The sequence below is a fragment of the Rhinolophus hipposideros genome (genome assembly GCF_964194185.1).
Source record: "Rhinolophus hipposideros genome assembly, chromosome: X".
Classification (NCBI taxonomy): domain Eukaryota; kingdom Metazoa; phylum Chordata; class Mammalia; order Chiroptera; family Rhinolophidae; genus Rhinolophus; species Rhinolophus hipposideros.
In genome coordinates, this window is record NC_138046.1 from 107797143 (window position 1) to 107867468 (window position 70326).

The 70326-nt window shown below is 52.9% G+C and overlaps 3 protein-coding genes and 3 pseudogenes across 6 annotated transcripts in view; all 6 read right to left on the reverse strand.

Annotated features, from left to right (window-relative positions):
- The window catches only part of LOC308495145 (melanoma-associated antigen B5-like), a gene marked incomplete at both ends in the record, with an annotated part of 4984 nt that extends 4869 nt beyond the window's left edge, over positions 1 to 115 (reverse strand). The window contains one exon of the mRNA XM_081043070.1: positions 1 to 115. This exon is cut by the window's left edge and continues 27 nt beyond it. Coding sequence (XP_080899196.1) covers positions 1 to 115 — 115 coding nt within the window.
- Positions 116 to 5112: 4997 nt separating this feature from the next.
- LOC308495146 (melanoma-associated antigen B5-like) lies at positions 5113 to 36512 on the reverse strand (annotated as a pseudogene). The gene is made up of 4 exons: positions 36371 to 36512; positions 32421 to 32594; positions 31777 to 32333; positions 5113 to 5366 (listed from the first exon to the last, which is right to left on the reverse strand). The product of its transcript is annotated as a melanoma-associated antigen B5-like (transcript).
- Positions 13183 to 18169, reverse strand: LOC308494466 (melanoma-associated antigen B5-like; the record flags this gene model as incomplete). The annotated part of the gene is made up of 3 exons (XM_081042246.1): positions 13183 to 13994; positions 14082 to 14255; positions 18028 to 18169. 3 exons carry the CDS (start codon positions 18167 to 18169, stop codon positions 13183 to 13185), a joined length of 1128 nt encoding a protein of 375 aa, XP_080898372.1.
- Positions 23168 to 24178, reverse strand: LOC308494467 (melanoma-associated antigen B1-like; annotated as a pseudogene). Its single transcript has one exon. The product of its transcript is annotated as a melanoma-associated antigen B1-like (transcript).
- Positions 36513 to 41514: 5002 nt separating the features above from the next.
- LOC308495148 (melanoma-associated antigen B1-like) lies at positions 41515 to 42527 on the reverse strand (annotated as a pseudogene). Its single transcript has one exon. The product of its transcript is annotated as a melanoma-associated antigen B1-like (transcript).
- A 7056-nt stretch (positions 42528 to 49583) lies between these two features.
- On the reverse strand, positions 49584 to 51372 carry LOC308495149 (melanoma-associated antigen B5-like; the record flags this gene model as incomplete). The annotated part of the gene is made up of 3 exons (XM_081043072.1): positions 49584 to 50395; positions 50483 to 50656; positions 51327 to 51372. The coding sequence occupies 3 exons, from the start codon at positions 51370 to 51372 to the stop codon at positions 49584 to 49586; spliced, it is 1032 nt and encodes a 343-aa protein (XP_080899198.1).
- Between the last annotated feature and the right edge of the window lie 18954 nt (positions 51373 to 70326).

Genomic DNA, 70326 nt, shown 5'->3' on the forward strand with positions numbered 1-70326 from the left:
CTGCGGCTGTCACCTCTGCTCTCTCCGCCGTATCTCTGAAAGCCTCCTCATCCAGCTTTGGGAAGGCACTGGGCACGGTCTTGTTGATCTTGTCCCTAATCTCCAGAGCGCTCATCCTGGTGGTCTCAGCGAGGGCTCTTGGGCCCCGCGGGAACTCGTAGTGTGGGGCATCACTGCCGGGCACCTGGGGGACTCCAGGTACTTGGGCTGCAGCACATCTTCTGTAATGAGCTTCCAGGACTCCCCACACCTGAGGTGCTTCTTATCCGCATAGACGCCGATCGTATTCTACTCTGCCCAGATCTCCTATGGGTGGCAGGTTCCCTTCATGGAGATGAGGCCCTGCAGATTCATCATGAGATGGGTCATGGTTGAGTCTCTGTCACCACCGAGACTTTTCTCTTTGCTGATGTCCTAACTAGGTCTTCGAAGGGTTCAGTGAGGTAGACTTCCTGCATGTCAAGGCCGCGGACCTGTTCATTCTGTCAGCGGCTGTGGTGAGGATCTGAAGGAAGTGTGCCTTGTGCTTTCTCTTGACGATCGTCAGCAGTGCTGCCTTCACAGTACTCTCTTTCCCTTTATATGCTGGGGGTGCGCCGACAGTCCAGCGTTCCTGCTTCCAGGATCTTTGTAGGTGCTCTCAGGGGGGCCGGGACTTGGGAGGTGCTTCTACTTTCCTCGTCTTGATTCTTGGCTCCTTTATCCGAATTCGGGTATGAAACACCTGCAGCCGCCGTGGTGGTCAGTGGGGCTCCCTGTGCGTCCTGGAAAGTGCCAGAAGCTGGGAGCACCCCAAGAAATAGGAGACAAGGGCGAAGGGACTCTTCTCCTGCTGCTGAAGTGACCTGAACACCCCCAGGCCTGTGCGTCTCACTCTGGGCCTGACGGCCTTTATCGTGAGCGCGGAGCTTACTGTCCTGACCCCTAGACATGGTGGCACTGGGCAGGACAGCAGGCACCAGGGTGGGCAGGAGAGTAAGTGATGCCAGCACGTGGAGGAAGGAGACTGGTACGGCGCGTCCACCTCACTAGGGAGAAAGCAGCAGAAAGTGAGTGTTTCCTCACGTGGCCACGGCCCAAGACAGAAACCTTTGGGAAGCAGGTTCAGGCCTTCCGTGGGGTGTTTGCACTCAAGGTTATCACTCAGTGTCCGATGTTTGACTCCTAACTGTGGGCGTGAATGTTTCTCCCTCTGCTGAACTGGGACCACCCCACTCACACTGAGACCCTTACTCCTCAGTGGCCTCTCAGTGGGATCTGATGGCGTCTCTTCCCGATATCTCTTCCTGGGACCTCCCAGGGCTGACAGTCGGAGGATTCTGTGGGGCCCCCACTGGTATGAGGTGGTTGGTCCGTAGTCTGGAAGGTTCCACATCTGGCTATCAGTTCAGTGGCAATAGTGAGACTGCTCTATGGGACCTCACTGTTCTGAGGTTGGCGGCCCCCTTAGTTCTCACCGGGTCGGAACCTGAATTTCCCCCTCTGCCCACTAGAGAACCCCAGATTCAGGCCAATACCTTCACTTCATTGAGTGCCTGGGGCTGGAGGTGAGGTGGTGACATATCCGACTAGCCCTGCCCAGGGTTCGCAGGGCTGGAAGATGGTGAGACTTGGTGGCTCCCCCCTGCTCTGGGCCAGTGCCCTCCTGAGGCCTCCCTCAGTATGCTCCGTATCTTGACTTGTAGCTCTTCCCTCATACGAGGGCTGACAATAACCTGACCCCTGAGAAGAAGGGAAGTTTGCCTCATCTGGTCTCCCAAGGCTGACAGCAGTGGAAGGAATCTGTGCTGCCCCCAGTTAACAGGTATCTGGTCCCCTCAGTCTTCAAGGCTCTCACCTTGACTCCCGACCACCAGTAATTCCTCCCTCTGCTGCGTTGAGATACTCCTTGATGAGGTCCCTCCCCTCTAGGAGATGCCCTGGAGGGAGGTGTGACTGGTCACCTCACGGAGTCCAGGTCTCCAAGTCCAAAAATGGGACAGGGCTCTAGATTGCCCCCTCATTTCTGGGAAGGGTACGCTCTTTGTCACTTAGTGTCACTACCTTGACACGGTTAGCCCCTTGGCTGAATGGGGCTCCCCCATGGGTCCCAGAGTTGCAGTTTCCGCAGATCATCTCCTCCCTCAGAAACTGAGGGGTAACCTCAATCTGAAAGCTCTACCTGGACGTCCAGGGCCGACTGCGGAAGCAGAACTTTGTGCCTTCCCCTCTCTTCTGGGGTGGATTGCTGTCTCATCCCTAATGCAGGACTTTTACCTGGATGGCTGCCTTGCGCTGGGCTGCCCCTCTCTGCTGGACAGCCAAGCTGAAAAGCAAAGCCCCATCTCCTGGAATCCCTCCAAGGAGAAGTCAGGGTGTCCCCCATCATGCCAGGCCTTCCCTGGGCCTGCCAGGGCAAACCTCGAGGGAGGGGCTGTGTGCAGGCCCCTCTGCTGTGTTAATCAGGGTCTTCACCTTGAGTGTGAGCCAATCTGGGGACTGTATCCTCTGCTTACCTGAAGGGATAGCCCTCAGGCCTAGGGGATAGCCTTCCTGGGACTTCCAAGACAGAGGTCAGGAGGAGCCGCGAATAGCCACAACTGTTTTCCTCTTTCAAGGGCTGACAGCTGGGGTGGGGCTCTATGGACCCCACTGCTCTGGTTCCCTTCTTGGAAGTGTCACATCCCTACCACATTGAGAAGTTTCCTACTGCAAACCTGGCAGAGACTGGGTCCTCGTGCCAGGAGTGATGTGACAGGGGCAGGTTGTGGTAAAACGCAGGGACCCCAGACGAGGTGCTGGGTTGTCAGAGAAAAAACAGTCTGATGGATTCCTTCTTTCCACTTGGCCTGTCATGTGACTTCTGTAGTGCCAGACTGACTTTTACAAGGGGGGGCTGCCCACGTTGATTTTTGAGACCTCAGTGTTTTGAGATTAACTGGCTGTGCATATGTACGTAATCATACTGTCACTATTATTTCTTGTCTTCTTTATTCATCCTGCTCATTCTCATAGCGATACTTCTGTATCGCTATTCTTATTGCTGTGTGTATCCTATTCTAATCCCCTGCTCTCTGTACAGAGATCTTCCTTAGTCCCCCGAGATGCATTCCTGGAGCTCTGAGATGGAAATAGTGAATTAAAAGGCACGTAGTCAGACTCAGGCTGGTAGGATTGGTAAAATGTGAACTTCCCACAAATTCAAAACAGGGATCTAATCCGGGCTCGGTCACTTACCAGCTTTGTGAAGGTGAAAAATGTGCAAGCTTTTGATGTCTAAAGGCAGTCCGGTAAGCCTTATCGTGTAGGAATGTTAGAACATACATACTGTATTACAGACGACTTGGGATATGGATTGGGATGTAGTGGGTCTTTAATGATTAGCCGCTATTATGTGTTTATTTTGTATCCCCAAAACAGTAAGATCCCATCAGTTTTTTGTTTCTTAAATGCAGTACATTTCAAACAATATGCAATGATCCGCAACAAACTTTCTTTAATAAACTAAGCAAATCCAGGTAGTTTTAATGTTACAAAAATAAAGAGTGAAAGGAATAAGGCAAACCAATAATTGATCACAGTGAAATTTTTGTGTTTTAATTTCCTTCCTTCACTTTAGGATCCCAAGGGTTTTATCCTTGGATTCTTTCACGTCTCCATGAGAATCCTCTTTCACTGCCCCGTTATCTCCTCTAGATCAGGAACAAAATATTGAATATTTTCAAGTTGTTTTACAAATTTCAATACTGTAACATTCAAACCTTTTCACCAGCAAACACGTGAGAGCCATAGCATTCACATATTTATATTCTGAAAGTTCTACACCTTCTACTGAAAGAAACAACATTTGAAAACAATACTACATATCTATATCAGTCTATTCATCTGTCTGTCTGTTTTTACCTAGAGGTTACTCGTGAGGAAAATGGAAAAGCAGATTAATATTGTGTTACAATTATACTGACCTCGACCACAATTTGTCTTTGAAATTCCAAAACTGTAACTTTCAAACCCGTTAAATAGGAAAAATATGACAGGCACGTCATTCACATGTTTATAATTTGAAGGTGTAAAGCTTCATTAAAAGACATAACATTTGAAAAAAATACTACGTCTGTTAGTATATCTAATCTAATCTATTTTACCCAGAAGTTACTCATGAGGACAAAGGAAATGCAGATAAACACCGTTTTAAAAGTAAACTGGCCTCGATCACAACTTGTCTTATACATTCCAAAAGTCTAAAATTCAAGCCTTTAGATAGTAAAAAATGTGAGAGCATGTCATTCACATATTTATATTGTGAAGGTTGTAAACCTTCATTAAAAGATACATTTGACAAAAGGCTACATATCTCTATAACTATCTGTCATCTATCTATCTATATGTCCTATCTTTCCATCCATCCATTCATCCATCCATCCATCCATCCATCCGTCCGTCCGTCCGTCCGTCCGTCCGTCCGTCCGTCTCTCTACCATCATTCTGTCTTTACCTAGAAGTTACTCATAGAGTGAAAAAGGAAATGCACATAAAAATCTTGTTTACACCTAAACCGACGTGGCCACAATTTGTCTTACAAATTCCACCAGTGTAACTTTCAAACCGTTTACATAGAAAAAATATGACAGCCATGTCATTCACATATTCACATTTTGACCGTTCTAAACCTTCTGTAAAAGACATCACATGTGATAAAACATTACATGTCCGTCTATACCTACATCTAATCCATTTACCTAGAAGTTAGTCGTGAAGAAAGGGAAATGCAGATAACCACTTTGTTAAAAGTAAACCGTCCTTCACCACAATTTGTCTTACAACTTTCAAACGTTTTAGATAGCAACACATGTGACAGCCACGTCATTCTCATGTTTATATTTTGAATCTTCTAAACCTTTATTAAAACAAATAATCTGAAATTGGTCTCCGTTTCTATGTGTTTATCTATCTACGTATCGATCTAGTATCTGTCATCTATCTATTCTTCTATCTCTACCCAGAAGTCACTCATGAGAAAAAAGGAGAAGCAGATAAACATTTTGTTAAAACTAAAGTGACCTCAACCGCCCACTACTTGACAGGCAGGCTGGTCTCATCAACCCCGAGGTGAAAAGCCTGCCCCAGACCTCACTACATGTGGGAGGAGCCGTGCGCCGTGGCCCTGGAAGGCGCACGGGCCTTGGCAATACTGGCAGCCCTGGCTGCGGCTCTCACCTCTGCTCTCTCTTCCTCATCTCTCAAAGCCTCCTCGTACAGCTTGGGGAAGACACTGGGGACGGTCTCTTTGAGCCTGGCCATAATCTCCAGCACTTTCATCTTGGTGGTCTCAGCGTGGGCTTTTGGGCCCACAGGAACTCATAGCGTGGAGGATCACTGCCGGGCACCTGGCGATAGGTACTCCACGTACTTGGGCTGCACTAAATCTTTGATGATGAGCCTCTTGGGCTCCCCGAAGATGGCATGCCTCCTCCCATCGTAGACGCCACACGCTGAGTGATTCCCAGACCTCCTCCTCGGTGGCGCGGTTGCCTTTCAGGAAGATCACGGCCAGGAAGTTCATCAGGAGACCAGTCTTCAGGACACTCTTATCCCTGTTCAGACTTCCCTCACTGGGGAGATCCAGCATGGTGATGAGGGCATAGAAGTGATTGCCGGGGTCGACTGCCTTCACCTCTAGGCCAAAGACCAGCTCAATGAGTTGAGAGGCTCTCCTGAGGATCTCAGAGAACTGCTCCTTGCATTTCTTTTTGACCCATTTTGCATTACTGCCTGTCTAATGCACTCACCCATTTTATACTTCCCCAGCAGGAACTTCACCAGCCTGTGTGCCTTCCTGGTCAGAGGATCTGGGGGAGCCGACCGAGTGGACAATGCCACAAGGGAGGTGCTTGGGCCCCCCTCAGCTTAGCTCTGGGCCCCTCCATCAGAACTTGGGAATGACACACCTGCCTCAGGAGGCACAGCGGCTGAGGCTCCCAGAGGTTCCTGGAAAGGGCCAGGAGCAGGGCAGCTTGGGGGAGAACCTCCAGAAACAGGAGAAGTGGGGCACTCTTCTGCTGCTGCTGTAGCGGCCTGATCACCTCGGAGACTCTCAGTCTCAGCTGCACCCTGGAGACGTTTACTCTTCTGACCCCGAGGCATGATGACACAGGTCAGGCACAGCGGGCACCGGTGTGGGCAGAGCAGGTGAGGCCAGCACCTGGAGGAGGGAGAATGAGATGGTGTGTGCACCTCTGCAGGGAGATTCCACCTTGGCCTTAACCAAGGCCGCCTCTGCAGGTCTGAGCGCCGTCAGGGTTCTGTCTGGGGACCCAGGGGGCTCCTCTCTGATTGGCCTGGGTCCTCAGAACTCTGCAAAGCTGCATGGAGAGTACCTAGGACAGAGCCATACACCGTGCCTCGAGTTACTGGGGTGACGGCAGGGCCTGGCAAGGGGAAACCTTGTGTTCTAGGTTTGCGATGTGCTCTCAGTTCACATTCAGGATCATTCTGTGAATTTTGGCCAGGCACCCCAGCCCCCTACTCCGCTCTGCCTCTCTCCAGTAGACCCTTTCACACCCAGAATCGATATGTCCCTGGGGCCCTCTTTGATCACAGTACTTAGGGATTGTGAGGTGTCCTCTGTGTTTGGGGTGAGTGGGCCCCACAGTGATCATGCTCCGTAGCCTGACTCTCCACTGACCTGGAAATCCTCCCTCTGCTGACCGGCTGCCAGCCCCTTAGGCGCAGGCCGCCACCCCTAGGATCTCCCAAAGGAAAGTGAAAAAAGCACCACAGGCTTCACAGTGCCCAGACCCTGCTATGCAATGTCACCTCTGGTGACCCACTGCCAGCGCCTGTGGGGACAAGCCCCAAAAAACAGTTTCCAGGCTCTCGGCCTCACACAGAAAGGTGCTGGCTCGGGTAGTAAATGGCCATCAACTGTGATCAGATGACCAGCAGCTGTGGCTAGTTGGCCGTCAGCTGTAACCCGTAAGCCATTGGCCACTAATATAACGGCTGTGGCTACGCTAGCAGAAAGAAAATGGGGGCTAGCAAGAAGATGGTGGCTGGCAAACGTGGACCGCTGTTAGGCAGATTATGTAGATCCTGCTTCCAGTGTCTCCAGCGCAGCCGCCAGCGAGAATATATTGGTTTGATTCCCCTATCTACGGCTCCGTGGGTGTTCCTGTTTGGCCTCATGTGTCCTGCGTTCTTATGTGGGGAGCAGGAGCTGAGACCCTGCCTGACACGCTGCACGACAAATGGCTCAGCGAGCAGGGTCCCCTGGGTGACAGCGCCTTACCCCCCAGCCCCATGACTCTCCCCTAGGGAAGTGAGAAGGCAACTCGGGACACCCCGCCCAGACCTCCACGTCAATGACACCTCTGCTGACCTGCTGTCGGCCCCTGAGGCCCAGGACGCCACTCCCATGGTCTCCGCAAGCAAAGTGAGAAAGCACCTGGGGCTTTACACCCACCTCCACACTCCCATGCCAGGGTCTCTTCTGCTGACCTGGTGCCAGCAGCACCTTAGGCCTGATCCCCCACGCTCGTGATCTCCCTCCAGACACGAAGTGAGAAAGAACGTCTGGCTTTTTATCTGCCCGGACACTCCCGCGCCAGTGTCCCCTCTGCTGGCGTGCTGGCAGCCAATTCTGCCAAACCCCCAACGCGTGACTCCCCGCAATGCAAAGTGAGAAGGCACCTGGGGCTTTCAGTGTGCCGGGACCCTGCATCGGACCCTCCATCAGGTGTCCCCTAGCTGGCCTGCTGCCAGCCTGCCAGCCCCCCAGCCCCCCAGCCTCGGGCCCCCAGCCCCGTGACCTCCTGACCCTAAGTGAGAAAGCACCTCCTGGGGCTTCACACCCACGCGACCCGTGTGGGGCAGCGATCCGCAGGCCCCAGTTCTGGGGCCTGGGCTCCCCGCACTCCTCACTGGGGGCCTGACCTTCAGTGTCTGGGGCCCGCGATGTCCCCCTCAGCTGAGCCCAGTCACAGTCCACCCGGCCCGGCCCAGGCCTTCATTGCGGGACCCGCGCGGGGACGCGAAGGGCTGTGGGCCTAGCAGCCACTTTGAGGCCACCCGGGAGTAAGGGGGGGGCGTGGGGGGGCAGGACAATGCCTGGCTGCCTGTTTCCAGAGGGGAGGGGTCGGTGTGGTCGGGGCAGGGCCCCGCACTTGTACCTAAGGACACTGAGGACAGCTGGTGCCCTGACGCCCACAGGATGACGGGCGGACTCCTCCTTCTGCTCCCCGCACCCCACAGCGCAGCTCTGGCACAGGCCTCACAGGTTGGGCAGGGGGCAGCCTGGCTCCCTGGCAGTGGGCGGGGCCACTTCCCGTGCCTGGGGCTGGGCGGGGCTGCGGCAGGGGAGGGGGTGGGGGTCTGGGGGAGAGCCCCCCAGGACTGGCCCTCAGGATCCTGGTCTGCACTCTCAGCAGGTCCTGGGGCTCCTCCTTCTGCTCCCCCGAGTCAGCTGGCCTGGGACCCAGGCTCTCTTGTCCCTCAGAACCCCCAGGAGGAAATATTTAGGGACCCGAGCCAAGCTGCCATGCGTGGGGCCGCCCAACACTGACAGTAATGGGTGACCCCCCGCCGTCCTCTCTGTCTTCCCTTGATGCCTTGTAGCTGCTGGGCCACCTCCCCTGTGTCGCCCTGCGGCCAACCTCTCACATCAAAGACTGCAACTGCCTGAGACTCCTGCTGCTTGTGCTGGTGCACCCCTCCTGGCCCTCCCTGCGTGAGGGCTCCCAGAGGTGGCTGCAGGGTGTGAGAATCCTGGGGGCCCCCGTATTCTGAGGTAAGGAACTTGCACTGTACTGTATCATACATAGCAGGCCTGTAAGTCATCCCTTGTCTCACTTAAATCCTTCCTTTCCTAAGTTCCTTTAGAATCACGTGGAGAAAGTGGGGTGCCCATTAGCCTCACAGCTCTGCCGGGGGCCTCTGTTGGCTGACATCGGTGTTATTGCTGGAAGTTACTGGACCGAGTTTCTGTCCTCATGTGCAAATGCTATGATAGTTGCTATTCTTGTTTAATCCACGCCTGAGATTGTATTAAGGTGATGATTTGAAAAGCACAGTCCTCATCTACTAACAAAATTTCAGATGGTCATTGAACAACCTCTGAACTCACAGTGTCCCAAACAATTCAAACTTTCATCCTGATATTACCCCATGGCCCTGGCACCTGGCTATGAGGCAGTGCCTCGGGTTCTTTCAGGGAAACATGAGAAATTCATTGTCCCAGGGCACACTGGAAGAAACAAGGCCCAAACTTTACAAACTTTCCTCCAACCATCACTGTCTTCTACAGGCCTGTCTCTCCTTCATGGCACGCTGCCAGCTGCCCCCACACAATTACTACATGGTGAGGGAAGGAGGAGTGACTTTGGGTGGTGAACCCACAACACGATATAGAGACGCTGTATTACAGAAGTGTATACCTGAAACCTTTGCAACTTTACTAACAATTGTCACCCCGATAAACTTTGATAAAAAAGAAAAGGAAAAAAACTAAACAGAACCTGCAATTTCATGCCACATTGCCCTCTCCATAAGCTATTCAAAACATGGAAGATTTCTTCTTCAAGACAAGCAGGATAGTGATCGCACGCTTTTGAAACGCAATGTAATGCAATTGATGGACATCCCAGCACCTTTGTCACAATCTGTTCCTTAGAATCAAGCCACAGGCCCTACCTGCACATGAGGATAGGAATACACAAAGGTATAATCACCGGTAGGTAAGGATCCTGTGTGCCCAGTACAACTCTGTCTACCGCAGCCTGCCCTTTAGGCCCCGTTGTTTCATGTCCCTACCTTATGCAAAATATGTCCCCTCCCAAGATCCTTACATACCTGATTGAATTACAACATCCCCTCAAAATTTCAACCCCATGGTCCATATCAAGGTCAACCTGGAAATGATGCTGAGTCTCCAGGGGTGTAGTTGTGTGGGGACATAGCCCTGAGAACAGTTTCCAGGCCTCTCGGCCTCACACAGAAAGGTGCTGGCTCCGGTAGTAAATGGCCATCAACTGTGATCAGATGGCCATCAACTGTGGCTAGTTGGCCGTCAGCTGTAACCCGTAAGCCATTGGCCACTAATATAACTGCTGTGGCTACGCTAGCAGAAGGAATGGGGGCTAGCAAGAGCGGACTGCAGAGAGGCGGATGCCGCCAGCGAGAATATAGTGACATAAAACTGCCCTACTTATGGCTCCGTGGGTGTTCCTGCTTGGCCTCACCATATCCTGTGTTCTTATGTGGGGAGCGGGACCGTAGACCCCGCAGGCCGCCTCTCACGACACATGGCGTAGTCGGCAGGATATGGTGCCGGCCAAAGCTTTCCGAAGGGCAGTGGAGCAGTTTGTGTGTATGAGCACTCGGTGTCAGGAAGACCAGGAGGAGCAGTTGCCTGAGAGCTGGATCCCCGTGGATGGGTGGGAAGACGTGGCTGGTTTTCCAGCCAGCAGAGGCCGGAGAAAGCGAAGTTCCTTGCGGCCCTGTGGGCTGGGAAGTGCTTGCTGAGGCAGCCCAGATGCAGGACTTGTAGTCCCAGGAGGAAACGCTGCTGAGTCCTCCGTGGGAGATGAGGGTGAGGTCAAGGTCGTCCCTCACCACCAGGGCAGCCCTGGCGAATGACTATGGACTATGGGGAATTGCCTTCTATCCCTGATTTAATGGACAGCTTGACTGTTGCTTTGGGAACATACCACCATGTATTGGAACTGGTGGATGTTTGCTTTTGTGTCTTGACTGGCCAGCGTTGAGAATATGTAAGCACCTTGACTGTGAGCCGCTGTTGTTCCAGCACGGTACCCCGAGAGGCCCAGAGAGAGAGTGGCAGTGCCCTGAGAGCCCTGGCTGAGCCCAGAGAGTCTGGCTGTGCCCAGAAGTACTGGTGTTGCCCTGAGAAACCTTGTCTGTGCCCGGAGAGATTGGTGGTACCCTAAGAAGCCCAGGAAGTCTGGCTGTGCCCAGAAGTACTGGTGGTGCCCTGAGAAATCCTGGTTGTGCCCGGGGAGACTGGTGGTACCCTGAGAAGCCCAGGAAGTCTGGCTGTGCCCAGAAGTACTGGTGGTGCCCTGAGAAACGCTGGCTGTGCCCAGAGAGCCTGGCTGTGTCCAGGGTATTGCATTCACCTCCAGGCTCCTTGCACAGGGCCCCTTGCGGAAGACGCTTGTCGAGTAGATTGTGAGGTGAGACCCCGTAAGGGTGGAATGTGGGGACAGAGCCCCAGAGAACAGTTTCCAGGCCTCTCGGCCTCACATAGAAAGGTGCTGGCTCGGGTAGTAAATGGCCATCAACTGTGATCAGATGGCCATCAGCTGTGGCTAGTTGGCCGTCAGGTGTAACCCGTAAGCCATTGGCCACTAATATAACTGCTGTGGCTACGCTAGCAGAAAAATGGGGGCTAGCAAGAGCGGATTGCAGAGAGGCTGATGCCGCCGGCGAGAATACAGTGATATGTCTCCCTGCTTATGGCTCCGTGGGTGTTCCTGTTTGGCCTCACCATATCCCGTGTTCTTATGTGGGGAGCGGGACCGCAGACCCCGCAGGCCGCCCCGCAGGACAAGTTGTTAAGTGTTCCAGCTGGACACATTTCATCTTCATGTGTGGATCTATGAAACAAGAGAGACCATTGTGTCCCCCAAAATTCTTGTGGAAGTCATAACCCTCAGTATCTCAGAAAGGCACTGTAGTTGCAAATCTGGTCTTCAAAGTCTGGTTAAGTTAAAATGAGGCCATTAGGGTGGGCCATGATGCAGTCTGAGTGGTGTCCTTATAAGAAGAGATTACGACGCACGAGGAGACACCGGGGACACACTCACCCAATGAGACAGCCACGTGAAGAGGGGAGTTGTCTACAAGCCAAGGAGAGAGGCCTCAGAGGGAACCTACCCTGCCAGTTCTCGACCTTGGACTTCCAGCATCCAGAACAGTGAGAAAATGCATTTTGGTTGTTTAAACCACCCAGCCTGGGGTATTTTGTTAGGGCAGCCTGAGATAAGTACTACACTGCCCCAAGTGGGCATTTCTTTCTGGGTTATCTACCATCGCAATGTAATTCACAAGAGCATGTTTTATGGCCTTCTGTTTACCCCATGAGGTGAGGAAGGTGGTGATGGGGTGTCCACACACACAACACTGGACACTGCAGAGATGAGATAGACAGCCATTTATTAACCACGTGTACTCACATGACGGGGAGGACCCCACATGCCCCACTGTGCCACACGGGGTTTGCATTCGGGAACACAGTGAAGAGACAGTATCTTTGGGAGGGGGCGTTTTTGGTATCAAGAGTGTGAGCTAACCCCTCGTTCCCATGGCAGCGTGTAATCAGATTGTCTGCAAAGTTCTGCAGGCTGGTTGGGAACAGACGACTGCTGCTTAGGAATGAGCAAGATCTATGCTTTGTCCCCTTACAAAGCTGGTTGTTTGGTAGGGGACCTTATCTGCAAATGAAGACTATGGAGGGGAACTTGCCTTTAGGGGATGTGAGTCCCTGCTGGTTTCTCCAAATATCCAGGCAGCCCATATTATTGGACCTTAATTTTGGACCTTGCCCCACGGTGCAGTTTTCCAGTCATCTTCTCTGAATTCAGACACCTCATGTGAGGATCTGGCCTCTGCTCACCAGTCCCATAGCCTCATACAGTCCACCACCCTGTAGTTTAATGTAAAAGTGTATTGTGGGGACTGACTTGTAGCTTCCAAAACTTCAACTGCCTTGCCTCAGGGGTTATATGCTTGAGTGCTTTCACCTGGAAGCCCTCCCGTCTCACTCGTCCTTTTTACTCTCCTGTAAGTCATAGAGGGGATCTCAACATCTTCCTCACATGACTGAAGCTCCCAGCTTCCAAAGTTCTGTGGGCAGAGGCTGGGTCTTTATGTCTGCAAGCCTAGTACTAGCACAGAGGCTTCCAAAGCGCAGACGCTCAATTATGTTTTGGGAAGAGAAGAGAGAGTGAGTGAGAGGTCTGGTCTAACTTGTTAAGATCTACCATCTCCTACAGTCTTTAATACGCTAGGCATATCAAGATATAAATCAATTTTACGAAACAAAAGACTGAGTCAGCAAAATGAAAGTTTTATGACGTTTTATTATTTGTCCTAATCCATCTCTGAAAAATTTTACCGTGGGATTCTTTCACATTTCCACTGATGTCCCTCTTGTGATGTATTTTTATCTTCATGGTAAAGAAATCCTCAGACATCACTAGGGGCGAGAGCAGTCAGGGCCGTGATGTCATGTCCGGCTGTGGCACCAGTGGCAGCCCTGACTGACTCTATAGCGCTTGCTCTCTCTTCGTCTAACAGAGCCTCTTCATACCAGGGTGAGAGGGCACTAGGGCCTGTGTCACAACCCTTTGCCAAGAATTCCAGGACTTGCATCTTGCTTGTTTCAGCGCGAGCTCTGGGGCCCCACAGAAACTCGTACAGTGCAGGATCGCTGTCAGGTACCTGGCGGTACTCCAGATACTCTAGCTGCACCAGATCCGTGTAAATGAGCTTCCTGGGCTCCCCGTAGATGCGGTGCTCCCTCCCAGCGTATACTTCCATCATATTCAGGCATCTCCAGATGTCTTCCTCTGTGGCACAGTTCCCCTTCATGAAGATCACGCCCAGGATTCCCATGAGAAGACCGGTCTTTGGTAACCCGTTGCCAGCATACACCCTACCATTGTTGGGGAGGTTCAGTTTGCTGACCAGGTCATATGCGTGGTTGCTTGAGTCGACTTCCTTCAAGTCGACCGCAAAGACGGCCTCAATATGATCAGAGGCTGTTTTGATGATGTCAGCAAATTGGTCTTCGTTAATTTCACCCACAATCTTCAGCATGTCTTCCTTCAGAATAGGCTCTTGCATTTCATACTTGCACAGGAGAAATTGCTCCAGCAAATCCAACTTCGTGGTTAGAAGATCAGTGCACGAGGTCTCGGGACATGGGACCTCGGAAGAACACGAATGGTCCTTATCTTGACTTTCATCACCTTTGTCAGATGTTGTGTCAAAAGCACCTGAAGAGGTAAAGGTGGTAGACGAGGGTCTCCAAGACCCCTGGGAAGTGCTACTTGTCTCAGTAGCTGATGGCCTTTGAGGATCACCTTCCAAAACAGAAGAATCAGATGGGGACTCGTTTCCCACTACTGCAGCTTCCTGATCTTTCTTGTGACTCTTGGAGTCAGCACGGGTTCGGTTGTGTTTTTTACGGGCACGGCCCTTACGCTTCTGTCGCCGCCGAGGCATGATGACACAGCGGGCACCGGTGATGCCAGCACCTGGACGGGGGAGAACGAGATGGTGTGGCACCTTTGCGGGGAGATTCCACCTTGGCCTTAACCAAGGGCACCTCTTTAAGTGTCTGAGGGCCGTCAGCGCTCTGGGAACCCTCTTTAAGGATGTGAGGGCTCCTCTCTGATCAGCCTGTCTGCTGAAAACCCTGTAGAGAAGCTTAGAGCGTACCTGGGTCAGAGCCACACAGCCCTTTCTAGGTGTTACTGGGGCCACAGCAGGGCCTGTCAAGGGGATCCCCTTTGTCCTGGGTTTGGGAAGTGCTCTCAGTTCACATTCAGGATGATTATGTTAATGATTGGCAAGAAGCCCTCCCCCACTCCCCACTGTGGTTCTCAAGTTGCCACCTAAATCCTCCATGCGACAAGAATGAAGACATGGTGCTTCTGGTAGAGAGTGCACCCAAAGCTGACGTCTCTCTGGGGCCCTTGCTGTCCTACGCTTTTTGGAGTCGTCAGTTCTCGTGGGGAATGCTCACGTGGTTCCAGGTAGGGACAGAGAGACGTCCTTCCTGCTGACTCTTGGCTTTACTGTCACCACACCTTCAGGGTGATGGGTGGTCCCTCAGGCTTCACTCAGTTTCCTGCCTTGGCACAGCCAGAGCCAGGGTCTCCTCTCTCTGCTTCGAGCCTATGTCATACTAACATCAGCACCTACCCGAGGGCCGACAGGAAGAATAGAGTTTTGCCTCCTCTGGCTGCATTGGCCTGGCTTCTCTCAAATGAAAGATGCACGAACAAGTTGAGGTCCCCTCGTGAATGCTCCCACCGGGTCTCACGCAAATCCTGTTGGAACGCCTGGGTGTATCTAAGATTCTTCCCTCTGCTGAACTGTGACTGCACCACTCAGACAAAAGCCTTCACTCACTGTGATTCCCCGAGGAAGAATTAAGGGGCACTTCTCCCTGACAAAGGCCTGGGCCTCCTTGAGTGACAGTAGTCAGGCATACTGAGGTGTCCTTGCTCTGAGTTTGGGGTGAGTGGTCCGCGCAGTGATCATGCTCCGTACCCTGACTCTCCACTGACCAGGATATCCTCCCTGTGCTGACGTGCTGCCAGCACCTCAGCTCCCCGCCCCCACCCCGATGATGTAGTGACACAAAGTGAGAAAGCACCTGGGGCTTTGCACCTGCCGGGACCCTCCCATGCAAAGTCGGGTGGTGATCCGCACGCCCCAGTTCCTGGGTCTGGGGTCCCTTCACTCCTCACTTCGGGCCTGACCTTCAGTCTCTGGGGCCTGCGATTTCTCCCTCAGCTGAGCTGAGCCAGAGACCAGCAGTCCGGAAGGAGGTCTTTATTCCCTGAGACCACCCGGGGTACGCAAAGGACTTTGGGACTAACTGAGGACTTTGGGCCTAGCAGCCATTTCGAGGCCTCCCGGGAATGTGGGCGGGGGTGGGGGCAGGGCACTGTGTGGCTGCCTGTTTTCAGGGGGGAACGGGGTTGGAGATGTCGGGGCATGTCCCCGCACTATAACTTAGGACACTTAGCACCCTGACAGTAAGACAAGATGAGGGCCTCCTCCTGCTCACCCATTGCCCGCAGCTCTGGGAAAAGGCCTCACTCTTAGACAGGGCCTCTCTCTGGGCAGCCTGCCTCAGTGGCAGTGGGCAGGGTCCCTCATGTGCCTGGGTCTGGGAGGGTCGTGGGGCTGAGGAGTGGAAGGGGGAGGCCTGCAGGGTGCAGGAGAGGCTCCCAGGACTGGCTGTCAGGAGCCTTTTCTGGATTCTCAGCAGGTCCCGGGGCTACTCCTTCTGCTCACCCTAGTCAACTGCCCTCGGACCAAGGCTCTCACGTCCCTCAGAACCCCCAGGAGGAAATATTTAGGGACCTGAGCCAAGCAGCCATGCGTGGAGCTGCCCAAGACTGACAGTAAGGAGTGGCACCTCCAGCCCCCTTCACTCCGCCCCCCCCCCCCCGCCCGCAGTCCTCTGTCAGTGTCTTCCCTTGACTCCTTGTGGGGGTTGGTCCACCACTCATGTGCTGACCTGAGGTCAACCCCTCACATAAAAGGCCGCTTCTCCCTGAGACGCTGACTGGAGTCATTTTTGGCATGGAAATACCACCGTGGTTACAAGGAGGCTACAGTTGCAGTTTTCCCCAAGGGCACTGCTCAAAATTCCCACAGGGCTCCCGCTCTAATCGGCCTGTCCCCTTTAGGCTGCATCCTGTGTGCTCTGACTCTAGCATACTGACGGGACAGGGGCTGTCAGTCTTTTCGTATGAGAAGTCTCTGATTTCATGTTCAAGGGCATCATTCAATTGGTGCAGTTCATGGAACCCATGAGAAGAAAGTGAAGGGGATCCTCAGGGTGTCAGCCCTGTCCAGGTCTCCAGTGGGGAGTTTTCTGTCCCGGTCACTTTGGGTTCCTCAGTCCTCAATAAGGGCCCTTACTTTGGCTCCAGTAGGGCCTGGTACGCCCATCCCTTTAGTCGAATGGTGGCTCCACTTTCAAACTAAGGATTTCACCTGCCCTAGACCTGAGGTAAGTAAGTGTTGGGGGAGCTTCAGCGGGACAGCCCCGTCCTGGGTCTTCAAGGGCTGAAACCAAGAATGTGGCCTGCTTCTTTGTCATCCCTACGATTTAGTGGTGATGGTCCCTCAGTGGTTGCTTCCACCCCCATTCTGGCCTAGAATTCCTTTCCAGCCCTTAGGCCTACCCGTCCTGCTAAGGCCAGCACCACCCTGAGACCCCTAGGAGGAAGTGAGGACCTCCGCCTCTGACCATACCTGTCTCAGTCTCCTGCGGCCAGGTAAGGAAGAGAATTCTGTCGTGTTTCTACTGCTGTGAGGTGTGTGGTTCCCTTCGTCCTCACAGTATTCACATTGGCCTCTGGAAAGCCTAGAGATCCTCCCACTGTGGGCCTTTGGCCACACCCCTTAGAGTAAGTCACCCCTTTGTGACAGCACGGGAGGAAGTGAGTATGTCACTTCCTGTCAACAGTGCCCAGGTACCCAGGGCAGCCAGCAGGGGCAGGGTTCTCTGTGGTCCTCTCAGTTCTGAGCGTGCAGTGTTCCCTACATCCTGACTCAGGGTCCTTGCCTCGACTCCTGTCAGGGCCGGGGACATCTTCCTTGGCTTACCTGAGGACCCTCCCCTTGTGCACTGTGATCCTCTGCCCCAGGGCAAGCACACAGGGCCCTTTCTAGACTGGCCCTGTGTGGCGGGTCCTCTCTTGTTCTGCCACACTCCAAAGTAACCGTAAAGATGTCCTTTGCATTCCCGTCTTTGTCTCTCAACTCTGAGTCCCATTATCTGAGGGTCTGGCCCCTGCCCACCACTCCCACAGCTTCATCCAGCCCCCCATGCAGCCTGGCTTAAAATGACCTCTTAGCCACCACACCGTCGCCCCAGGACTGTCAGTTTCCCAAGGCCCAACCCCACCTTGGTCACGTGATGTACAGTAAATAGGTGTCAAGAAAATATGAAGGTTTTCAATTTGTTTAGAATAACCAAAGTGTTCATTTTAAACCTGAGGGATAATATATGTGACATCCCTGACAATAATAAACGTAGATTCCGAAGCAAAACAAGCCATCTGTTCAAAAGGGAAACATTAACAAAAAACTGTTGACCTAAAAACTGCTCATCTCCAAAAGGAGAAAAACCAAACAGGATACTTGTTTTAGTCCCGCTGGCGCCTACTTTGCTCTACTACTAAGAAGGCTGTCTGCTCTCTTCAACTCCGCGGTGAGAAGCCTGCCCGAGACCTCACTACACGTGGGGGGAGCTGTGCGAGGTGGCCTTGGAAGGCGCACTGGCCTTGGCAACATTGGCAGCCCTGGCTGCGGCTGTCACCTCTGCTCTCTCCGCCGTATCTCTGAAAGCCTCCTCATCCAGCTTTGGGAAGGCACTGGGCACGGTCTTGTTGATCTTGTCCCTAATCTCCAGCGCACTCATCCTGGTGGTCTCAGCGAGGGCTCTTGGGCCCCGCGGGAACTCGTAGTGTGGGGCATCACTGCCGGGTACCTGGGGGACTCCAGGTACTTGGGCTGCAGCACATCTTCTGTAATGAGCTTCCAGGACTCCCCACACCTGAGGTGCTTCTTATCCGCATAGACGCCGATCGTATTCTACTCTGCCCAGATCTCCTATGGGTGGCAGGTTCCCTTCATGGAGATGAGGCCCTGCAGATTCATCATGAGATGGGTCATGGTTGAGTCTCTGTCACCACCGAGACTTTTCTCTTTGCTGATGTCCTAACTAGGTCTTCGAAGGGTTCAGTGGGGTAGACTTCCTGCATGTCAAGGCCGCGGACCTGTTCATTCTGTCAGCGGCTGTGGTGAGGATCTGAAGGAAGTGTGCCTTGTGCTTTCTCTTGACGATCGTCAGCAGTGCTGCCTTCACAGTACTCTCTGTCACCTTATATGCTGGGGGTGCGCCGACAGTCCAGCGTTCCTGCTTCCAGGATCTTTGTAGGTGCTCTCAGGGGGGCCGGGACTTGGGAGGTGCTTCTACTTTCCTCGTCTTGATTCTTGGCTCCTTTATCCGAATTCGGGTATGAAACACCTGCAGCCGCCGTGGTGGTCAGTGGGGCTCCCTGAGCGTCCTGGAAAGTGCCAGAAGCTGGGAGCACCCCAAGAAATAGGAGACAAGGGCGAAGGGACTCTTCTCCTGCTGCTGAAGTGACCTGAACACCCCCAGGCCTGTGCGTCTCACTCTGGGCCTGACGGCCTTTATCGTGAGCGCGGAGCTTACTGTCCTGACCCCTAGACATGGTGGCACTGGGCAGGACAGCAGGCACCAGGGTGGGCAGGAGAGTAAGTGATGCCAGCACGTGGAGGAAGGAGACTGGTACGGCGCGTCCACCTCACTAGGGAGAAAGCAGCAGAAAGTCAGTGTCTCCTCACGTGGCCACGGCCCAAGACAGAAACCTTTGGGAAGCAGGTTCAGGCCTTCCGTGGGGTGTTTGCACTCAAGGTTATCACTCAGTGTCCGATGTTTGACTCCTAACTGTGGGCGTGAATGTTTCTCCCTCTGCTGAACTGGGACCACCCCACTCACACTGAGACCCTTACTCCTCAGTGGCCTCTCAGTGGGATCTGATGGCGTCTCTTCCCGATATCTCTTCCTGGGACCTCCCAGGGCTGACAGTCGGAGGATTCTGTGGGGCCCCCACTGGTATGAGGTGGTTGGTCCGTAGTCTGGAAGGTTCCACATCTGGCTATCAGTTCAGTGGCAATAGTGAGACTGCTCTATGGGACCTCACTGTTCTGAGGTTGGCGGCCCCCTTAGTTCTCACCGGGTCGGAACCTGAATTTCCCCCTCTGCCCACTAGAGAACCCCAGATTCAGGCCAATACCTTCACTTCATTGAGTGTCTGGGGCTGGAGGTGAGGTGGTGACATATCCGATTAGCCCTGCCCAGGGTTCGCAGGGCTGGAAGATGGTGAGACTTGGTGGCTCCCCCCTGCTCTGGGCCAGTGCCCTCCTGAGGCCTCCCTCAGTATGCTCCGTATCTTGACTTGTAGCTCTTCCCTCATACGAGGGCTGACAATAACCTGACCCCTGAGAAGAAGGGAAGTTTGCCTCATCTGGTCTCCCAAGGCTGACAGCAGTGGAAGGAATCTGTGCTGCCCCCAGTTAACAGGTATCTGGTCCCCTCAGTCTTCAAGGCTCTCACCTTGACTCCCGACCACCAGTAATTCCTCCCTCTGCTGCGTTGAGATACTCCTTGATGAGGTCCCTCCCCTCTAGGAGACGCCCTGGAGGGAGGTGTGACTGGTCACCTCACAGAGCCCAGGTCTCCAAGTCCAACAATGGGACAGGGCTCTAGATTGCCCCCTCATTTCTGGGAAGGGTACGCTCTTTGTCACTTAGTGTCACTACCTTGACACGGTTAGCCCCTTGGCTGAATGGGGCTCCCCCATGGGTCCCAGAGTTGCAGTTTCCGCAGATCATCTCCTCCCTCAGAAACTGAGGGGTAACCTCAGTGTGAAAGCTCTACCTGGACGTCCAGGGCCGACTGCGGAAGCAGAACTTTGTGCCTTCCCCTCTCTTCTGGGGTTGATTGCTGTCTCATCCCTAATGCAGGACTTTTACCTGGATGGCTGCCTTGCGCTGGGCTGCCCCTCTCTGCTGGACAGCCAAGCTGAAAAGCAAAGCCCCATCTCCTGGAATCCCTCCAAGGAGAAGTCAGGGTGTCCCCCATCATGCCAGGCCTTCCCTGGGCCTGCCAGGGCAAACCTCGAGGGAGGGGCTGTGTGCAGGCCCCTCTGCTGTGTTAATCAGTGTCTTCACCTTGAGTGTGAGCCAATCTGGGGACTGTATCCTCTGCTTACCTGAAGGGATAGCCCTCAGGCCTAGGGGATAGCCTTCCTGGGACTTCCAAGACAGAGGTCAGGAGGAGCCGCGAATAGCCACAACTGTTTTCCTCTTTCCAGGGCTGACAGCTGGGGTGGGGCTCTATGGACCCCACTGCTCTGGTTCCCTTCTTGGAAGTGTCACATCCCTACCACATTGAGAAGTTTCCTACTGCAAACCTGGCAGAGACTGGGTCCTCGTGCCAGGAGTGATGTGACAGGGGCAGGTTGTGGTAAAACGCAGGGACCCCAGACGAGGTGCTGGGTTGTCAGAGAAAAAACAGTCTGATGGATTCCTTCTTTCCACTTGGCCTGTCATGTGACTTCTGTAGTGCCAGACTGACTTTTACAAGGGGGGGCTGCCCACGTTGATTTTTGAGACCTCAATGTTTTGAGATTAACTGGCTGTGCATATGTACGTAATCATACTGTCACTATTATTTCTTGTCTTCTTTATTCATCCTGCTCATTCTCATAGCGATACTTCTGTATCGCTATTCTTATTGCTGTGTGTATCCTATTCTAATCCCCTGCTCTCTGTACAGAGATCTTCCTTAGTCCCCCGAGATGCATTCCTGGAGCTCTGAGATGGAAATAGTGAATTAAAAGGCACGTAGTCAGACTCAGGCTGGTAGGATTGGTAAAATGTGAACTTCCCACAAATTCAAAACAGGGATCTAATCCGGGCTCGGTCACTTACCAGCTTTGTGAAGGTGAAAAATGTGCAAGCTTTTGATGTCTAAAGGCAGTCCGGTAAGCCTAATCGTGTAGGAATGTTAGAACATACATACTGTATTATAGACGACTTGGGATATGGATTGGGATGTAGTGGGTCTTTAATGATTAGCCGCTATTATGTGTTTATTTTGAATCACCAAAACAGTAAGATCCCATCAGTTTTTTGTTTCTTAAATGCAGTACATATCAAACAATATGCAATGATCCGCAACAGACTTTCTTTAATAAGCTAAGCAAATCCAGGTAGTTTTAATGTTACAAAAATAAAGAGTGCAAGGAATAAGGCAAACCAATAATTGATCACAGTGAAATTTTTGTGTTTTTTATTTCCTTCCTTCACTTTAGGATCCCAAGGGTTTTATCCTTGGATTCTTTCAAGTCTCCATGAGAATCCTGTTTCACTGCCCCGTTATCTCCTCTAGATCAGGAGCAAAATATTGAATATTTTCAAGTTGTTTTACAAATTTCAAAACTGTAACATTCAAACCTTTTCACCAGCAAACGCGTGAGAGCCATAGCATTCACATATTTATATTCTGAAAGTTCTACACCTTCTACTGAAAGAAACAGCATTTGAAAACAACACTACATATCTATACCAGTCTATTTATCTGTCTTTCTGTTTTTACCTAGAGGTTACTCGTGAGGAAAATGGAAAAGCAGATTAACATTGTGTTACAATTATACTGACCTCGACCACAATTTGTCTTTGAAATTCCAAAACTGTAACTTTCAAACCCGTTAAATAGGAAAAATATGACAGGCACGTCATTCACATGTTTATAATTTGAAGGTGTAAAGCTTCATTAAAAGACATAACATTTGAAAAAAATACTACGTCTGTTAGTATATCTAATCTAATCTATTTTACCCAGAAGTTACTCATGAGGACAAAGGAAATGCAGATAAACACCGTTTTAAAAGTAAACTGGCCTCGATCACAACTTGTCTTATACATTCCAAAAGTCTAAAATTCAAGCCTTTAGATAGTAAAAAATGTGAGAGCATGTCATTCACATATTTATATTGTGAAGGTTGTAAACCTTCATTAAAAGATACATTTGACAAAAGGCTACATATCTCTATAACTATCTGTCATCTATCTATCTATATGTCCTATCTTTCCATCCATCCATTCATCCATCCATCCATCCATCCGTCCGTCCGTCCGTCCGTCCGTCCGTCCGTCCGTCCGTCTCTCTACCATCATTCTGTCTTTACCTAGAAGTTACTCATAGAGTGAAAAAGGAAGTGCACATAAAAATCTTGTTTACACCTAAACCGACGTGGCCACAATTTGTCTTACAAATTCCACCAGTGTAACTTTCAAACCGTTTACATAGAAAAAATATGACAGCCATGTCATTCACATATTCACATTTTGACCGTTCTAAACCTTCTGTAAAAGACATCACATGTGATAAAACATTACATGTCCGTCTATACCTACATCTAATCCATTTACCTAGAAGTTAGTCGTGAAGAAAGGGAAATGCAGATAACCACTTTGTTAAAAGTAAACCGTCCTTCACCACAATTTGTCTTACAACTTTCAAACGTTTTAGATAGCAACACATGTGACAGCCACGTCATTCTCATGTTTATATTTTGAATCTTCTAAACCTTTATTAAAACAAATAATCTGAAATTGGTCTCCGTTTCTATGTGTTTATCTATCTACGTATCGATCTAGTATCTGTCATCTATCTATTCTTCTATCTCTACCCAGAAGTCACTCATGAGAAAAAAGGAGAAGCAGATAAACATTTTGTTAAAACTAAAGTGACCTCAACCGCCCACTACTTGACAGGCAGGCTGGTCTCATCAACCCCGAGGTGAAAAGCCTGCCCCAGACCTCACTACATGTGGGAGGAGCCGTGCGCCGTGGCCCTGGAAGGCGCACGGGCCTTGGCAATACTGGCAGCCCTGGCTGCGGCTCTCACATCTGCTCTCTCTTCCTCATCTCTCAAAGTCTCCTCGTACAGCTTGGGGAAGACACTGGGGACGGTCTCTTTGAGCCTGGCCATAATCTCCAGCACTTTCATCTTGGTGGTCTCAGCGTGGGCTTTTGGGCCCACAGGAACTCATAGCGTGGAGGATCACTGCCGGGCACCTGGCGATAGGTACTCCACGTACTTGGGCTGCACTAAATCTTTGATGATGAGCCTCTTGGGCTCCCCGAAGATGGCATGCCTCCTCCCATCGTAGACGCCACACGCTGAGTGATTCCCAGACCTCCTCCTCGGTGGCGCGGTTGCCTTTCAGGAAGATCACGGCCAGGAAGTTCATCAGGAGACCAGTCTTCAGGACACTCTTATCCCTGTTCAGACTTCCCTCACTGGGGAGATCCAGCATGGTGATGAGGGCATAGAAGTGATTGCCGGGGTCGACTGCCTTCACCTCTAGGCCAAAGACCAGCTCAATGAGTTGAGAGGCTCTCCTGAGGATCTCAGAGAACTGCTCCTTGCATTTCTTTTTGACCCATTTTGCATTACTGCCTGTCTAATGCACTCACCCATTTTATACTTCCCCAGCAGGAACTTCACCAGCCTGTGTGCCTTCCTGGTCAGAGGATCTGGGGGAGCCGACCGAGTGGACAATGCCACAAGGGACGTGCTTGGGCCCCCCTCAGCTTAGCTCTGGGCCCCTCCATCAGAACTTGGGAATGACACACCTGCCTCAGGAGGCACAGCGGCTGAGGCTCCCAGAGGTTCCTGGAAAGGGCCAGGAGCAGGGCAGCTTGGGGGAGAACCTCCAGAAACAGGAGAAGTGGGGCACTCTTCTGCTGCTGCTGTAGCGGCCTGATCACCTCGGAGACTCTCAGTCTCAGCTGCACCCTGGAGACGTTTACTCTTCTGACCCCGAGGCATGATGACACAGGTCAGGCACAGCGGGCACCGGTGTGGGCAGAGCAGGTGAGGCCAGCACCTGGAGGAGGGAGAATGAGATGGTGTGTGCACCTCTGCAGGGAGATTCCACCTTGGCCTTAACCAAGGCCGCCTCTGCAGGTCTGAGCGCCGTCAGGGTTCTGTCTGGGGACCCAGGGGGCTCCTCTCTGATTGGCCTGGGTCCTCAGAACTCTGCAAAGCTGCATGGAGAGTACCTAGGACAGAGCCATACACCGTGCCTCGAGTTACTGGGGTGACGGCAGGGCCTGGCAAGGGGAAACCTTGTGTTCTAGGTTTGCGATGTGCTCTCAGTTCACATTCAGGATCATTCTGTGAATTTTGGCCAGGCACCCCAGCCCCCTACTCCGCTCTGCCTCTCTCCAGTAGACCCTTTCACACCCAGAATCGATATGTCCCTGGGGCCCTCTTTGATCACAGTACTTAGGGATTGTGAGGTGTCCTCTGTGTTTGGGGTGAGTGGGCCCCACAGTGATCATGCTCCGTAGCCTGACTCTCCACTGACCTGGAAATCCTCCCTCTGCTGACCGGCTGCCAGCCCCTTAGGCGCAGGCCGCCACCCCTAGGATCTCCCAAAGGAAAGTGAAAAAAGCACCACAGGCTTCACAGTGCCCAGACCCTGCTATGCAATGTCACCTCTGGTGACCCACTGCCAGCGCCTGTGGGGACAAGCCCCAAAAAACAGTTTCCAGGCTCTCGGCCTCACACAGAAAGGTGCTGGCTCGGGTAGTAAATGGCCATCAACTGTGATCAGATGACCAGCAGCTGTGGCTAGTTGGCCGTCAGCTGTAACCCGTAAGCCATTGGCCACTAATATAACGGCTGTGGCTACGCTAGCAGAAAGAAAATGGGGGCTAGCAAGAAGATGGTGGCTGGCAAACGTGGACCGCTGTTAGGCAGATTATGTAGATCCTGCTTCCAGTGTCTCCAGCGCAGCCGCCAGCGAGAATATATTGGTTTGATTCCCCTATCTACGGCTCCGTGGGTGTTCCTGTTTGGCCTCATGTGTCCTGCGTTCTTATGTGGGGAGCAGGAGCTGAGACCCTGCCTGACACGCTGCACGACAAATGGCTCAGCGAGCAGGGTCCCCTGGGTGACAGCGCCTTACCCCCCAGCCCCATGACTCTCCCCTAGGGAAGTGAGAAGGCAACTCGGGACACCCCGCCCAGACCTCCACGTCAATGACACCTCTGCTGACCTGCTGTCGGCCCCTGAGGCCCAGGACGCCACTCCCATGGTCTCCGCAAGCAAAGTGAGAAAGCACCTGGGGCTTTACACCCACCTCCACACTCACATGCCAGGGTCTCTTCTGCAGACCTGGTGCCAGCAGCACCTTAGGCCTGATCCCCCACGCTCGTGATCTCCCTCCAGACACGAAGTGAGAAAGAACGTCCGGCTTTTTATCTGCCCGGACACTCCCGCGCCAGTGTCCCCTCTGCTGGCGTGCTGGCAGCCAATTCTGCCAAACCCCCAACGCGTGACTCCCCGCAATGCAAAGTGAGAAGGCACCTGGGGCTTTCAGTGTGCCGGGACCCTCCATCGGACCCTCCATCAGGTGTCCCCTAGCTGGCCTGCTGCCAGCCTGCCAGCCCCCCAACCCCCCAGCCCCGGGCCCCCAGCCCCGTGACCTCCTGACCCTAAGTGAGAAAGCAGCTACTGGGGCTTCACACCCACGCGACCCATGTGGGGCAGCGATCCGCAGGCCCCAGTTCTGGGGCCTGGGCTCCCCGCACTCCTCACTGGGGGCCTGACCGTCAGTGTCTGGGGCCCGCGATGTCCCCATCAGCTGAGCCCAGTCACAGTCCACCCGGCCCGGCCCAGGCCTTCATTGCGGGACCTGCCCGGGGACGCGAAGGGCTGTGGGCCTAGCAGCCACTTTGAGGGCGCCCGGGAGTAAGGGGGGGGCGTGGGGGGGCAGGACAATGCCTGGCTTCCTGTTTCCAGAGGGGAGGGGTCGGAGTGGTCAGGGCAGGTCCCCGCACTTGTACCTAAGGACACTGAGGACAGCTGGCACCCTGACGCCCACAGGATGACGGGCGGACTCCTCCTTCTGCTCCCTGCACCCCGCAGCGCAGCTCTGGCACAGGCCTCACGGGTTGGGCAGGGGGCAGCCTGGCTCCCTGGCAGTGGGCGGGGCCACTTCCCGTGCCTGGGGCTGGGCGGGGCTGCGGCACGGGAGGGGGTGGGGGTCTGGGGGAGAGCCCCTCAGGACTGACCCTCAGGAGCCTGGTCTGCACTCTCAGCAGGTCCTGGGGCCCCTCCTTCTGCTCCCCTGAGTCAGCTGGCCTGGGACCCAGGCTCTCTTGTCCCTCAGAACCCCCAGAAGGAAATATTTAGGGACCCGAGCCAAGCTGCCATTCCTGGGGCTTCCCAACACTGACAGTAATGGGTGACCCCCCGCCGTCCTCTGTCTTCCCTTGAAGCCTTGTAGCTGCTGGGCCACCTCCCCTGTGTCTCCCTGTGGCCAACCTCTCACATCAAAGACTGCAACTGCCTGAGACTCCTGCTGCGTGTGCTGGTGCACCCCACCTGGCCCTCCCTGCGTGAGGGCTCCCAGAGATGGCTGCAGGGTGTGAGAATCCTGGGGGCCACCGTATTCTGAGGTAAGGGACTTGCAGTGTACTGTATCATACATAGCAGGCCTGTAAGTCATCCCTTGTCTCACTTAAATCCTTCCGTTCCTAAGTTCCTTTAGAATCACGTGGAGAAAGTGGGGTGCCCATTAGCCTCACAGCTCTGCCGGGGGCCTCTGTTGGCTGACATCGGTGTTATTGCTGAAAGTTACTGGACAGAGTTTCTGTCCTCATGTGCAAATGCTATGATAGTTGCTATTCTTGTTTAATCCACGCCTGAGATTGTATTAAGGTGATGATTTGAAAAGCACAGTCCTCATCTACTAACAAAATTTCAGATGGTCATTGAACAACCTCTGAACTCACAGTGTCCCAAACAATTCAAACTTTCATCCTGATATTACCCCATGGCCCTGGCACCTGGCTATGAGGCAGTGCCTCGGGTTCTTTCAGGGAAACATGAGATATTCATTGTCCTAGGGCACACTGGAAGAAACAAGGCCCAAACTTTACAAACTTTCCTCCAACCATCACTGTCTTCTACAGGCCTGTCTCTCCTTCATGGCACGCTGCCAGCTGCCCCCACACAATTACTACATGGTGAGGGAAGGAGGAGTGACTTTGGGTGGTGACCCCACAACACGATATAGAGACGCTGTATTACAGAAGTGTATACCTGAAACCTTTGCAACTTTACTAACAATTGTCACCCCGATAAAGTTTGATAAAAAAGAAAAGGAAAAAAACTAAACAGAACCTGCAATTTCATGCCACATTGCCCTCTCCATAAGCTATTCAAAACATGGAAGATTTCTTCTTCAAGACAAGCAGGATAGTGATCGCACGCTTTTGAAACGCAATGTAATGCAATTGATGGACATCCCAGCACCTTTGTCACAATCTGTTCCTTAGAATCAAGCCACAGGCCCTACCTGCACATGAGGATAGGAATACACAAAGGTATAATCACCGGTAGGTAAGGATCCTGTGTGCCCAGTACAACTCTGTCTACCGCAGCCTGCCCTTTAGGCCCCGTTGTTTCATGTCCCTACCTTATGCAAAATATGTCCCCTCCCAAGATCCTTACATACCTGATTGAATTACAACATCCCCTCAAAATTTCAACCCCATGGTCAATATCATGGTCAACCTGGAAATGATGCTGAGTCTCCAGGGGTGTAGTTGTGTGGGGACATAGCCCTGAGAACAGTTTCCAGGCCTCTCGGCCTCACACAGAAAGGTGCTGGCTCCGGTAGTAAATGGCCATCAACTGTGATCAGATGGCCATCAACTGTGGCTAGTTGGCCGTCAGCTGTAACCCGTAAGCCATTGGCCACTAATATAACTGCTGTGGCTACGCTAGCAGAAGGAATGGGGGCTAGCAAGAGCGGACTGCAGAGAGGCGGATGCCGCCAGCGAGAATATAGTGATATAAAACTGCCCTACTTTTGGCTCCGTGGGTGTTCCTGCTTGGCCTCACCATATCCTGTGTTCCTATGTGGGGAGCAGGACCGTAGACCCCGCAGGCCGCAGGCCGCCTCTCACTACACATGGCGTAGTCGGCAGGATATGGTGCCGGCCAAAGCTTTCCGAAGGGCAGTGGAGCAGTTTGTGTGTAGGAGCACTCGGTGTCAGGAAGACCAGGAGGAGCAGTTGCCTGAGAGCTGGATCCCCGTGGATGGGTGGGAAGACGTGGCTGGTTTTCCAGCCAGCAGAGGCCGGAGAAAGCGAAGTTCCTTGCGGCCCTGTGGGCTGGGAAGTGCTTGCTGAGGCAGCCCAGATGCAGGACTTGTAGTCCCAGGAGGAAACGCTGCTGAGTCCTCCGTGGGAGATGAGGGTGAGGTCAAGGTCGTCCCTCACCACCAGGGCAGCCCTGGCGAATGATTACAGACTATGGGGAATTGCCTTCTATCCCTGATTTAATGGACAGCTTGACTGTTGCTTTGGGAACATACCACCATGTATTGGAACTGGTGGATGTTTGCTTTTGTGTCTTGACTGGCCAACGTTGAGAATATGTAAGCACCTTGACTGTGAGCCACTGTTGTTCCAGCACGGTACCCCGAGAAGCCCAGAGAGAGAGTGGCAGTGCCTTGAGAGCCCTGGCTGAGCCCAGAGAGTCTGGCTTTGCCCAGAAGTACTGGTGTTGCCCTGAGAAACCTTGTCTGTGCCCGGAGAGATTGGTGTTACCCTAAGAAGCCCAGGAAGTCTGGCTGTGCCCAGAAGTACTGGTGGTGCCCTGAGAAATCCTGGTTGTGCCCGGGGAGACTGGTGGTACCCTGAGAAGCCCAGGAAGTCTGGCTATGCCCAGAAGTACTGGTGGTGCCCTGAGAAATCCTGGTTGTGCCCGGGGAGACCAGTGGTACCCTGTGAATCCCGGGAAGTCTGGCTGTGCCCAGAAGTACTGATCGTGCCCTAGAAGTCCTGTCTGTGCCCGGAGAGATTGTTGGTACCCTAAGAAGCCTAGGAAGTCTGGCTTTGTGCCCAGAAGTACTGGTGTTGCCCTGAGAAACCTTGTCTGTGCCCGGAGAGATTGGTGGTACCCTGAGAAGCCCGGGAAGTCTGGCTGTGCCCAGAAGTACTGGTGGTGCCCTGAGAAACGCTGGCTGTGCCCAGAGAGCCTGGCTGTGTCCAGGGTATTGCATTCACCTCCAGGCTCCTTGCACAGGGCATTTTGCGGAAGACGCTTGTCGAGTAGATTGTGAGGCGAGACCCCGTAGGGGTGGAATGTGGGGACAGAGCTCCAGAGAACAGTTTCCAGGCCTCAAGGCCTCACATAGAAAGGTGCTGGCTCGGGTAGTAAATGGCCATCAACTGTGATCAGATGGCCATCAGCTGTGGCTAGTTGGCTGTCAGCTGTAACCCGTAAGCCATTGGCCACTAATATAACTGCTGTGGCTACGCTAGCAGAAAAATGGGGGCTAGCAAGAGCGGACTGCAGAGAGGCGGATGCCGCAGGCGAGAATATAGTGATATGACTCCCTGCTTATGGCTCCGTGGGTGTTCCTGTTTGGCCTCACCATATCCCGTGTTCTTATGTGGGGAGCGGGACCGCAGACCCCGCAGGCCGCCCCGCAGGACAACTTGTTAAGTGTTCCAGCTGGACACATTCCATCTTTATGTGTGGATCTATGAAACAAGAGAGATCATTGTGTCCCCCAAAATTCTTGTGGAAGTCATAACCCTCAGGTTCTCTGAAAGGCACTGTAGTTGCAAATCAGGTCTTCAAAGTCTGGTTAAGTTAAATTGAGAACATTAGGGTGGGCCTTGATGCAGTCTGAGTGGTGTACTTATAAGAAGAGATTACGACGCACTAGGAGACACCGGGGACACACTCACCCAATGGGACAGCCACGTGAATAGGGGAGTTGTCTACAAGCCAAGGAGAGAGGCCTCAGAGGGAACTTACCCTGCCAGTTCTCGACCTTGGACTTCCAGCATCCAGAACAGTGAGAAAATGCATTTTGGTTGTTTAAACCACCCAGCCTGGGGTATTTTGTTACGGCAGCCTGAGACAACTGCTACACTGCCCGAAGTGGACATTTCTTTCTGGGTTATCTACCATCGCAATGTAATTCACAAGAGCATGTTTTATGGCCTTCTGTTTACCCCATGAGGTGAGGAAGGTGGTGATGGGGTGTCCACACACACAACACTGGACACTGCAGAGATGAGATAGACAGCCATTTATTAACCACGTGTACTCACATGACGGGGAGGACCCCACGTGCCCCACTGTGCCACACGGGGTTTGCACTCGGGTACTCAATGAAGAGACAGTATCTTTGGGAGGGGGCATTTTTGGTATCAAGAGTGTGAGCTAACCCCTCGTTCCCATGGCAGCGTGTAATCAGATTGTCTGCAAAGTTCTGCAAGCGGGTAGGGGATGGACGACTGCTGCTTAGGAATGAGCAAGATCTATGCTTTGTCCCCTTACAAAGCTGGTTGTTTGGTAGGGGACCTTATCTGCAAATGAAGACTATGGAGGGGAACTTGCCTTTAGGGGATGTGAGTCCCTGCTGGTTTCTCTAAATATCCAGGCAGCCCATATTATTGCACCTTAATTTTGGACCTTGCCCCAAGTGCAGTTTTCCAGTCATTTTCTCTGAATTCAGACACCTCATCTGAGGATCTGGCCTCTGCTCACCAGTCCCATAGCCTCACACAGTCCACCACCCTGTAGTTTAATGTAAAAGTGTATTGTGGGAACTGACTTGTAGCTTCCAAAACTTCAACTGCCTTGCCTCAGGGGATATATGCTTGAGTGCTTTCACCTGGAAGCCCTCCCGTCTCACTCGTCCTTTTTACTCTCCTGTAAGTCATAGAGGGGATCTCAACATCTTCCTCACATGACTGAAGCTCCCAGCTTCCAAAGTTCTGTGGGCAGAGGCTGGGTCTTTATGTCTGCAAGCCTAGTACTAGCACAGAGGCTTCCAAAGCGCAGACTCTCAATTATGTTTTGGGAAGAGAAGAGAGAGTGAGTGAGAGGTCTGGTCTAACTTGTTAAGATCTACCATCTCCTACAGTCTTTAATACGCTAGGCATATCAAGATATAAATCAATTTTACAAAACAAAGGACTGAGTCAGCAAAATGAAAGTTTTATGACGTTTTATTATTTTTTCTATTCCATACTCTGAAAAATTTTACCGTGGGATTCTTTCACATTTCCACTGATGTCCCTCTTGTGACGTAGTTTTTTATTTTCATTTTTATCTTCATGGTAACGAAATCCTCAGACATCACTAGGGCCGAGAGCACCCAGGGCATTGATGTCATGTCCGGCTGTGGCACCAGTGGCAGCCCTGACTGACTCTATTGCGCTTGCTCTGTCTTCGTCTAACAGAGCCTCTTCATACCAGGGTGAGAAGGCACTAGGGCCTGTGTCACAACCCTTTGCCAAGAATTCCAGGACTTGCATCTTGCTTGTTTCAGCGCGAGCTCTGGGGCCCCACAGAAACTCGTACAGTGCAGGATCGCTGTCAGGTACCTGGCGGTACTCCAGATACTCTAACTGCACCAGATCCGTGTAAATGAGCTTCCTGGGCTCCCCGTAGATGCGGTGCTCCTTCCCCGCGTATACTTCTAGCATATTCAGGCATCTCCAGATGTCTTCCTCTGTGGCACAGTTGCCCTTCATGAAGATCACTCCCAGGATTCCCATGAGTAGACCGGTCTTTGGTAACCCGTTGCCAGCATACACCCTCCCATTATTGGGGAGGTTCAGTTTGCTGACCAGGTCATATGCGTGGTTGCTTGAGTCGACTTCCTTCAAGTCGACTGCAAAGACGGCCTCAATACGATCGGAGGCTGTTTTGATGATGTCAGCAAATTGGTCTTCGTTAATTTCACCCACAATCTTCAGCATGTCTTCCTTCAGAATGGGCTCTTGCATTTCATACTTGCACAGGAGAAATTGCTCCAGCAAATACAACTTCGTGGTTAGAAGATCACTGCACGGGGTCTCGGGACATGGGACCTCGGAAGAACACGAATGGTCCTTATCTTGACTTTCATCACCTTTGTCAGATGTTGTGTCAAAAGCACCTGAAGAGGTAAAGGTGGTAGACGAGGGTCTCCAAGACCCCTGGGAAGTGCTACTTGTCTCAGTAGCTGATGGCCTTTGAGGATCACCTTCCAAAACAGAAGAATCAGATGGGGACTCGTTTCCCACTACTGCAGCTTCCTGATCTTTCTTGTGACTCTTGGAGTCAGCACGGGTTCGGTTGTGTTTTTTACGGGCACGGCCCTTACGCTTCTGTCGCCGCCGAGGCATGATGACACAGCGGGCACCGGTGATGCCAGCACCTGGACGGGGGAGAACGAGATGGTGTGGCACCTTTGCGGGGAGATTCCACCTTGGCCTTAACCAAGGGCACCTCTTTAAGTGTCTGAGGGCCGTCAGCGCTCTGGGAACCCTCTTTAAGGATGTGAGGGCTCCTCTCTGATCAGCCTGTCTGCTGAAAACCCTGTAGAGAAGCTTAGAGCGTACCTGGGTCAGAGCCACACAGCCCTTTCTAGGTGTTACTGGGGCCACAGCAGGGCCTGTCAAGGGGATCCCCTTTGTCCTGGGTTTGGGAAGTGCTCTCAGTTCACATTCAGGATGATTATGTTAATGATTGGCAAGAAGCCCTCCCCCACTCCCCACTGTGGTTCTCAAGTTGCCACCTAAATCCTCCATGCGACAAGAATGAAGACATGGTGCTTCTGGTAGAGAGTGCACCCAAAGCTGACGTCTCTCTGGGGCCCTTGCTGTCCTACGCTTTTTGGAGTCGTCAGTTCTCGTGGGGAATGCTCACGTGGTTCCAGGTAGGGACAGAGAGACGTCCTTCCTGCTGACTCTTGGCTTTACCGTCACCACACCTTCAGGGTGATGGGTGGTCCCTCAGGCTTCACTCAGTTTCCTGCCTTGGCACAGCCAGAGCCAGGGTCTCCTCTCTCTGCTTCGAGCCTATGTCATACTAACATCAGCACCTACCCGAGGGCCGACAGGAAGAATAGAGTTTTGCCTCCTCTGGCTGCATTGGCCTGGCTTCTCTCAAATGAAAGATGCACGAACAAGTTGAGGTCCCCTCGTGAATGCTCCCACCGGGTCTCACGCAAATCCTGTTGGAACGCCTGGGTGTATCTAAGATTCTTCCCTCTGCTGAACTGTGACTGCACCACTCAGACAAAAGCCTTCACTCACTGTGATTCCCCGAGGAAGAATTAAGGGGCACTTCTCCCTGACAAAGGCCTGGGCCTCCTTGAGTGACAGTAGTCAGACATACTGAGGTGTCCTCGCTCTGAGTTTGGGGTGAGTGGTCCGTGCAGTGATCATGCTCCGTACCCTGACTCTCCACTGACCAGGAAATCCTCCCTGTGCTGACGTGCTGCCAGCACCTCAGCTCCCCACTCCCACCCCGATGATGTAGTGACACAAAGTGAGAAAGCACATGGGGCTTTGCACCTGCCGGGACCCTCCCATGCAAAGTCGGGTGGTGATCCGCACGCCCCAGTTCCTGGGTCTGGGGTCCCTTCACTCCTCACTTCGGGCCTGACCTTCAGTCTCTGGGGCCTGCGATTTCTCCCTCAGCTGAGCTGAGCCAGAGACCAGCAGTCCGGAAGGAGGTCTTTATTCCCTGAGACCACCCGGGGTACGCAAAGGACTTTGGGACTAACTGAGGACTTTGGGCCTAGCAGCCATTTCGAGGCCTCCCGGGAATGTGGGCGGGGGTGGGGGCAGGGCACTGTGTGGCTGCCTGTTTTCAGGGGGGAACGGGGTTGGAGATGTCGGGGCATGTCCCCGCACTATAACTTAGGACACTTAGCACCCTGACAGTAAGACAAGATGAGGGCCTCCTCCTGCTCACCCTTTGCCCGCAGCTCTGGGAAAAGGCCTCACTCTTAGACAGGGCCTCTCTCTGGGCAGCCTGCCTCAGTGGCAGTGGGCAGGGTCCCTCATGTGCCTGGGTCTGGGAGGGTCGTGGGGCTGAGGAGTGGAAGGGGGAGGACTGCAGGGTGCAGGAGAGGCTCCCAGGACTGGCTGTCAGGAGCCTTTTCTGGATTCTCAGCAGGTCCCGGGGCTACTCCTTCTGCTCACCCTAGTCAGCTGCCCTCGGACCAAGGCTCTCACGTCCCTCAGAACCCCCAGGAGGAAATATTTAGGGACCTGAGCCAAGCAGCCATGCGTGGAGCTGCCCAAGACTGACAGTAAGGAGTGGCACCTCCAGCCCCCTTCACTCCGCCCCCCCCCACCCCCCCGCCCGCAGTCCTCTGTCAGTGTCTTCCCTTGACTCCTTGTGGGGGTTGGTCCACCACTCATGTGCTGACCTGAGGTCAACCCCTCACATAAAAGGCCGCTTCTCCCTGAGACGCTGACTGGAGTCATTTTTGGCATGGAAATACCACCGTGGTTACAAGGAGGCTACAGTTGCAGTTTTCCCCAAGGGCACTGCTCAAAATTCCCACAGGGCTCCCGCTCTAATCGGCCTGTCCCCTTTAGGCTGCATCCTGTGTGCTCTGACTCTAGCATACTGACGGGACAGGGGCTGTCAGTCTTTTCGTATGAGAAGTCTCTGATTTCATGTTCAAGGGCATCATTCAATTGGTGCAGTTCATGGAACCCATGAGAAGAAAGTGAAGGGGATCCTCAGGGTGTCAGCCCTGTCCAGGTCTCCAGTGGGGAGTTTTCTGTCCCGGTCACTTTGGGTTCCTCAGTCCTCAATAAGGGCCCTTACTTTGGCTCCAGTAGGGCCTGGTACGCCCATCCCTTTAGTCGAATGGTGGCTCCACTTTCAAACTAAGGATTTCACCTGCCCTAGACCTGAGGTAAGTAAGTGTTGGGGGAGCTTCAGCGGGACAGCCCCGTCCTGGGTCTTCAAGGGCTGAAACCAAGAATGTGGCCTGCTTCTTTGTCATCCCTACGATTTAGTGGTGATGGTCCCTCAGTGGTTGCTTCCACCCCCATTCTGGCCTAGAATTCCTTTCCAGCCCTTAGGCCTACCCGTCCTGCTAAGGCCAGCACCACACTGAGACCCCTAGGAAGAAGTGAGGACCTCCGCCTCTGACCATACCTGTCTCAGTCTCCTGCGGCCAGGTAAGGAAGAGAATTCTGTCGTGTTTCTACTGCTGTGAGGTGTGTGGTTCCCTTCGTCCTCACAGTATACACATTGGCCTCTGGAAAGCCTAGAGATCCTCCCACTGTGGGCCTTTGGCCACACCCCTTAGAGTAAGTCACCCCTTTGTGACAGCACGGGAGGAAGTGAGTATGTCACTTCCTGTCAACAGTGCCCAGGTACCCAGGGCAGCCAGCAGGGGCAGGGTTCTCTGTGGTCCTCTCAGTTCTGAGCGTGCAGTGTTCCCTACATCCTGACTCAGGGTCCTTGCCTCGACTCCTGTCAGGGCCGGGGACATCTTCCTTGGCTTACCTGAGGACCCTCCCCTTGTGCACTGTGATCCTCTGCCCCAGGGCAAGCACACAGGGCCCTTTCTAGACTGGCCCTGTGTGGCGGGTCCTCTCTTGTTCTGCCACACTCCAAAGTAACCGTAAAGATGTCCTTTGCATTCCCGTCTTTGTCTCTCAACTCTGAGTCCCATTATCTGAGGGTCTGGCCCCTGCCCACCACTCCCACAGCTTCATCCAGCCCCCCATGCAGCCTGGCTTAAAATGACCTCTTAGCCACCACACCGTCGCCCCAGGACTGTCAGTTTCCCAAGGCCCAACCCCACCTTGGTCACGTGATGTACAGTAAATAGGTGTCAAGAAAATATGAAGGTTTTCAATTTGTTTAGAATAACCAAAGTGTTCATTTTAAACCTGAGGGATAATATATGTGACATCCCTGACAATAATAAACGTAGATTCCGAAGCAAAACAAGCCATCTGTTCAAAAGGGAAACATTAACAAAAAACTGTTGACCTAAAAACTGCTCATCTCCAAAAGGAGAAAAACCAAACAGGATACTTGTTTTAGTCCCGCTGGCGCCTACTTTGCTCTACTACTAAGAAGGCTGTCTGCTCTCTTCAACTCCGCGGTGAGAAGCCTGCCCGAGACCTCACTACACGTGGGGGGAGCTGTGCGAGGTGGCCTTGGAAGGCGCACTGGCCTTGGCAACATTGGCAGCCCTGGCTGCGGCTGTCACCTCTGCTCTCTCCGCCGTATCTCTGAAAGCCTCCTCATCCAGCTTTGGGAAGGCACTGGGCACGGTCTTGTTGATCTTGTCCCTAATCTCCAGCGCACTCATCCTGGTGGTCTCAGCGAGGGCTCTTGGGCCCCGCGGGAACTCGTAGTGTGGGGCATCACTGCCGGGCACCTGGGGGACTCCAGGTACTTGGGCTGCAGCACATCTTCTGTAATGAGCTTCCAGGACTCCCCACACCTGAGGTGCTTCTTATCCGCATAGACGCCGATCGTATTCTACTCTGCCCAGATCTCCTATGGGTGGCAGGTTCCCTTCATGGAGATGAGGCCCTGCAGATTCATCATGAGATGGGTCATGGTTGAGTCTCTGTCACCACCGAGACTTTTCTCTTTGCTGATGTCCTAACTAGGTCTTCGAAGGGTTCAGTGGGGTAGACTTCCTGCATGTCAAGGCCGCGGACCTGTTCATTCTGTCAGCGGCTGTGGTGAGGATCTGAAGGAAGTGTGCCTTGTGCTTTCTCTTGACGATCGTCAGCAGTGCTGCCTTCACAGTACTCTCTGTCACCTTATATGCTGGGGGTGCGCCGACAGTCCAGCGTTCCTGCTTCCAGGATCTTTGTAGGTGCTCTCAGGGGGGCCGGGACTTGGGAGGTGCTTCTACTTTCCTCGTCTTGATTCTTGGCTCCTTTATCCGAATTCGGGTATGAAACACCTGCAGCCGCCGTGGTGGTCAGTGGGGCTCCCTGAGCGTCCTGGAAAGTGCCAGAAGCTGGGAGCACCCCAAGAAATAGGAGACAAGGGCGAAGGGACTCTTCTCCTGCTGCTGAAGTGACCTGAACACCCCCAGGCCTGTGCGTCTCACTCTGGGCCTGACGGCCTTTATCGTGAGCGCGGAGCTTACTGTCCTGACCCCTAGACATGGTGGCACTGGGCAGGACAGCAGGCACCAGGGTGGGCAGGAGAGTAAGTGATGCCAGCACGTGGAGGAAGGAGACTGGTACGGCGCGTCCACCTCACTAGGGAGAAAGCAGCAGAAAGTGAGTGTCTCCTCACGTGGCCACGGCCCAAGACAGAAACCTTTGGGAAGCAGGTTCAGGCCTTCCGTGGGGTGTTTGCACTCAAGGTTATCACTCAGTGTCCGATGTTTGACTCCTAACTGTGGGCGTGAATGTTTCTCCCTCTGCTGAACTGGGACCACCCCACTCACACTGAGACCCTTACTCCTCAGTGGCCTCTCAGTGGGATCTGATGGCGTCTCTTCCCGATATCTCTTCCTGGGACCTCCCAGGGCTGATAGTCGGAGGATTCTGTGGGGCCCCCACTGCTATGAGGTGGTTGGTCCGTAGTCTGGAAGGTTCCACATCTGGCTATCAGTTCAGTGGCAATAGTGAGACTGCTCTATGGGACCTCACTGTTCTGAGGTTGGCGGCCCCCTTAGTTCTCACCGGGTCGGAACCTGAATTTCCCCCTCTGCCCACTAGAGAACCCCAGATTCAGGCCAATACCTTCACTTCATTGAGTGTCTGGGGCTGGAGGTGAGGTGGTGACATATCCGACTAGCCCTGCCCAGGGTTCGCAGGGCTGGAAGATGGTGAGACTTGGTGGCTCCCCTCTGCTCTGGGCCAGTGCCCTCCTGAGGCCTCCCTCAGTATGCTCCGTATCTTGACTTGTAGCTCTTCCCTCATACGAGGGCTGACAATAACCTGACCCCTGAGAAGAAGGGAAGTTTGCCTCATCTGGTCTCCCAAGGCTGACAGCAGTGGAAGGAATCTGTGCTGCCCCCAGTTAACAGGTATCTGGTCCCCTCAGTCTTCAAGGCTCTCACCTTGACTCCCGACCACCAGTAATTCCTCCCTCTGCTGCGTTGAGATACTCCTTGATGAGGTCCCTCCCCTCTAGGAGACGCCCTGGAGGGAGGTGTGACTGGTCACCTCACAGAGCCCAGGTCTCCAAGTCCAACAATGGGACAGGGCTCTAGATTGCCCCCTCATTTCTGGGAAGGGTACGCTCTTTGTCACTTAGTGTCACTACCTTGACACGGTTAGCCCCTTGGCTGAATGGGGCTCCCCCATGGGTCCCAGAGTTGCAGTTCCCGCAGATCATCTCCTCCCTCAGAAACTGAGGGGTAACCTCAATCTGAAAGCTCTACCTGGACGTCCAGGGCCGACTGCGGAAGCAGAACTTTGTGCCTTCCCCTCTCTTCTGGGGTTGATTGCTGTCTCATCCCTAATGCAGGACTTTTACCTGGATGGCTGCCTTGCGCTGGGCTGCCCCTCTCTGCTGGACAGCCAAGCTGAAAAGCAAAGCCCCATCTCCTGGAATCCCTCCAAGGAGAAGTCAGGGTGTCCCCCATCATGCCAGGCCTTCCCTGGGCCTGCCAGGGCAAACCTCGAGGGAGGGGCTGTGTGCAGGCCCCTCTGCTGTGTTAATCAGGGTCTTCACCTTGAGTGTGAGCCAATCTGGGGACTGTATCCTCTGCTTACCTGAAGGGATAGCCCTCAGGCCTAGGGGATAGCCTTCCTGGGACTTCCAAGACAGAGGTCAGGAGGAGCCGCGAATAGCCACAACTGTTTTCCTCTTTCAAGGGCTGACAGCTGGGGTGGGGCTCTATGGACCCCACTGCTCTGGTTCCCTTCTTGGAAGTGTCACATCCCTACCACATTGAGAAGTTTCCTACTGCAAACCTGGCAGAGACTGGGTCCTTGTGCCAGGAGTGATGTGACAGGGGCAGGTTGTGGTAAAACGCAGGGACCCCAGACGAGGTGCTGGGTTGTCAGAGAAAAAACAGTCTGATGGATTCCTTCTTTCCACTTGGCCTGTCATGTGACTTCTGTAGTGCCAGACTGACTTTTACAAGGGGGGGCTGCCCACGTTGATTTTTGAGACCTCAATGTTTTGAGATTAACTGGCTGTGCATATGTACGTAATCATACTGTCACTATTATTTCTTGTCTTCTTTATTCATCCTGCTCATTCTCATAGCGATACTTCTGTATCGCTATTCTTATTGCTGTGTGTATCCTATTCTAATCCCCTGCTCTCTGTACAGAGATCTTCCTTAGTCCCCCGAGATGCATTCCTGGAGCTCTGAGATGGAAATAGTGAATCAAAAGGCACGTAGTCAGACTCAGGCTGGTAGGATTGGTAAAATGTGAACTTCCCACAAATTCAAAACAGGGATCTAATCCGGGCTCGGTCACTTACCAGCTTTGTGAAGGTGAAAAATGTGCAAGCTTTTGATGTCTAAAGGCAGTCCGGTAAGCCTAATCGTGTAGGAATGTTAGAACATACATACTGTATTATAGACGACTTGGGATATGGATTGGGATGTAGTGGGTCTTTAATGATTAGCCGCTATTATGTGTTTATTTTGAATCACCAAAACAGTAAGATCCCATCAGTTTTTTGTTTCTTAAATGCAGTACATATCAAACAATATGCAATGATCCGCAACAGACTTTCTTTAATAAGCTAAGCAAATCCAGGTAGTTTTAATGTTACAAAAATAAAGAGTGCAAGGAATAAGGCAAACCAATAATTGATCACAGTGAAATTTTTGTGTTTTTTATTTCCTTCCTTCACTTTAGGATCCCAAGGGTTTTATCCTTGGATTCTTTCAAGTCTCCATGAGAATCCTGTTTCACTGCCCCGTTATCTCCTCTAGATCAGGAGCAAAATATTGAATATTTTCAAGTTGTTTTACAAATTTCAAAACTGTAACATTCAAACCTTTTCACCAGCAAACGCGTGAGAGCCATAGCATTCACATATTTATATTCTGAAAGTTCTACACCTTCTACTGAAAGAAACAGCATTTGAAAACAACACTACATATCTATACCAGTCTATTTATCTGTCTTTCTGTTTTTACCTAGAGGTTACTCGTGAGGAAAATGGAAAAGCAGATTAACATTGTGTTACAATTATACTGACCTCGACCACAATTTGTCTTTGAAATTCCAAAACTGTAACTTTCAAACCCGTTAAATAGGAAAAATATGACAGGCACGTCATTCACATGTTTATAATTTGAAGGTGTAAAGCTTCATTAAAAGACATAACATTTGAAAAAAATACTACGTCTGTTAGTATATCTAATCTAATCTATTTTACCCAGAAGTTACTATTGAGGACAAAGGAAATGCAGATAAACACCGTTTTAAAAGTAAACTGGCCTCGATCACAACTTGTCTTATACATTCCAAAAGTCTAAAATTCAAGCCTTTAGATAGTAAAAAATGTGAGAGCATGTCATTCACATATTTATATTGTGAAGGTTGTAAACCTTCATTAAAAGATACATTTGACAAAAGGCTACATATCTCTATAACTATCTGTCATCTATCTATCTATATGTCCTATCTTTCCATCCATCCATTCATCCATCCATCCATCCATCCATCCATCCATCCGTCCGTCCGTCCGTCCGTCCGTCCGTCCGTCTCTCTACCATCATTCTGTCTTTACCTAGAAGTTACTCATAGAGTGAAAAAGGAAATGCACATAAAAATCCTGTTTACACCTAAACCGACGTGGCCACAATTTGTCTTACAAATTCCACCAGTGTAACTTTCAAACCGTTTACATAGAAAAAATATGACAGCCATGTCATTCACATATTCACATTTTGACCGTTCTAAACCTTCTGTAAAAGACATCACATGTGATAAAACATTACATGTCCGTCTATACCTACATCTAATCCATTTACGTAGAAGTTAGTCGTGAAGAAAGGGAAATGCAGATAACCACTTTGTTAAAAGTAAACCGTCCTTCACCACAATTTGTCTTACAACTTTCAAACGTTTTAGATAGCAACACATGTGACAGCCACGTCATTCTCATGTTTATATTTTGACTCTTCTAAACCTTTATTAAAACAAATAATCTGAAATTGGTCTCCGTTTCTATGTGTTTATCTATCTACGTATCGATCTAGTATCTGTCATCTATCTATTCTTCTATCTCTACCCAGAAGTCACTCATGAGAAAAAAGGAGAAGCAGATAAACATTTTGTTAAAACTAAAGTGACCTCAACCGCCCACTACTTGACAGGCAGGCTGGTCTCGTCAACCCCGAGGTGAAAAGCCTGCCCCAGACCTCACTACATGTGGGAGGAGCCGTGCGCCGTGGCCCTGGAAGGCGCACGGGCCTTGGCAATACTGGCAGCCCTGGCTGCGGCTCTCACCTCTGCTCTCTCTTCCTCATCTCTCAAAGTCTCCTCGTACAGCTTGGGGAAGACACTGGGGACGGTCTCTTTGAGCCTGGCCATAATCTCCAGCACTTTCATCTTGGTGGTCTCAGCGTGTGCTCTTGGGCCCACAGGAACTCATAGCGTGGAGGATCACTGCCGGGCACCTGGCGATAGGTACTCCACGTACTTGGGCTGCACTAAATCTTTGATGATGAGCCTCTTGGGCTCCCCGAAGATGGCATGCCTCCTCCCATCGTAGACGCCCACACGCTGAGTGATTCCCAGACCTCCTCCTCGGTGGCGCGGTTGCCCTTCAGGAAGATCACGGCCAGGAAGTTCATCAGGACACCAGTCTTCAGGACACTCTAATCCCTGTTCAGACTTCCCTCACTGGGGAGATCCAGCATGGTGATGAGGGCATAGAAGTGATTGCCGGGGTCGACTGCCTTCACCTCTAGGCCAAAGACCAGCTCAATGAGTTGAGAGGCTCTCCTGAGGATCTCAGAGAACTGCTCCTTGTACTTCTTTTTGACCGACTTCAGCATTACTGCCTGTCTAATGCACTCACCCATTTTATACTTCCCCAGCAGGAACTTCACCAGCCTGTGTGCCTTCCTGGTCAGAGGATCTGGGGGAGCCGACCGAGTGGACAATGCCACAAGGGAGGTGCTTGGGCCCCCCTCAGCTTAGCTCTGGGCCCCTCCATCAGAACTTGGGAATGACACACCTGCCTCAGGAGGCCCAGTGGCTGAGGCTCCCTGAGGTTCCTGGAAAGGGCCAGGAACAGGGCAGCTTGGGGGAGAACCTCCAGAAACAGGAGAAGTGGGGCACTCTTCTGCTGCTGCTGCAGCGGCCTGATCACCTCGGAGACTCTCAGTCTCAGCTGCACCCTGGAGACGTTTACTCTTCTGACCCCGAGGCATGATGACACAGGTCAGGCACAGCGGGCACCGGTGTGGGCAGAGCAGGTGAGGCCAGCACCTGGAGGAGGGAGAATGAGATGGTGTGTGCACCTCTGCAGGGAGATTCCACCTTGACCTTAACCAAGGCCGCCTCTGCAGGTCTGAGCGCCGTCAGGGTTCTGTCTGGGGACCCAGGGGGCTCCTCTCTGATTGGCCTGGGTCCTCAGAACCCTGCAAAGCTGCATGGAGAGTACCTAGGACAGAGCCATACACCGTGCCTCGAGTTACTGGGGTGACGGCAGGGCCTGGCAAGGGGAAACCTTGTGTTCTAGGTTTGTGATGTGCTCTCAGTTCACATTCAGGATCATTCTGTGAATTTTGGCCAGGCACCCCAGCCCCCTACTCCGCTCTGCCTCTCTCCAGTAGACCCTTTCACACCCAGAATCGATATGTCCCTGGGGCCCTCTTTGATCACAGTACTTAGGGATTGTGAGGTGTCCTCTGTGTTTGGGGTGAGTGGGCCCCACAGTGATCATGCTCCGTAGCCTGACTCTCCACTGACCTGGAAATCCTCCCTCTGCTGACCGGCTGCCAGCCCCTTAGGCGCAGGCCGCCACCCCTAGGATCTCCCAAAGGAAAGTGAAAACAGCACCACAGGCTTCACAGTGCCCAGACCCTGCTATGCAATGTCACCTCTGGTGACCCACTGCCAGCGCCTGTGGGGACAAAGCCCCAAAAAACAGTTTCCAGGCTCTCGGCCTCACACAGAAAGGTGCTGGCTCGGGTAGTAAATGGCCATCAACTGTGATCAGATGGCCAGCAGCTGTGGCTAGTTGGCCGTCAGCTGTAACCCGTAAGCCATTGGCCACTAATATAACGGCTGTGGCTACGCTAGCAGAAAGAAAATGGGGGCTAGCAAGAAGATGGTGGCTGGCAAACGTGGACCGCTGTTAGGCAGATTATGTAGATCCTGCTTCCAGTGTCTGCAGCGCAGCCGCCAGCGAGAATATATTGGTTTGATTCCCCTATCTACGGCTCCGTGGGTGTTCCTGTTTGGCCTCATGTGTCCTGCGTTCTTATGTGGGGAGCAGGAGCTGAGACCCTGCCTGACACGCTGCACGACAAATGGCTCAGCGAGCAGGGTCCCCTGGGTGACAGCGCCTTACCCCCCAGCCCCATGACTCTCCCCTAGGGAAGTGAGAAGGCAACTCGGGACACCCCGCCCAGACCTCCACGTCAATGACACCTCTGCTGACCTGCTGTCGGCCCCTGAGGCCCAGGACGCCACTCCCATGGTCTCCGCAAGCAAAGTGAGAAAGCACCTGGGACTTTACACCCACCTCCACACTCCCATGCCAGGGTCTCTTCTGCTGACCTGGTGCCAGCAGCACCTTAGGCCTGATCCCCCACGCTCGTGATCTCCCTCCAGACACGAAGTGAGAAAGAACGTCCGGCTTTTTATCTGCCCGGACACTCCCGCGCCAGTGTCCCCTCTGCTGGCGTGCTGGCAGCCAATTCTGCCAAACCCCCAACGCGTGACTCCCCGCAATGCAAAGTGAGAAGGCACCTGGGGCTTTCAGTGTGCCGGGACCCTCCATCGGACCCTCCATCAGGTGTCCCCTAGCTGGCCTGCTGCCAGCCTGCCAGCTCCTCAGCCCCCCAGCCTCGGGCCCCCAGCCCCGTGACCCCTGACCCTAAGTGAGAAAGCAGCTCCTGGGGCTTCAAACCCACGCGACCCAGGTGGGGCAGCGATCCGCAGGCCCCAGTTCTGGGGCCTGGGCTCTCCGCACTCCTCACTGGGGGCCTGACCGTCAGTGTCTGGGGCCCGCGATGTCCCCCTTAGCTGAGCCCAGCCACAGTCTACCCGGCCTGGCCGTGGCCTTCATTGCGGGACCCGCGCGGGGACGGGACGAGCTGTGGGCCTAGCAGCCACTTTGAGGCCTCCCGGGAGTAGGGAGTGGGGTGGGGGTGGGGCAGGACACTGCCTGGCTGCCTGTTTCCAGAGGGGAGGGGTCGGTGTGGTCGGGGCAGGGCCCCGCACTTGTACCTAAGGACACTGAGGACAGCTGGCACCCTGATGCCCAAAGGATGACGGGCGGACTCCTCTCCTTCTGCTCCCCGCACCCCGCAGCGCTGGCACAGGCCTCACCGGGTGGGCGGGGCCGCCTGGCTCCCTGGCAGTGGGCGGGACCACTTCCGGTGCCTGGGGCTGGGCGGGGCTGCGGCAGGGGAGGGGGTGGGGGTCTGGGGGAGAGCCCCCCAGGACTGGCCCTCAGGATCCTGGTCTGCACTCTCAGCAGGTCCTGGGGCTCCTCCTTCTGCTCCCCCGAGTCAGCTGGCCTGGGACCCAGGCTCTCTTGTCCCTCAGAACCCCCAGGAGGAAATATTTAGGGACCCGAGCCAAGCTGCCATGCGTGGGGCCGCCCAACACTGACAGTAATGGGTGACCCCCCGCCGTCCTCTCTGTCTTCCCTTGATGCCTTGTAGCTGCTGGGCCACCTCCCCTGTGTCGCCCTGCGGCCAACCTCTCACATCAAAGACTGCAACTGCCTGAGACTCCTGCTGCTTGTGCTGGTGCACCCCTCCTGGCCCTCCCTGCGTGAGGGCTCCCAGAGGTGGCTGCAGGGTGTGAGAATCCTGGGGGCCCCCGTATTCTGAGGTAAGGAACTTGCACTGTACTGTATCATACATAGCAGGCCTGTAAGTCATCCCTTGTCTCACTTAAATCCTTCCTTTCCTAAGTTCCTTTAGAATCACGTGGAGAAAGTGGGGTGCCCATTAGCCTCACAGCTCTGCCGGGGGCCTCTGTTGGCTGACATCGGTGTTATTGCTGGAAGTTACTGGACCGAGTTTCTGTCCTCATGTGCAAATGCTATGATAGTTGCTATTCTTGTTTAATCCACGCCTGAGATTGTATTAAGGTGATGATTTGAAAAGCACAGTCCTCATCTACTAACAAAATTTCAGATGGTCATTGAACAACCTCTGAACTCACAGTGTCCCAAACAATTCAAACTTTCATCCTGATATTACCCCATGGCCCTGGCACCTGGCTATGAGGCAGTGCCTCGGGTTCTTTCAGGGAAACATGAGAAATTCATTGTCCCAGGGCACACTGGAAGAAACAAGGCCCAAACTTTACAAACTTTCCTCCAACCATCACTGTCTTCTACAGGCCTGTGTCTCCTTCCTGGCATGCTGCCAGCTGCCCCCACACAATTACTACATGGTGAGGGAAGGAGGAGTGACTTTGGGTGGTGACCCCACAACACGATATAGAGACGCTGTATTACAGAACTGTATACCTGAAACCTTTGCAACTTTACTAACAATTGTCACCCCGATAAACTTTGATAAAAAAGAAAAGGAAAAAAACTAAACAGAACCTGCAATTTCATGCCACATTGCCCTCTCCATAAGCTATTCAAAACATGGAAGATTTCTTCTTCAAGACAAGCAGGATAGTGATCGCACGCTTTTGAAACGCAATGTAATGCAATTGATGGACATCCCAGCACCTTTGTCACAATCTGTTCCTTAGAATCAAGCCACAGGCCCTACCTGCACATGAGGATAGGAATACACAAAGGTATAATCACCGGTAGGTAAGGATCCTGTGTGCCCAGTACAACTCTGTCTACCGCAGCCTGCCCTTTAGGCCCCGTTGTTTCATGTCCCTACCTTATGCAAAATATGTCCCCTCCCAAGATCCTTACATACCTGATTGAATTACAACATCCCCTCAAAATTTCAACCCCATGGTCCATATCAAGGTCAACCTGGAAATGATGCTGAGTCTCCAGGGGTGTAGTTGTGTGGGGACATAGCCCTGAGAACAGTTTCCAGGCCTCTCGGCCTCACACAGAAAGGTGCTGGCTCCGGTAGTAAATGGCCATCAACTGTGATCAGATGGCCATCAACTGTGGCTAGTTGGCCGTCAGCTGTAACCCGTAAGCCATTGGCCACTAATATAACTGCTGTGGCTACGCTAGCAGAAGGAATGGGGGCTAGCAAGAGCGGACTGCAGAGAGGCGGATGCCGCCAGCGAGAATATAGTGACATAAAACTGCCCTACTTATGGCTCCGTGGGTGTTCCTGCTTGGCCTCACCATATCCTGTGTTCTTATGTGGGGAGCGGGACCGTAGACCCCGCAGGCCGCCTCTCACGACACATGGCGTAGTCGGCAGGATATGGTGCCGGCCAAAGCTTTCCGAAGGGCAGTGGAGCAGTTTGTGTGTAGGAGCACTCGGTGTCAGGAAGACCAGGAGGAGCAGTTGCCTGAGAGCTGGATCCCCGTGGATGGGTGGGAAGACGTGGCTGGTTTTCCAGCCAGCAGAGGCCGGAGAAAGCGAAGTTCCTTGCGGCCCTGTGGGCTGGGAAGTGCTTGCTGAGGCAGCCCAGATGCAGGACTTGTAGTCCCAGGAGGAAACGCTGCTGAGTCCTCCGTGGGAGATGAGGGTGAGGTCAAGGTCGTCCCTCACCACCAGGGCAGCCCTGGCGAATGACTATGGACTATGGGGAATTGCCTTCTATCCCTGATTTAATGGACAGCTTGACTGTTGCTTTGGGAACATACCACCATGTATTGGAACTGGTGGATGTTTGCTTTTGTGTCTTGACTGGCCAGCGTTGAGAATATGTAAGCACCTTGACTGTGAGCCGCTGTTGTTCCAGCACGGTACCCCGAGAGGCCCAGAGAGAGAGTGGCAGTGCCCTGAGAGCCCTGGCTGAGCCCAGAGAGTCTGGCTGTGCCCAGAAGTACTGGTGTTGCCCTGAGAAACCTTGTCTGTGCCCGGAGAGATTGGTGGTACCCTAAGAAGCCCAGGAAGTCTGGCTGTGCCCAGAAGTACTGGTGGTGCCCTGAGAAATCCTGGTTGTGCCCGGGGAGACTGGTGGTACCCTGAGAAGCCCAGGAAGTCTGGCTGTGCCCAGAAGTACTGGTGGTGCCCTGAGAAACACTGGCTGTGCCCAGAGAGCCTGGCTGTGTCCAGGGTATTGCATTCACCTCCAGGCTCCTTGCACAGGGCCCCTTGCGGAAGACGCTTGTCGAGTAGATTGTGAGGTGAGACCCCGTAGGGGTGGAATGTGGGGACAGAGCCCCAGAGAACAGTTTCCAGGCCTCTCGGCCTCACATAGAAAGGTGCTGGCTCGGGTAGTAAATGGCCATCAACTGTGATCAGATGGCCATCAGCTGTGGCTAGTTGGCCGTCAGGTGTAACCCGTAAGCCATTGGCCACTAATATAACTGCTGTGGCTACGCTAGCAGAAAAATGGGGGCTAGCAAGAGCGGATTGCAGAGAGGCTGATGCCGCCGGCGAGAATATACTGATATGACTCCCTGCTTATGGCTCCGTGGGTGTTCCTGTTTGGCCTCACCATATCCCGTGTTCTTATGTGGGGAGCGGGACCGCAGACCCCGCAGGCCGCCCCGCAGGACAAGTTGTTAAGTGTTCCAGCTGGACACATTTCATCTTCATGTGTGGATCTATGAAACAAGAGAGACCATTGTGTCCCCCAAAATTCTTGTGGAAGTCATAACCCTCAGTATCTCAGAAAGGCACTGTAGTTGCAAATCTGGTCTTCAAAGTCTGGTTAAGTTAAAATGAGGCCATTAGGGTGGGCCATGATGCAGTCTGAGTGGTGTCCTTATAAGAAGAGATTACGACGCACGAGGAGACACCGGGGACACACTCACCCAATGAGACAGCCACGTGAAGAGGGGAGTTGTCTACAAGCCAAGGAGAGAGGCCTCAGAGGGAACCTACCCTGCCAGTTCTCAACCTTGGACTTCCAGCATCCAGAACAGTGAGAAAATGCATTTTGGTTGTTTAAACCACCCAGCCTGGGGTATTTTGTTAGGGCAGCCTGAGATAAGTACTACACTGCCCGAAGTGGGCATTTCTTTCTGGGTTATCTACCATCGCAATGTAATTCACAAGAGCATGTTTTATGGCCTTCTGTTTACCCCATGAGGTGAGGAAGGTGGTGATGGGGTGTCCACACACACAACACTGGACACTGCAGAGATGAGATAGACAGCCATTTATTAACCACGTGTACTCACATGACGGGGAGGACCCCACGTGCCCCACTGTGCCACACGGGGTTTGCACTCGGGAACACAGTGAAGAGACAGTATCTTTGGGAGGGGGCGTTTTTGGTATCAAGAGTGTGAGCTAACCCCTCGTTCCCATGGCAGCGTGTAATCAGATTGTCTGCAAAGTTCTGCAGGCTGGTTGGGAACAGACGACTGCTGCTTAGGAATGAGCAAGATCTATGCTTTGTCCCCTTACAAAGCTGGTTGTTTGGTAGGGGACCTTATCTGCAAATGAAGACTATGGAGGGGAACTTGCCTTTAGGGGATGTGAGTCCCTGCTGGTTTCTCCAAATATCCAGGCAGCCCATATTATTGGACCTTAATTTTGGACCTTGCCCCACGGTGCAGTTTTCCAGTCATCTTCTCTGAATTCAGACACCTCATGTGAGGATCTGGCCTCTGCTCACCAGTCCCATAGCCTCATACAGTCCACCACCCTGTAGTTTAATGTAAAAGTGTATTGTGGGGACTGACTTGTAGCTTCCAAAACTTCAACTGCCTTGCCTCAGGGGTTATATGCTTGAGTGCTTTCACCTGGAAGCCCTCCCGTCTCACTCGTCCTTTTTACTCTCCTGTAAGTCATAGAGGGGATCTCAACATCTTCCTCACATGACTGAAGCTCCCAGCTTCCAAAGTTCTGTGGGCAGAGGCTGGGTCTTTATGTCTGCAAGCCTAGTACTAGCACAGAGGCTTCCAAAGCGCAGACGCTCAATTATGTTTTGGGAAGAGAAGAGAGAGTGAGTGAGAGGTCTGGGCTAACTTGTTAAGATCTACCATCTCCTACAGTCTTTAATACGCTAGGCATATCAAGATATAAATCAATTTTACAAAACAAAAGACTGAGTCAGCAAAATGAAAGTTTTATGACGTTTTATTATTTGTCCTAATCCATCTCTGAAAAATTTTACCGTGGGATTCTTTCACATTTCCACTGATGTCCCTCTTGTGATGTATTTTTATCTTCATGGTAAAGAAATCCTCAGACATCACTAGGGGCGAGAGCAGTCAGGGCCGTGATGTCATGTCCGGCTGTGGCACCAGTGGCAGCCCTGACTGACTCTATAGCGCTTGCTCTCTCTTCGTCTAACAGAGCCTCTTCATACCAGGGAGAGAGGGCACTAGGGCCTGTGTCACAACCCTTTGCCAAGAATTCCAGGACTTGCATCTTGCTTGTTTCAGCGCGAGCTCTGGGGCCCCACAGAAACTCGTACAGTGCAGGATCGCTGTCAGGTACCTGGCGGTACTCCAGATACTCTAGCTGCACCAGATCCGTGTAAATGAGCTTCCTGGGCTCCCCGTAGATGCGGTGCTCCCTCCCAGCGTATACTTCCATCATATTCAGGCATCTCCAGATGTCTTCCTCTGTGGCACAGTTCCCCTTCATGAAGATCACGCCCAGGATTCCCATGAGAAGACCGGTCTTTGGTAACCCGTTGCCAGCATACACCCTACCATTGTTGGGGAGGTTCAGTTTGCTGACCAGGTCATATGCGTGGTTGCTTGAGTCGACTTCCTTCAAGTCGACCGCAAAGACGGCCTCAATATGATCAGAGGCTGTTTTGATGATGTCAGCAAATTGGTCTTCGTTAATTTCACCCACAATCTTCAGCATGTCTTCCTTCAGAATAGGCTCTTGCATTTCATACTTGCACAGGAGAAATTGCTCCAGCAAATCCAACTTCGTGGTTAGAAGATCAGTGCACGAGGTCTCGGGACATGGGACCTCGGAAGAACACGAATGGTCCTTATCTTGACTTTCATCACCTTTGTCAGATGTTGTGTCAAAAGCACCTGAAGAGGTAAAGGTGGTAGACGAGGGTCTCCAAGACCCCTGGGAAGTGCTACTTGTCTCAGTAGCTGATGGCCTTTGAGGATCACCTTCCAAAACAGAAGAATCAGATGGGGACTCGTTTCCCACTACTGCAGCTTCCTGATCTTTCTTGTGACTCTTGGAGTCAGCACGGGTTCGGTTGTGTTTTTTACGGGCACGGCCCTTACGCTTCTGTCGCCGCCGAGGCATGATGACACAGCGGGCACCGGTGATGCCAGCACCTGGACGGGGGAGAACGAGATGGTGTGGCACCTTTGCGGGGAGATTCCACCTTGGCCTTAACCAAGGGCACCTCTTTAAGTGCCTGAGGGCCGTCAGCGCTCTGGGAACCCTCTTTAAGGATGTGAGGGCTCCTCTCTGATCAGCCTGTCTGCTGAAAACCCTGTAGAGAAGCTTAGAGCGTACCTGGGTCAGAGCCACACAGCCCTTTCTAGGTGTTACTGGGGCCACAGCAGGGCCTGTCAAGGGGATCCCCTTTGTCCTGGGTTTGGGAAGTGCTCTCAGTTCACATTCAGGATGATTATGTTAATGATTGGCAAGAAGCCCTCCCCCACTCCCCACTGTGGTTCTCAAGTTGCCACCTAAATCCTCCATGCGACAAGAATGAAGACATGGTGCTTCTGGTAGAGAGTGCACCCAAAGCTGACGTCTCTCTGGGGCCCTTGCTGTCCTACGCTTTTTGGAGTCGTCAGTTCTCGTGGGGAATGCTCACGTGGTTCCAGGTAGGGACAGAGAGACGTCCTTCCTGCTGACTCTTGGCTTTACCGTCACCACACCTTCAGGGTGATGGGTGGTCCCTCAGGCTTCACTCAGTTTCCTGCCTTGGCACAGCCAGAGCCAGGGTCTCCTCTCTCTGCTTCGAGCCTATGTCATACTAACATCAGCACCTACCCGAGGGCCGACAGGAAGAATAGAGTTTTGCCTCCTCTGGCTGCATTGGCCTGGCTTCTCTCAAATGAAAGATGCACGAACAAGTTGAGGTCCCCTCGTGAATGCTCCCACCGGGTCTCACGCAAATCCTGTTGGAACGCCTGGGTGTATCTAAGATTCTTCCCTCTGCTGAACTGTGACTGCACCACTCAGACAAAAGCCTTCACTCACTGTGATTCCCCGAGGAAGAATTAAGGGGCACTTCTCCCTGACAAAGGCCTGGGCCTCCTTGAGTGACAGTAGTCAGGCATACTGAGGTGTCCTCGCTCTGAGTTTGGGGTGAGTGGTCCGCGCAGTGATCATGCTCCGTACCCTGACTCTCCACTGACCAGGAAATCCTCCCTGTTCTGACGTGCTGCCAGCACCTCAGCTCCCCGCTCCCACCCCGATGATGTAGTGACACAAAGTGAGAAAGCACATGGGGCTTTGCACCTGCCGGGACCCTCCCATGCAAAGTCGGGTGGTGATCTGCACGCCCCAGTTCCTGGGTCTGGGGTCCCTTCACTCCTCACTTCGGGCCTGACCTTCAGTCTCTGGGGCCTGCGATTTCTCCCTCAGCTGAGCTGAGCCAGAGACCAGCAGTCCGGAAGGAGGTCTTTATTCCCTGAGACCACCCGGGGTACGCAAAGGACTTTGGGACTAACTGAGGACTTTGGGCCTAGCAGCCATTTCGAGGCCTCCCGGGAATGTGGGCTGGGGTGGGGGCAGGGCACTGTGTGGCTGCCTGTTTTCAGGGGGGAACGGGGTTGGAGATGTCGGGGCATGTCCCCGCACTATAACTTAGGACACTTAGCACCCTGACAGTAAGACAAGATGAGGGCCTCCTCCTGCTCACCCTTTGCCCGCAGCTCTGGGAAAAGGCCTCACTCTTAGACAGGGCCTCTCTCTGGGCAGCCTGCCTCAGTGGCAGTGGGCAGGGTCCCTCATGTGCCTGGGTCTGGGAGGGTCGTGGGGCTGAGGAGTGGAAGGGGGAGGACTGCAGGGTGCAGGAGAGGCTCCCAGGACTGGCTGTCAGGAGCCTTTTCTGGATTCTCAGCAGGTCCCGGGGCTACTCCTTCTGCTCACCCTAGTCAGCTGCCCTCGGACCAAGGCTCTCACGTCCCTCAGAACCCCCAGGAGGAAATATTTAGGGACCTGAGCCAAGCAGCCATGCGTGGAGCTGCCCAAGACTGACAGTAAGGAGTGGCACCTCCAGCCCCCTTCACTCCGCCCCCCCCCCCCCCCCGCCCGCAGTCCTCTGTCAGTGTCTTCCCTTGACTCCTTGTGGGGGTTGGTCCACCACTCATGTGCTGACCTGAGGTCAACCCCTCACATAAAAGGCCGCTTCTCCCTGAGACGCTGACTGGAGTCATTTTTGGCATGGAAATACCACCGTGGTTACAAGGAGGCTACAGTTGCAGTTTTCCCCAAGGGCACTGCTCAAAATTCCCACAGGGCTCCCGCTCTAATCGGCCTGTCCCCTTTAGGCTGCATCCTGTGTGCTCTGACTCTAGCATACTGACGGGACAGGGGCTGTCAGTCTTTTCGTATGAGAAGTCTCTGATTTCATGTTCAAGGGCATCATTCAATTGGTGCAGTTCATGGAACCCATGAGAAGAAAGTGAAGGGGATCCTCAGGGTGTCAGCCCTGTCCAGGTCTCCAGTGGGGAGTTTTCTGTCCCGGTCACTTTGGGTTCCTCAGTCCTCAATAAGGGCCCTTACTTTGGCTCCAGTAGGGCCTGGTACGCCCATCCCTTTAGTCGAATGGTGGCTCCACTTTCAAACTAAGGATTTCACCTGCCCTAGACCTGAGGTAAGTAAGTGTTGGGGGAGCTTCAGCGGGACAGCCCCGTCCTGGGTCTTCAAGGGCTGAAACCAAGAATGTGGCCTGCTTCTTTGTCATCCCTACGATTTAGTGGTGATGGTCCCTCAGTGGTTGCTTCCACCCCCATTCTGGCCTAGAATTCCTTTCCAGCCCTTAGGCCTACCCGTCCTGCTAAGGCCATCACCACCCTGAGACCCCTAGGAGGAAGTGAGGACCTCCGCCTCTGACCATACCTGTCTCAGTCTCCTGCGGCCAGGTAAGGAAGAGAATTCTGTCGTGTTTCTACTGCTGTGAGGTGTGTGGTTCCCTTCGTCCTCACAGTATTCACATTGGCCTCTGGAAAGCCTAGAGATCCTCCCACTGTGGGCCTTTGGCCACACCCCTTAGAGTAAGTCACCCCTTTGTGACAGCACGGGAGGAAGTGAGTATGTCACTTCCTGTCAACAGTGCCCAGGTACCCAGGGCAGCCAGCAGGGGCAGGGTTCTCTGTGGTCCTCTCAGTTCTGAGCGTGCAGTGTTCCCTACATCCTGACTCAGGGTCCTTGCCTCGACTCCTGTCAGGGCCGGGGACATCTTCCTTGGCTTACCTGAGGACCCTCCCCTTGTGCACTGTGATCCTCTGCCCCAGGGCAAGCACACAGGGCCCTTTCTAGACTGGCCCTGTGTGGCGGGTCCTCTCTTGTTCTGCCACACTCCAAAGTAACCGTAAAGATGTCCTTTGCATTCCCGTCTTTGTCTCTCAACTCTGAGTCCCATTATCTGAGGGTCTGGCCCCTGCCCACCACTCCCACAGCTTCATCCAGCCCCCCATGCAGCCTGGCTTAAAATGACCTCTTAGCCACCACACCGTCGCCCCAGGACTGTCAGTTTCCCAAGGCCCAACCCCACCTTGGTCACGTGATGTACAGTAAATAGGTGTCAAGAAAATATGAAGGTTTTCAATTTGTTTAGAATAACCAAAGTGTTCATTTTAAACCTGAGGGATAATATATGTGACATCCCTGACAATAATAAACGTAGATTCCGAAGCAAAACAAGCCATCTGTTCAAAAGGGAAACATTAACAAAAAACTGTTGACCTAAAAACTGCTCATCTCCAAAAGGAGAAAAACCAAACAGGATACTTGTTTTAGTCCCGCTGGCGCCTACTTTGCTCTACTACTAAGAAGGCTGTCTGCTCTCTTCAACTCCGCGGTGAGAAGCCTGCCCGAGACCTCACTACACGTGGGGGGAGCTGTGCGAGGTGGCCTTGGAAGGCGCACTGGCCTTGGCAACATTGGCAGCCCTGGCTGCGGCTGTCACCTCTGCTCTCTCCGCCGTATCTCTGAAAGCCTCCTCATCCAGCTTTGGGAAGGCACTGGGCACGGTCTTGTTGATCTTGTCCCTAATCTCCAGCGCACTCATCCTGGTGGTCTCAGCGAGGGCTCTTGGGCCCCGCGGGAACTCGTAGTGTGGGGCATCACTGCCGGGCACCTGGGGGACTCCAGGTACTTGGGCTGCAGCACATCTTCTGTAATGAGCTTCCAGGACTCCCCACACCTGAGGTGCTTCTTATCCGCATAGACGCCGATCGTATTCTACTCTGCCCAGATCTCCTATGGGTGGCAGGTTCCCTTCATGGAGATGAGGCCCTGCAGATTCATCATGAGATGGGTCATGGTTGAGTCTCTGTCACCACCGAGACTTTTCTCTTTGCTGATGTCCTAACTAGGTCTTCGAAGGGTTCAGTGGGGTAGACTTCCTGCATGTCAAGGCCGCGGACCTGTTCATTCTGTCAGCGGCTGTGGTGAGGATCTGAAGGAAGTGTGCCTTGTGCTTTCTCTTGACGATCGTCAGCAGTGCTGCCTTCACAGTACTCTCTGTCACCTTATATGCTGGGGGTGCGCCGACAGTCCAGCGTTCCTGCTTCCAGGATCTTTGTAGGTGCTCTCAGGGGGGCCGGGACTTGGGAGGTGCTTCTACTTTCCTCGTCTTGATTCTTGGCTCCTTTATCCGAATTCGGGTATGAAACACCTGCAGCCGCCGTGGTGGTCAGTGGGGCTCCCTGAGCGTCCTGGAAAGTGCCAGAAGCTGGGAGCACCCCAAGAAATAGGAGACAAGGGCGAAGGGACTCTTCTCCTGCTGCTGAAGTGACCTGAACACCCCCAGGCCTGTGCGTCTCACTCTGGGCCTGACGGCCTTTATCGTGAGCGCGGAGCTTACTGTCCTGACCCCTAGACATGGTGGCACTGGGCAGGACAGCAGGCACCAGGGTGGGCAGGAGAGTAAGTGATGCCAGCACGTGGAGGAAGGAGACTGGTACGGCGCGTCCACCTCACTAGGGAGAAAGCAGCAGAAAGTGAGTGTCTCCTCACGTGGCCACGGCCCAAGACAGAAACCTTTGGGAAGCAGGTTCAGGCCTTCCGTGGGGTGTTTGCACTCAAGGTTATCACTCAGTGTCCGATGTTTGACTCCTAACTGTGGGCGTGAATGTTTCTCCCTCTGCTGAACTGGGACCACCCCACTCACACTGAGACCCTTACTCCTCAGTGGCCTCTCAGTGGGATCTGATGGCGTCTCTTCCCGATATCTCTTCCTGGGACCTCCCAGGGCTGATAGTCGGAGGATTCTGTGGGGCCCCCACTGCTATGAGGTGGTTGGTCCGTAGTCTGGAAGGTTCCACATCTGGCTATCAGTTCAGTGGCAATAGTGAGACTGCTCTATGGGACCTCACTGTTCTGAGGTTGGCGGCCCCCTTAGTTCTCACCGGGTCGGAACCTGAATTTCCCCCTCTGCCCACTAGAGAACCCCAGATTCAGGCCAATACCTTCACTTCATTGAGTGTCTGGGGCTGGAGGTGAGGTGGTGACATATCCGACTAGCCCTGCCCAGGGTTCGCAGGGCTGGAAGATGGTGAGACTTGGTGGCTCCCCTCTGCTCTGGGCCAGTGCCCTCCTGAGGCCTCCCTCAGTATGCTCCGTATCTTGACTTGTAGCTCTTCCCTCATACGAGGGCTGACAATAACCTGACCCCTGAGAAGAAGGGAAGTTTGCCTCATCTGGTCTCCCAAGGCTGACAGCAGTGGAAGGAATCTGTGCTGCCCCCAGTTAACAGGTATCTGGTCCCCTCAGTCTTCAAGGCTCTCACCTTGACTCCCGACCACCAGTAATTCCTCCCTCTGCTGCGTTGAGATACTCCTTGATGAGGTCCCTCCCCTCTAGGAGACGCCCTGGAGGGAGGTGTGACTGGTCACCTCACAGAGCCCAGGTCTCCAAGTCCAACAATGGGACAGGGCTCTAGATTGCCCCCTCATTTCTGGGAAGGGTACGCTCTTTGTCACTTAGTGTCACTACCTTGACACGGTTAGCCCCTTGGCTGAATGGGGCTCCCCCATGGGTCCCAGAGTTGCAGTTCCCGCAGATCATCTCCTCCCTCAGAAACTGAGGGGTAACCTCAGTGTGAAAGCTCTACCTGGACGTCCAGGGCCGACTGCGGAAGCAGAACTTTGTGCCTTCCCCTCTCTTCTGGGGTTGATTGCTGTCTCATCCCTAATGCAGGACTTTTACCTGGATGGCTGCCTTGCGCTGGGCTGCCCCTCTCTGCTGGACAGCCAAGCTGAAAAGCAAAGCCCCATCTCCTGGAATCCCTCCAAGGAGAAGTCAGGGTGTCCCCCATCATGCCAGGCCTTCCCTGGGCCTGCCAGGGCAAACCTCGAGGGAGGGGCTGTGTGCAGGCCCCTCTGCTGTGTTAATCAGGGTCTTCACCTTGAGTGTGAGCCAATCTGGGGACTGTATCCTCTGCTTACCTGAAGGGATAGCCCTCAGGCCTAGGGGATAGCCTTCCTGGGACTTCCAAGACAGAGGTCAGGAGGAGCCGCGAATAGCCACAACTGTTTTCCTCTTTCAAGGGCTGACAGCTGGGGTGGGGCTCTATGGACCCCACTGCTCTGGTTCCCTTCTTGGAAGTGTCACATCCCTAGAACATTGAGAAGTTTCCTACTGCAAACCTGGCAGAGACTGGGTCCTTGTGCCAGGAGTGATGTGACAGGGGCAGGTTGTGGTAAAACGCAGGGACCCCAGACGAGGTGCTGGGTTGTCAGAGAAAAAACAGTCTGATGGATTCCTTCTTTCCACTTGGCCTGTCATGTGACTTCTGTAGTGCCAGACTGACTTTTACAAGGGGGGGCTGCCCACGTTGATTTTTGAGACCTCAATGTTTTGAGATTAACTGGCTGTGCATATGTACGTAATCATACTGTCACTATTATTTCTTGTCTTCTTTATTCATCCTGCTCATTCTCATAGCGATACTTCTGTATCGCTATTCTTATTGCTGTGTGTATCCTATTCTAATCCCCTGCTCTCTGTACAGAGATCTTCCTTAGTCCCCCGAGATGCATTCCTGGAGCTCTGAGATGGAAATAGTGAATTAAAAGGCACGTAGTCAGACTCAGGCTGGTAGGATTGGTAAAATGTGAACTTCCCACAAATTCAAAACAGGGATCTAATCCGGGCTCGGTCACTTACCAGCTTTGTGAAGGTGAAAAATGTGCAAGCTTTTGATGTCTAAAGGCAGTCCGGTAAGCCTAATCGTGTAGGAATGTTAGAACATACATACTGTATTATAGACGACTTGGGATATGGATTGGGATGTAGTGGGTCTTTAATGATTAGCCGCTATTATGTGTTTATTTTGAATCACCAAAACAGTAAGATCCCATCAGTTTTTTGTTTCTTAAATGCAGTACATATCAAACAATATGCAATGATCCGCAACAGACTTTCTTTAATAAGCTAAGCAAATCCAGGTAGTTTTAATGTTACAAAAATAAAGAGTGCAAGGAATAAGGCAAACCAATAATTGATCACAGTGAAATTTTTGTGTTTTTTATTTCCTTCCTTCACTTTAGGATCCCAAGGGTTTTATCCTTGGATTCTTTCAAGTCTCCATGAGAATCCTGTTTCACTGCCCCGTTATCTCCTCTAGATCAGGAGCAAAATATTGAATATTTTCAAGTTGTTTTACAAATTTCAAAACTGTAACATTCAAACCTTTTCACCAGCAAACGCGTGAGAGCCATAGCATTCACATATTTATATTCTGAAAGTTCTACACCTTCTACTGAAAGAAACAGCATTTGAAAACAACACTACATATCTATACCAGTCTATTTATCTGTCTTTCTGTTTTTACCTAGAGGTTACTCGTGAGGAAAATGGAAAAGCAGATTAACATTGTGTTACAATTATACTGACCTCGACCACAATTTGTCTTTGAAATTCCAAAACTGTAACTTTCAAACCCGTTAAATAGGAAAAATATGACAGGCACGTCATTCACATGTTTATAATTTGAAGGTGTAAAGCTTCATTAAAAGACATAACATTTGAAAAAAATACTACGTCTGTTAGTATATCTAATCTAATCTATTTTACCCAGAAGTTACTATTGAGGACAAAGGAAATGCAGATAAACACCGTTTTAAAAGTAAACTGGCCTCGATCACAACTTGTCTTATACATTCCAAAAGTCTAAAATTCAAGCCTTTAGATAGTAAAAAATGTGAGAGCATGTCATTCACATATTTATATTGTGAAGGTTGTAAACCTTCATTAAAAGATACATTTGACAAAAGGCTACATATCTCTATAACTATCTGTCATCTATCTATCTATATGTCCTATCTTTCCATCCATCCATTCATCCATCCATCCATCCATCCATCCATCCATCCGTCCGTCCGTCCGTCCGTCCGTCCGTCTCTCTACCATCATTCTGTCTTTACCTAGAAGTTACTCATAGAGTGAAAAAGGAAATGCACATAAAAATCCTGTTTACACCTAAACCGACGTGGCCACAATTTGTCTTACAAATTCCACCAGTGTAACTTTCAAACCGTTTACATAGAAAAAATATGACAGCCATGTCATTCACATATTCACATTTTGACCGTTCTAAACCTTCTGTAAAAGACATCACATGTGATAAAACATTACATGTCCGTCTATACCTACATCTAATCCATTTACGTAGAAGTTAGTCGTGAAGAAAGGGAAATGCAGATAACCACTTTGTTAAAAGTAAACCGTCCTTCACCACAATTTGTCTTACAACTTTCAAACGTTTTAGATAGCAACACATGTGACAGCCACGTCATTCTCATGTTTATATTTTGACTCTTCTAAACCTTTATTAAAACAAATAATCTGAAATTGGTCTCCGTTTCTATGTGTTTATCTATCTACGTATCGATCTAGTATCTGTCATCTATCTATTCTTCTATCTCTACCCAGAAGTCACTCATGAGAAAAAAGGAGAAGCAGATAAACATTTTGTTAAAACTAAAGTGACCTCAACCGCCCACTACTTGACAGGCAGGCTGGTCTCGTCAACCCCGAGGTGAAAAGCCTGCCCAAGACCTCACTACATGTGGGAGGAGCCGTGCGCCGTGGCCCTGGAAGGCGCACGGGCCTTGGCAATACTGGCAGACCTGGCTGCGGCTCTCACCTCTGCTCTCTCTTCCTCATCTCTCAAAGTCTCCTCGTACAGCTTGGGGAAGACACTGGGGACGGTCTCTTTGAGCCTGGCCATAATCTCCAGCACTTTCATCTTGGTGGTCTCAGCGTGTGCTCTTGGGCCCACAGGAACTCATAGCGTGGAGGATCACTGCCGGGCACCTGGCGATAGGTACTCCACGTACTTGGGCTGCACTAAATCTTTGATGATGAGCCTCTTGGGCTCCCCGAAGATGGCATGCCTCCTCCCATCGTAGACGCCCACACGCTGAGTGATTCCCAGACCTCCTCCTCGGTGGCGCGGTTGCCCTTCAGGAAGATCACGGCCAGGAAGTTCATCAGGACACCAGTCTTCAGGACACTCTAATCCCTGTTCAGACTTCCCTCACTGGGGAGATCCAGCATGGTGATGAGGGCATAGAAGTGATTGCCGGGGTCGACTGCCTTCACCTCTAGGCCAAAGACCAGCTCAATGAGTTGAGAGGCTCTCCTGAGGATCTCAGAGAACTGCTCCTTGTACTTCTTTTTGACCGACTTCAGCATTACTGCCTGTCTAATGCACTCACCCATTTTATACTTCCCCAGCAGGAACTTCACCAGCCTGTGTGCCTTCCTGGTCAGAGGATCTGGGGGAGCCGACCGAGTGGACAATGCCACAAGGGAGGTGCTTGGGCCCCCCTCAGCTTAGCTCTGGGCCCCTCCATCAGAACTTGGGAATGACACACCTGCCTCAGGAGGCCCAGTGGCTGAGGCTCCCTGAGGTTCCTGGAAAGGGCCAGGAGCAGGGCAGCTTGGGGGAGAACCTCCAGAAACAGGAGAAGTGGGGCACTCTTCTGCTGCTGCTGCAGCGGCCTGATCACCTCGGAGACTCTCAGTCTCAGCTGCACCCTGGAGACGTTTACTCTTCTGACCCCGAAGCATGATGACACAGGTCAGGCACAGCGGGCACCGGTGTGGGCAGAGCAGGTGAGGCCAGCACCTGGAGGAGGGAGAATGAGATGGTGTGTGCACCTCTGCAGGGAGATTCCACCTTGGCCTTAACCAAGGCCGCCTCTGCAGGTCTGAGCGCCGTCAGGGTTCTGTCTGGGGACCCAGGGGGCTCCTCTCTGATTGGCCTGGGTCCTCAGAACCCTGCAAAGCTGCATGGAGAGTACCTAGGACAGAGCCATACACCGTGCCTCGAGTTACTGGGGTGACGGCAGGGCCTGGCAAGGGGAAACCTTGTGTTCTAGGTTTGTGATGTGCTCTCAGTTCACATTCAGGATCATTCTGTGAATTTTGGCCAGGCACCCCAGCCCCCTACTCCGCTCTGCCTCTCTCCAGTAGACCCTTTCACACCCAGAATCGATATGTCCCTGGGGCCCTCTTTGATCACAGTACTTAGGGATTGTGAGGTGTCCTCTGTGTTTGGGGTGAGTGGGCCCCACAGTGATCATGCTCCGTAGCCTGACTCTCCACTGACCTGGAAATCCTCCCTCTGCTGACCGGCTGCCAGCCCCTTAGGCGCAGGCCGCCACCCCTAGGATCTCCCAAAGGAAAGTGAAAACAGCACCACAGGCTTCACAGTGCCCAGACCCTGCTATGCAATGTCACCTCTGGTGACCCACTGCCAGCGCCTGTGGGGACAAAGCCCCCAAAAACAGTTTCCAGGCTCTCGGCCTCACACAGAAAGGTGCTGTTTCGGGTAGTAAATGGCCATCAACTGTGATCAGATGGCCAGCAGCTGTGGCTAGTTGGCCGTCAGCTGTAACCCGTAAGCCATTGGCCACTAATATAACGGCTGTGGCTATGCTAGCAGAAAGAAAATGGGGGCTAGCAAGAAGATGGTGGCTGGCAAACGTGGACCGCTGTTAGGCAGATTATGTAGATCCTGCTTCCAGTGTCTCCAGCGCAGCCGCCAGCGAGAATATATTGGTTTGATTCCCCTATCTACGGCTCCGTGGGTGTTCCTGTTTGGCCTCATGTGTCCTGCGTTCTTATGTGGGGAGCAGGAGCTGAGACCCTGCCTGACACGCTGCACGACAAATGGCTCAGCGAGCAGGGTCCCCTGGGTGACAGCGCCTTACCCCCCAGCCCCATGACTCTCCCCTAGGGAAGTGAGAAGGCAACTCGGGACACCCCGCCCAGACCTCCACGTCAATGACACCTCTGCTGACCTGCTGTCGGCCCCTGAGGCCCAGGACGCCACTCCCATGGTCTCCGCAAGCAAAGTGAGAAAGCACCTGGGGCTTTACACCCACCTCCACACTCCCATGCCAGGGTCTCTTCTGCTGACCTGGTGCCAGCAGCACCTTAGGCCTGATCCCCCACGCTCGTGATCTCCCTCCAGACACGAAGTGAGAAAGAACGTCTGGCTTTTTATCTGCCCGGACACTCCCGCGCCAGTGTCCCCTCTGCTGGCGTGCTGGCAGCCAATTCTGCCAAACCCCCAACGCGTGACTCCCCGCAATGCAAAGTGAGAAGGCACCTGGGGCTTTCAGTGTGCCGGGACCCTGCATCGGACCCTCCATCAGGTGTCCCCTAGCTGGCCTGCTGCCAGCCTGCCAGCCCCCCAGCCCCCCAGCCTCGGGCCCCCAGCCCCGTGACCTCCTGACCCTAAGTGAGAAAGCAGCTCCTGGGGCTTCACACCCACGCGACCCGTGTGGGGCAGCGATCCGCAGGCCCCAGTTCTGGGGCCTGGGCTCCCCGCACTCCTCACTGGGGGCCTGACCTTCAGTGTCTGGGGCCCGCGATGTCCCCCTCAGCTGAGCCCAGTCACAGTCCACCCGGCCCGGCCCAGGCCTTCATTGCGGGACCCGCGCGGGGACGCGAAGGGCTGTGGGCCTAGCAGCCACTTTGAGGCCACCCGGGAGTAAGGGGGTGGGGTGGGGGGGGCAGGACACTGCCTGGCTGCCTGTTTCCAGAGGGGAGGGGTCGGTGTGGTCGGGGCAGGTCCCCGCACTTGTACCTAAGGACACTGAGGACAGCTGGCACCCTGACGCCCACAGGATGACGGGCGGACTCCTCCTTCTGCTCCCCGCACCCCACAGCGCAGCTCTGGCACAGGCCTCACAGGTTGGGCAGGGGGCAGCCTGGCTCCCTGGCAGTGGGCGGGGCCACTTCCCGTGCCTGGGGCTGGGCGGGGCTGCGGCACGGGAGGGGGTGGGGGTCTGGGGGAGAGCCCCCCAGGACTGGCCCTCAGGATCCTGGTCTGCACTCTCAGCAGGTCCTGGGGCTCCTCCTTCTGCTCCCCCGAGTCAGCTGGCCTGGGACCCAGGCTCTCTTGTCCCTCAGAACCCCCAGGAGGAAATATTTAGGGACCCGAGCCAAGCTGCCATGCGTGGGGCCGCCCAACACTGACAGTAATGGGTGACCCCCCGCCGTCCTCTCTGTCTTCCCTTGATGCCTTGTAGCTGCTGGGCCACCTCCCCTGTGTCGCCCTGCGGCCAACCTCTCACATCAAAGACTGCAACTGCCTGAGACTCCTGCTGCTTGTGCTGGTGCACCCCTCCTGGCCCTCCCTGCGTGAGGGCTCCCAGAGGTGGCTGCAGGGTGTGAGAATCCTGGGGGCCCCCGTATTCTGAGGTAAGGAACTTGCACTGTACTGTATCATACATAGCAGGCCTGTAAGTCATCCCTTGTCTCACTTAAATCCTTCCTTTCCTAAGTTCCTTTAGAATCACGTGGAGAAAGTGGGGTGCCCATTAGCCTCACAGCTCTGCCGGGGGCCTCTGTTGGCTGACATCGGTGTTATTGCTGGAAGTTACTGGACCGAGTTTCTGTCCTCATGTGCAAATGCTATGATAGTTGCTATTCTTGTTTAATCCACGCCTGAGATTGTATTAAGGTGATGATTTGAAAAGCACAGTCCTCATCTACTAACAAAATTTCAGATGGTCATTGAACAACCTCTGAACTCACAGTGTCCCAAACAATTCAAACTTTCATCCTGATATTACCCCATGGCCCTGGCACCTGGCTATGAGGCAGTGCCTCGGGTTCTTTCAGGGAAACATGAGAAATTCATTGTCCCAGGGCACACTGGAAGAAACAAGGCCCAAACTTTACAAACTTTCCTCCAACCATCACTGTCTTCTACAGGCCTGTCTCTCCTTCATGGCACGCTGCCAGCTGCCCCCACACAATTACTACATGGTGAGGGAAGGAGGAGTGACTTTGGGTGGTGAACCCACAACACGATATAGAGACGCTGTATTACAGAAGTGTATACCTGAAACCTTTGCAACTTTACTAACAATTGTCACCCCGATAAACTTTGATAAAAAAGAAAAGGAAAAAAACTAAACAGAACCTGCAATTTCATGCCACATTGCCCTCTCCATAAGCTATTCAAAACATGGAAGATTTCTTCTTCAAGACAAGCAGGATAGTGATCGCACGCTTTTGAAACGCAATGTAATGCAATTGATGGACATCCCAGCACCTTTGTCACAATCTGTTCCTTAGAATCAAGCCACAGGCCTACCTGCACATGAGGATAGGAATACACAAAGGTATAATCACCGGTAGGTAAGGATCCTGTGTGCCCAGTACAACTCTGTCTACCGCAGCCTGCCCTTTAGGCCCCGTTGTTTCATGTCCCTACCTTATGCAAAATATGTCCCCTCCCAAGATCCTTACATACCTGATTGAATTACAACATCCCCTCAAAATTTCAACCCCATGGTCCATATCAAGGTCAACCTGGAAATGATGCTGAGTCTCCAGGGGTGTAGTTGTGTGGGGACATAGCTCTGAGAACAGTTTCCAGGCCTCTCGGCCTCACACAGAAAGGTGCTGGCTCCGGTAGTAAATGGCCATCAACTGTGATCAGATGGCCATCAACTGTGGCTAGTTGGCCGTCAGCTGTAACCCGTAAGCCATTGGCCACTAATATAACTGCTGTGGCTACGCTAGCAGAAGGAATGGGGGCTAGCAAGAGCGGACTGCAGAGAGGCGGATGCCGCCAGCGAGAATATAGTGACATAAAACTGCCCTACTTATGGCTCCTTGGGTGTTCCTGCTTGGCCTCACCATATCCTGTGTTCTTATGTGGGGAGCGGGACCGTAGACCCCGCAGACCGCCTCTCACGACACATGGCGTAGTCGGCAGGATATGGTGCCGGCCAAAGCTTTCCGAAGGGCAGTGGAGCAGTTTGTGTGTAGGAGCACTCGGTGTCAGGAAGACCAGGAGGAGCAGTTGCCTGAGAGCTGGATCCCCGTGGATGGGTGGGAAGACGTGGCTGGTTTTCCAGCCAGCAGAGGCCGGAGAAAGCGAAGTTCCTTGCGGCCCTGTGGGCTGGGAAGTGCTTGCTGAGGCAGCCCAGATGCAGGACTTGTAGTCCCAGGAGGAAACGCTGCTGAGTCCTCCGTGGGAGATGAGGGTGAGGTCAAGGTCGTCCCTCACCACCAGGGCAGCCCTGGCGAATGACTATGGACTATGGGGAATTGCCTTCTATCCCTGATTTAATGGACAGCTTGACTGTTGCTTTGGGAACATACCACCATGTATTGGAACTGGTGGATGTTTGCTTTTGTGTCTTGACTGGCCAGCGTTGAGAATATGTAAGCACCTTGACTGTGAGCCGCTGTTGTTCCAGCACGGTACCCCGAGAGGCCCAGAGAGAGAGTGGCAGTGCCCTGAGAGCCCTGGCTGAGCCCAGAGAGTCTGGCTGTGCCCAGAAGTACTGGTGTTGCCCTGAGAAACCTTGTCTGTGCCCGGAGAGATTGGTGGTACCCTAAGAAGCCCAGGAAGTCTGGCTGTGCCCAGAAGTACTGGTGGTGCCCTGAGAAATCCTGGTTGTGCCCGGGGAGACTGGTGGTACCCTGAGAAGCCCAGGAAGTCTGGCTGTGCCCAGAAGTACTGGTGGTGCCCTGAGAAACGCTGGCTGTGCCCAGAGAGCCTGGCTGTGTCCAGGGTATTGCATTCACCTCCAGGCTCCTTGCACAGGGCCCCTTGCGGAAGACGCTTGTCGAGTAGATTGTGAGGTGAGACCCCGTAAGGGTGGAATGTGGGGACAGAGCCCCAGAGAACAGTTTCCAGGCCTCTCGGCCTCACATAGAAAGGTGCTGGCTCGGGTAGTAAATGGCCATCAACTGTGATCAGATGGCCATCAGCTGTGGCTAGTTGGCCGTCAGGTGTAACCCGTAAGCCATTGGCCACTAATATAACTGCTGTGGCTACGCTAGCAGAAAAATGGGGGCTAGCAAGAGCGGATTGCAGAGAGGCTGATGCCGCCGGCGAGAATACAGTGATATGTCTCCCTGCTTATGGCTCCGTGGGTGTTCCTGTTTGGCCTCACCATATCCCGTGTTCTTATGTGGGGAGCGGGACCGCAGACCCCGCAGGCCGCCCCGCAGGACAAGTTGTTAAGTGTTCCAGCTGGACACATTTCATCTTCATGTGTGGATCTATGAAACAAGAGAGACCATTGTGTCCCCCAAAATTCTTGTGGAAGTCATAACCCTCAGTATCTCAGAAAGGCACTGTAGTTGCAAATCTGGTCTTCAAAGTCTGGTTAAGTTAAAATGAGGCCATTAGGGTGGGCCATGATGCAGTCTGAGTGGTGTCCTTATAAGAAGAGATTACGACGCACGAGGAGACACCGGGGACACACTCACCCAATGAGACAGCCACGTGAAGAGGGGAGTTGTCTACAAGCCAAGGAGAGAGGCCTCAGAGGGAACCTACCCTGCCAGTTCTCGACCTTGGACTTCCAGCATCCAGAACAGTGAGAAAATGCATTTTGGTTGTTTAAACCACCCAGCCTGGGGTATTTTGTTAGGGCAGCCTGAGATAAGTACTACACTGCCCGAAGTGGGCATTTCTTTCTGGGTTATCTACCATCGCAATGTAATTCACAAGAGCATGTTTTATGGCCTTCTGTTTACCCCATGAGGTGAGGAAGGTGGTGATGGGGTGTCCACACACACAACACTGGACACTGCAGAGATGAGATAGACAGCCATTTATTAACCACGTGTACTCACATGACGGGGAGGACCCCACGTGCCCCACTGTGCCACACGGGGTTTGCATTCGGGAACACAGTGAAGAGACAGTATCTTTGGGAGGGGGCGTTTTTGGTATCAAGAGTGTGAGCTAACCCCTCGTTCCCATGGCAGCGTGTAATCAGATTGTCTGCAAAGTTCTGCAGGCTGGTTGGGAACAGACGACTGCTGCTTAGGAATGAGCAAGATCTATGCTTTGTCCCCTTACAAAGCTGGTTGTTTGGTAGGGGACCTTATCTGCAAATGAAGACTATGGAGGGGAACTTGCCTTTAGGGGATGTGAGTCCCTGCTGGTTTCTCCAAATATCCAGGCAGCCCATATTATTGGACCTTAATTTTGGACCTTGCCCCACGGTGCAGTTTTCCAGTCATCTTCTCTGAATTCAGACACCTCATGTGAGGATCTGGCCTCTGCTCACCAGTCCCATAGCCTCATACAGTCCACCACCCTGTAGTTTAATGTAAAAGTGTATTGTGGGGACTGACTTGTAGCTTCCAAAACTTCAACTGCCTTGCCTCAGGGGTTATATGCTTGAGTGCTTTCACCTGGAAGCCCTCCCGTCTCACTCGTCCTTTTTACTCTCCTGTAAGTCATAGAGGGGATCTCAACATCTTCCTCACATGACTGAAGCTCCCAGCTTCCAAAGTTCTGTGGGCAGAGGCTGGGTCTTTATGTCTGCAAGCCTAGTACTAGCACAGAGGCTTCCAAAGCGCAGACGCTCAATTATGTTTTGGGAAGAGAAGAGAGAGTGAGTGAGAGGTCTGGGCTAACTTGTTAAGATCTACCATCTCCTACAGTCTTTAATACGCTAGGCATATCAAGATATAAATCAATTTTACAAAACAAAAGACTGAGTCAGCAAAATGAAAGTTTTATGACGTTTTATTATTTGTCCTAATCCATCTCTGAAAAATTTTACCGTGGGATTCTTTCACATTTCCACTGATGTCCCTCTTGTGATGTATTTTTATCTTCATGGTAAAGAAATCCTCAGACATCACTAGGGGCGAGAGCAGTCAGGGCCGTGATGTCATGTCCGGCTGTGGCACCAGTGGCAGCCCTGACTGACTCTATAGCGCTTGCTCTCTCTTCGTCTAACAGAGCCTCTTCATACCAGGGTGAGAGGGCACTAGGGCCTGTGTCACAACCCTTTGCCAAGAATTCCAGGACTTGCATCTTGCTTGTTTCAGCGCGAGCTCTGGGGCCCCACAGAAACTCGTACAGTGCAGGATCGCTGTCAGGTACCTGGCGGTACTCCAGATACTCTAGCTGCACCAGATCCGTGTAAATGAGCTTCCTGGGCTCCCCGTAGATGCGGTGCTCCCTCCCAGCGTATACTTCCATCATATTCAGGCATCTCCAGATGTCTTCCTCTGTGGCACAGTTCCCCTTCATGAAGATCACGCCCAGGATTCCCATGAGAAGACCGGTCTTTGGTAACCCGTTGCCAGCATACACCCTACCATTGTTGGGGAGGTTCAGTTTGCTGACCAGGTCATATGCGTGGTTGCTTGAGTCGACTTCCTTCAAGTCGACCGCAAAGACGGCCTCAATATGATCAGAGGCTGTTTTGATGATGTCAGCAAATTGGTCTTCGTTAATTTCACCCACAATCTTCAGCATGTCTTCCTTCAGAATAGGCTCTTGCATTTCATACTTGCACAGGAGAAATTGCTCCAGCAAATCCAACTTCGTGGTTAGAAGATCAGTGCACGAGGTCTCGGGACATGGGACCTCGGAAGAACACGAATGGTCCTTATCTTGACTTTCATCACCTTTGTCAGATGTTGTGTCAAAAGCACCTGAAGAGGTAAAGGTGGTAGACGAGGGTCTCCAAGACCCCTGGGAAGTGCTACTTGTCTCAGTAGCTGATGGCCTTTGAGGATCACCTTCCAAAACAGAAGAATCAGATGGGGACTCGTTTCCCACTACTGCAGCTTCCTGATCTTTCTTGTGACTCTTGGAGTCAGCACGGGTTCGGTTGTGTTTTTTACGGGCACGGCCCTTACGCTTCTGTCGCCGCCGAGGCATGATGACACAGCGGGCACCGGTGATGCCAGCACCTGGACGGGGGAGAACGAGATGGTGTGGCACCTTTGCGGGGAGATTCCACCTTGGCCTTAACCAAGGGCACCTCTTTAAGTGCCTGAGGGCCGTCAGCGCTCTGGGAACCCTCTTTAAGGATGTGAGGGCTCCTCTCTGATCAGCCTGTCTGCTGAAAACCCTGTAGAGAAGCTTAGAGTGTACCTGGGTCAGAGCCACACAGCCCTTTCTAGGTGTTACTGGGGCCACAGCAGGGCCTGTCAAGGGGATCCCCTTTGTCCTGGGTTTGGGAAGTGCTCTCAGTTCACATTCAGGATGATTATGTTAATGATTGGCAAGAAGCCCTCCCCCACTCCCCACTGTGGTTCTCAAGTTGCCACCTAAATCCTCCATGCGACAAGAATGAAGACATGGTGCTTCTGGTAGAGAGTGCACCCAAAGCTGACGTCTCTCTGGGGCCCTTGCTGTCCTACGCTTTTTGGAGTCGTCAGTTCTCGTGGGGAATGCTCACGTGGTTCCAGGTAGGGACAGAGAGACGTCCTTCCTGCTGACTCTTGGCTTTACCGTCACCACACCTTCAGGGTGATGGGTGGTCCCTCAGGCTTCACTCAGTTTCCTGCCTTGGCACAGCCAGAGCCAGGGTCTCCTCTCTCTGCTTCGAGCCTATGTCATACTAACATCAGCACCTACCCGAGGGCCGACAGGAAGAATAGAGTTTTGCCTCCTCTGGCTGCATTGGCCTGGCTTCTCTCAAATGAAAGATGCACGAACAAGTTGAGGTCCCCTCGTGAATGCTCCCACCGGGTCTCACGCAAATCCTGTTGGAACGCCTGGGTGTATCTAAGATTCTTCCCTCTGCTGAACTGTGACTGCACCACTCAGACAAAAGCCTTCACTCACTGTGATTCCCCGAGGAAGAATTAAGGGGCACTTCTCCCTGACAAAGGCCTGGGCCTCCTTGAGTGACAGTAGTCAGGCATACTGAGGTGTCCTTGCTCTGAGTTTGGGGTGAGTGGTCCGCGCAGTGATCATGCTCCGTACCCTGACTCTCCACTGACCAGGAAATCCTCCCTGTGCTGACGGGCTGCCAGCACCTCAGCTCCCCGCCCCCACCCCGATGATGTAGTGACACAAAGTGAGAAAGCACCTGGGGCTTTGCACCTGCCGGGACCCTCCCATGCAAAGTCGGGTGGTGATCCGCACGCCCCAGTTCCTGGGTCTGGGGTCCCTTCACTCCTCACTTCGGGCCTGACCTTCAGTCTCTGGGGCCTGCGATTTCTCCCTCAGCTGAGCTGAGCCAGAGACCAGCAGTCCGGAAGGAGGTCTTTATTCCCTGAGACCACCCGGGGTACGCAAAGGACTTTGGGACTAACTGAGGACTTTGGGCCTAGCAGCCATTTTGAGGCCTCCCGGGAATGTGGACGGGGGTGGGGGCAGGGCACTGTGTGGCTGCCTGTTTTCAGGGGGGAACGGGGTTGGAGATGTCGGGGCATGTCCCCGCACTATAACTTAGGACACTTAGCACCCTGACAGTAAGACAAGATGAGGGCCTCCTCCTGCTCACCCTTTGCCCGCAGCTCTGGGAAAAGGCCTCACTCTTAGACAGGGCCTCTCTCTGGGCAGCCTGCC